Consider the following 72,089-nt stretch of genomic DNA (forward strand, 5'->3'; position numbering starts at 1 on the left):
CGCCCTCTACCTCTAGGCTAAATAACATTCGTCACCTGCTGTCGTACTCCTTGCATATCGCTAGTGTTCACCATCATCTGCATTTTCTGATTAGCTTTCTGTGGTGCTCTCAACTGCAGTACAATTAACTTGTCCTTCAATTTCTTCTATCTCAATTCCAATTCCTCACTGCTATACTTTGTGTAACACATCATTTCATCAATCAGTTTATTCTGCCAAAAAATCAGGTGTTGCTGAATCATTTCAGCTTCAATTCATGCTCAAATTTGAACACAAAATGACCCATATCTTTAACTTCTATAGTCTCAGAACCACTATGCTGTTTGAAACCTTGCAACAGTCTTTCATAGTAAGCATGAATCTACTCTTTTGACTCCTGGGATATTTCAGTCAATTAATATCTTTTGGGGACACTTTCTTTTTCAAGAGCTCAATCACCTTGTAATACCTTTTTCAGATGGTGCCACTGTTACCAAAGCTCTTTGAGGTTCACTTTCAGGCCAATCAATTAGCACTTTACAGGCAGTCCACAAATCAGTCACGTATTCAAATCTTCCCACACTCATTTCAAAAGTTTCACAAATCTCTCTGTTTGCTTGTACTACGTCACAGGCTTTCCTCTCAATCTCAAGTAATCATTTGTAAATGACAATATATCACTCATTGTCATTGTCATTGTCAATTTATTAATTAAAACTATTACAAATACAGGTAAGAACACTCATGTGATGCAAAATAATTTTAAAACAAATTAAAATTAAAGCAGAAAAAAATAAAAAATAAAAATAATATTGTTTTCAACAAGGGAATGCTTACACGCTGTTAGAGCCCTCATGTGCTCTGCTCTCTATTCGGCTGCCTGGGCTAGCAGCCTCCTGAGAGCTGTCACATACTTTGCACATCTTGCCAGCGCCCAGGCAAGCTAAACTGTTCCATTAGCTGCACATCCAGAGGAATATTGATTTAGACAAATGAAGAAGCTGTGCCCTGTAAAACTGTAGAGCAGTACCTGAGTGTCACATTGTACCCAATGCTGGAGCGTGAAAAGCAAAGTTTAGATACCTCCATACAGGACCGTGCTCCCTGAGCCAACGCCAGTGGAATTATTAATTCTCTTCTTTCAGCTGCTAATCTGGGACAGCAGCACAGCAGGTGTAGCCAGGGTTATTGGTGGTAAGAGCAGAGCCTGCAGGCACTTTTTTGTTTGTTTACAGACCAAGAAGGATTAAACTCCTTAATTGGGAGGACTAATGTCTGCATGTAAAGAATTTGGTGCCTGATGCCTGAGTTTATTGCTGCTAGGAGGTATGGTTCAGGGGCTCGAACCAGATAAGAATCATTTAGCGCCGGCACAGCTCTGGGCGATTTAGTTAATTATAAATTAGACTCTCAGGAGAGTTCCTTTGCTCCTTTGTTAATCAATGTTTTACAGACAGAGTAGGTCACTGAGTCTGATAGCTGGATGGAATCACCCATTTTGAAAGTCTTCTGTGCCTTGCTTAATTGCATGTGCCACGGGTTGCCAGGGGTCTCGAATATCGTTCTCAGGTGATGTTTTAACATAAACAAGTTGGCCTTCCTGAGACTGATGTAATATTTCAAGATTGCTGCTTGGCAATCTATCTGTTGTGACTATAGGCCCATTTCCAATCTAAGTCTGGTGCGACGTGTATACTTTGGTTGTTGTAGAATTTTTAAATATGCTCTGCAGTGGGCCTGTTCTATAGTGGATTTGATGGACCCCAGAAATGCCAGGTAATTATATTGCAGAGCGGGTAGTAATGTCGCCTTTGTTATTCTCAGTATTGGTGCAGCCGAGGCGCTTCTGAGTTGATTATTCAAGTTGGCCAGCTTGTATGCGATGACAGCAGCCTTGTGTCTGATTCTGTTTTTCTGAGCCCCTACTATATTGCTTTCTGTGAATCACACCCCCAAGTAGTTGTATCTCCTGGCTGTGCGGATGATCTGACTTCCCAATTTTCAGGTTGTGAGTTTTTAGTTCTTGTACTTTCCGAATATAAGGACTTTGGTGTTTTCTTGATTGACCTGCAACTGCTTGGCCTTGTTAAAATATTCAGGGCATTTAAAGCTCACTGTAGCCCAGTTTTCGTACAGTCCATTATCACAATATCATCCGCATACTGGATGATTTGGAATCTTGTGGGGCCCAACTTCGGTAAGACCAACCTGCTAGCTTTCAAGTATTTCTCCAAATCTGCAGTGTAGGAGTTAAACAGTAGCAGGGCCAAAACACACCCCTGCTTTAGGCCTCTGTTCGTTTCTATTTTCCGTGATAGTGACCTGGGCCCGGTGCGGACCCGGACCCGGGTACTGGAGTGGAGTGAAATGATGGCTTTTAAGAGGTGTGTAGGAATGCCCCATAGTGACAGCTTCTTCCACAGGGTGTCACGGTAAACCCTGTCGAAGGCCGCGCTGTAGTCAACAAAACAGCAAAATAGCGGCTGACGACCAAAGTTGACAGCCTGATGCTGTAAGTATGCAAGTGCCACGATGTTGAGGTCCCCGCTCTGAAGCCAGATTGAAAGAATGGCTGGATTTGGCACTCTTCTACCCAGGCTTCCACTTGATCCAACAGCAGTCGGGTGTACATTTTAGCCTCCCCGTCCAGGAGGGCAATTAATCGATAGTTTGTTGCTAGAGAGCGGTCCCCCTTTTTTATAAATAGGACACAGTATGGAACCTCTCCAGGACTCCGGAACTGTAGTCAGGCAGTACACATTATTAAAAAGGTCTGTTAGCTTCTCTGCCCAGTCTGCTGGGGCACATTTGAACCGTGTAGCAGGTAGACCGTTGGGTCCTGGCGCTCCATCCTTCCTAGTCCTTTTTATGACGTTATCTGTCATACTCTTGGAAAAGGTAGTCAAAGCCGTAGGAGAGACATTGTTGCTTTGAGGGGTCATAGGGCACTAAACGCTGTCCCAGCTGTTGATGGCGAAACTTGATACTGGGTCAATGTTCGTATACAAAGCTAGTACATGCGAGACCCAGGCAGACACAGATACACCGTTCTCTCTTGACTTATGATAATTGTTTTGCTTATTTACATAGTCCCAGAAGCGGTCATGATTAGGGTCTTTAAGAAGCTGGAATAAGATACCCCATTCCTTACTATCTTTTTCCCCCTTGCACTCCCCTATCAGTTTCTTATGGGAACGTCTGCTGTTTGATACATGGACTGCTTTGTCCAGGGTGCACTTTTGCTTATGTCTGCGTAGGGCTCTGAGGAGTGGCCTTTTTTTTTCAAACAAGTTGTTGTCCATGTGTATTGTTTTGCTTCTTCGGACCGGGTGAGTAACTTGTGCATGCCGAGAGTTACCCAGCCACAGCGTGTGTAGATCACCCACAAATTTTGTCTACCATTCTAGGGATGCAGTTGGTACCCGGGGCAGGGCTCTTAGCCATAGGATTATTTTCGAAGCATCTTCAGGTCTCCATTTGATTCTTCTTACCAGGTGTACTTGCTCTTTGCCCGTTGAAGCCCATACCACTACCTGCTGTTCGGCTGCTTGCACTTGTAGTTCAATTATGCATTTCAGTGGATTGTGGTCACTCTCCACCCTCTGGTGATTTCAAAGTGGCTAACACTCTTCTTGAGCTTTTCCGATAGGTAGATGTAATCAATGGTAGAGCCACCCTTAAATGACGGAGGAGAGAGGCTCCCATTCCGATTGTCCCTTTGCTCCTGTTGGGCTGACGTTAAACTAAAAGTTGTAAAGAAGTTTTGGAATAGCTGACAACCTCAGTCCAAAGGGAAGTCCTTTGTATTTACATCAAGCCCATGTATGTTGAAGTCACCCATCATAATTATTATTTCATGGTGGCTGAAGATGACTATTTCCAAGTTTTTCAGGAGTTTGAGGATTGGTGCTGCTTTGGATTTCCTTGGGGCATTTATGTAGCAGTTGATTAATGTGAGATCCAAGTTTTGCTGGTCAATGTTCACACCACTAATTGTTACTACTTGGGCCATTTTACTGTTGATGGTGAGATCAGTGGTTACCAGACGGACCGCATGTTTAACGAAGATGGATAATCCACCAGACGGCCTACCAAATATGCTGGGACGCATGGCTGACTGGAAGATTTCATAATAGCCTGGCAGTAGAGAAGGAGCACATTCCCAGGTTTCTTGCATGCAAATAATGTCGTTGGAGTTTAACTAGGACGTGGCCTCGCCAGATCTGCTGATACTCCTGAGGCCTGCCACATTCCATGACAGAATTTTCGGTGCTTGTGAATGGTGGTACTCTATGGTCCCCTTGGTGTTAGGGCCAATACCTTATCTCTTCCTGCTCCCTCTGCATGCTTTGCGGGTGTGTTTGTGTGACCGTATGAACCTCTCTTCTATTTTGTGCGCAGACTATGGTTATGGTCTCCGGAGCCACAGTTCTACTGATCCCATGATTCTGCCCCCCACCAGAGCATCTTAGAGCCGATTTCCGCTCTTGTGAGGGAGCAGTGTTTAAGAGGATGAACGGATATTTATAGAGCGGGGGGATATATAGTTTGATGCCCCAGTCTGCGAACGACTCCCTTGCTTCCCAGACTGCTCTCCTCTGTGCCACCATTTTCCAAGATGTTTTTGTGATCTCGTTTGTTGCATTCAGTGCAGGGGGCTCAAACCTTACCCCTTCCATGTCTTCCGAGGTGATGTGCCTAAGAGAAGGAATTTGAGTAAATAGACGTGATAAGTTCCCTCTATTTAGAATATCTATGTGACCTTTTGAGGTATAATGTGGGATAAACATCAGATCCAGAGAATCCTGCTCTACTGCATCTGATGTAGCTTGACCCCTTGGCATGCTTCCGAGCTAACCCAGTGAGTGGGATCTCTGCCAGTGTAGACGTGATGAATTGCGTTTACCACTGAGTAGAGAGCATGCCCTCTGTCATCCACAGAGGCAGTGATATGAGCTGACTATGTGGGCTGGAATGGTTGTGCCCTCCTTGTGGCCATTTGCTGATCTTGGTAGTTGATCTGTGTGCTATGTGACGTGGTGGTACCTGTTAGAAATGGCGTCTTTGTTTGGCGGTCAGGTTACCCTGTATCCAAGCAAGGACCCTCACTCTAGTCAGGGGAAGTCACACACAATCCAAATTATCCTGGCCCCAACCTCTGGTAGCTTAGCACTGAGCAGTCAGGCTCAACTTAGAAGGCAATGTGTAAAGTATTTGTGCAATAAATCATACAATACCACAATATAGCACCTCAAAAATACGCCACACAGTCTTTAGAAAAATATATAATATTTATCTGGATAAATGCATGTCAAAACGATTAAAGATGCAATAAGTAAATGTAGGGATATCACTGAAAAGTGATATAAAGTGTCTTAAGTCTTTTTCAAGCACAAAGTACCTGGTTTGTGTGAAAAATCTCCGCAAAGAATCGCAGAGGAGGAGATGCGTGGAAACAAAGGGGTGTGCGACGATTTCTTGGGCTGCACACAGCGATGCGTCGTTTAGTTTTCATGCAGGGATGACTGTGCGTCAATTTCTGGTGCTCAGTCGTGGATCCTCTTCGGGTTGCGGGGTTTTCAGACGTCCCAGGGACGATGCGTGGATTTCCAGTGCTGCTGGATGAAGTCACGGGAGCTGCGTCGATCCGGTAGGCGTTGCGTCAAATTTTCTACTGCACGGCAGATGCTGTGTCGATTCCTCTCTGGAAGTTGGGCTGCATTGTTCCGGCTCAGCTGTGCGTCGATACGGTGAGGCCGTGTATCGAATTTCCGGTCCCCCCACCTTATTAATATCAAGATGGAACTCATGCTCTGGGGGTTAGTGAGTGAGATTAACTTATTCGCATTTCCTTGTGTCTTTTAATTTAGTTAGGCAGTGTCCCAGCCCGCTTATCACCTAAAAAGTAATTTCAATTGTATACTTTTTGTTCTTCAGCTATAGAGGCTTCCTACTCTAAAAAATAGACACCTCTGAAAATGGAACAAATACCATAAATGATCCAGTAACATAACAACAGATACCACATTGATATAACAGTGGCTTAGTCAAAAAGATTTTTTACTTACTGGTTGGCGATTACATCTGGAGAAAGTTGTGCACACTCTCATTCTATTCGCATGCAGTATTCCTGCACGCGAGCGTGCTGACTCCCAAAAATGGGTGTTCAAGTAGATGCTGTAAAGCGGGCGAAAGACTGGCCCTCGTTTATACTTAACCCTGCTGTAAAACTTGAGCGCGTTTGAGTGAAAGCCCTCACAAAATATGGGTGCCATTTTGGAGCGGATTACCGAGCCATCGCTCTCCTACTAATATATGTTTCAGAGGTGTATGTTTTGTCAGTGAACTTATTCCTCAATTAAACAACCTGACTGAAACAGTCTTACGACTGCTTCGTGAATGTATATCTTATTCCAAACCAGTCATGTTTAAATACATATCGCGTTTAACCATTGCCTGTGATTTCTCTCGATAATTTGATCGAGGGGATAATGCTTATTCTACTTCACTTGATGGATTATTGTATTGATTGTATTGCAGTCATTCTATCGGAGGGACCCCGATGCTTATCCCATGACGTTTAGTCTTATATCATCTTAAGTATATTTGTCCCTCACCTCATGGCTTTGTTGATGTGAAATAACACTCTTTACAAAAGCTATTGGTTATATTTGTTAAAACTATTCGTTATATTCTTAAAAAGTGACAATCTTTGTCTACATGAATCACTATTGAAATTATTTCTAAATGAGGTTGTCCTACTAGTCTTAGCTAAGTGCACCTACCTATCAGAAGTGTAAATTTTAAGGGTTTGAATAAAATACAGTTGGATCAAGTCATATAAACATGTTTATGATGAACATAATGTAAACCAGCTACCAATATCTGGAGTGATGTTCCACCTAAACATGATCTGCAAAAGTCATTTGACATTCATAATTCTGGCATTTATACATTTGAGAGAACCTTAATGCAGGCCTAGAACATGCAAATCACTTGGACATCAGTTGGCAATTATAATTGGTACATGTTGTCGAAAGACATTCATATGTATGTTAGAATCTTGTTCCGACCTAGGATATACAGTGTGCTTCCTGCTTATGTTTTCAGTAAAAACACACAAAAAAGTCAAGGAGTCTCTAGATCAGGGACCAAAGTTCATCCAAATCATTTAGGCCTTGTCTTGCTGTTTTATATTTCTCGATAAGTCTTGTCTCCACTCTTAATAGTTTGCTTGTCCTTTGTGTGAGGGCAGGCTACTATCCTTTGACATGCAATTGTCAGGCCCTCCTCCCTCCCAGCCCAGGAAAACCCATCAAAATACAGATGTATGCAAGTGAGGTTCAGTATCCGTGTTTGGGGTCTGTCTGAGTGAATGCACAAGGGGGCTGTCAACTAAGCCCAGCCAGACATGGACAGTAAGGCACATAAAAATTTAAGTGCAGGGAAATGCTCACTTTTTAAAAGTGGCATTTCTAAAATAGTAATATTAAATCCGACTTCACCAGTCAGCAGGAGTTTGTATTACCCTTCTGGCCATACTAAATATGACCTTCCTACTCCTTTCAGATAAGCAGCTACAACTCAAACAAAGTATGAGGGCAGCCCCAATGTTAGCCTATGAAGGGAGCAGGCATCACAGCAGTGCAAAAACGAATTTAGGAGTTTTACACTACCAGGACATGTAACTTACATAGGTACATGTCCTGCCTATTGTCTACACAGCACCCTGCCCTAGGGATTACCCAGGGAACACCTTAGGGGTGACTTATATGTAGAAGAAGCGGAGTTTTAGGCTTGGCAAGTACTTTAAAATGCCAAGTCGAATTGGAAGTGAAACTGCACACACAGGCCTTGCAATGGCAGGCCTGAGACAAGGATAAGGGGCTACTGAAGCGGGTGGCACAATCAGTGCTGCAGGCCCACCAGAGCATTTAATCTACAGGCCCTGGGCACATATAGTACACTCTACTAGGGCCTTATAAGTAAATTAAATAGCCCAATTGGGTATGATCTAATGTTACCATGTTTAAAGGTATATAGCATATGCACTTTAGCACTGGTTAGCAGCAGAACAGTATCTCAAAAGTGGAGGGGAGGGAGGCAAGAAGTTAGGGGTGACCACCCTAAGGCTGTCAGGTCTAACAGTGCCCAAGCTGAGGCTTTCTCCTCCCCACATCGTGGGGCCGTCATCAGATCCGCCTCATGTTCGTGTTTCTGGGCTATTGATAAGATGCATGCCTGAAACATTGGTAAGTACTTCAAAGTACCCCTGACTTCTATTGCTTCTGAGACGTTATTTGTTTTGTGCCCTTTGACTGATCTGGCTTGAGTCCTTTGTTTCCTGGCTTATTTTTTCAGTTTCTTTCTTGCACTCCTTGTAAGGGCTGTGGACGGCTCTTGGGTGGGCTTGACGGGGAAAGTGCGTGATATTTTGGTTTCACCAAGAGTTGTAACACGCCTTCGGCATTAGTTTCAAATTTTTCACCTCTGCAGGACATTATGGCTCTCATTTTAACCTCGGCGGTCTTTTCGCAAGACCGCTGAGGTACCGCCGTGCTGAAGACCGCCAGTGCAGGCGGTTTTCCGCACAGCGTATTATGACTGCTGGCAGCGCTCCATCCTTTTTGGGGCAGAGAGCCTGCTCCATCTCCACCACCACGTCATCAAAACACTGCCCACCGAATCACGTCCCATGATTCGGTGTGGCAGTGTTCTAGTGACGGGGAGCTGGCGGCGGAGCAGCCACCATGGATCCCGTTCCCTCCCAGAGGATCACTGGACCAGCTAAGGTTATCGTCCGTTAGGGTAGGGGGGTGACGGTGTGTTGTGTGCGTGCATGGGGGTGTGCGTGTGTAGAGGGGGTGTTTGAGTGCGTGTATGCATGCGAGGGGGTGTTGTGTGTTTTGTAAATGTGTGCGTGTCTGTTTGTATGTCTGTGAGTATGTGTGCTTGTATGTCTGTGAGTATGTGTGCGTGTATGTCTGTGTGTGTGACTGTTGGAATGTCTGTTTGTATGTGTTCGGGTATGTGTAGTTGTAGTGTATGTGTGCGTGTAGGGGGGTGTGTGTCGATGTTGGGAGGGTGAGGAGGGGGGTTCTGCCACCTTTAGGGTGGCAGGGGGGTCGGGAATGTGGGGGGAGGACTCTGGTGGGGGAGACCCTATAGTGCCTAATACTATGGATTTCGTGGCGGTACAGAATCCCACGAAATCCATGGCGGTATGGGGGGTAGTGATACCACCGGCAGTGTAGTGGCAGCTGCTGGTCTGGAGACCGAAGTCTCCAGCCCAGCGGTCATTACCACCCTGGCGGTCGGAGTGGAGAAGTGGCGGTTTAGCATGCCGGTCACCGCCATGCTTGTAATGCCATTTTTTTTCCGCCGGCCTGTTGGTGGTATTACCGCCATTTCTCCACTGACCGCCAGGGTTGTAATGAGAGCCTATATCTCTGCCTGGGCTAGGAATGGTGGCCAGGGGGTGGCGGTCAGCCCGCGGAGCTAGACATGGTGAGCTGGTTGAATTCGCTCTTGCTATAGTGGTATTTTGGCTTTGAGTGAGGGCTGTTTGGGCGAGGTGACCCCTTTGGTGAGGCAAGGTGGTTGTAATAACTTTGTCGTGCTTGGTGTCATCTTGACTGCTTCGACTAGTTCACACAGAATGTTTGGCAGGACACATAACTTTTCAAGTACTGGAGAGCACGGACATTGAGCTCCCATCATTGTAGTAGCAAGGAGATTCTCCATATTTATTACCTTTGTTCTAATTTCAAGCAGATATGTGGCCAGAGACTGAAATAAGTCCAGTTGGAGCTCCATCTTGTTTGACTGACATAGAAGTGCCCTGGCCATAATATCCTGGGAGGCTCTGATGGCCGCCAGCTCTTGTGCATTTGTGGAACACTCAGGAGTTGTTCTAACTGATGGGCCACCTCCAGCCTCATCCTTTTCAGAGTTTTTCGTGGCTGTTGTTGCTGTTACTGTTGTGGTGAGACAGAGTGTTCTGTTAATCTGCTCCTTTAGGTTGTTGAGGATCTGCTTGGATAGTGCCCCTAGCTCCTGGTCTGTGAGACTAGACCTGCCCTGGATAATTGGCAAACATTTTGGTTTACCACAAGGTGCCGATGATAGCTCTGGGAGGTTGGCTGGCTCCGTCTGCTCCGCTTGCACCGGGGATCACTCAAGTTCACCATCTACTTGTGCAATTGTAGTCAATTCATTGCGGTTTGTATTCCTCGGGCTTGTTGGCGTACTGGTTGGCCATATCTGCTATAACGAATAGGTCTTTGTACAACAATTTTTGTGTTGTGACCCTTGGAGGGGAGCAATCCACCGCAGAATTGTAATACTGAATGGCGCTGTCTGCTGTAGTGGAAAAGACTCTGTTTAAGGGTGGCGTAAGTGCTGTGCCGGCTTGTGACGGGGAGGCGTTGAAGACTGCCAAATCGTGGTAGGCAGTTGTTAGCGCTGGGCTTGAGAGGGATCTATGGGCTCTGGTCCCTCCTGTAGGAATGTCTATATCTGTAGATGTATCTGGTGAGTTTGTGCCATGTTAGGGGATTTGTTCCTCTGTGCTAGTCTGGCTGTCGACTTTCTCCTCTGTTGCATGCAGCCTTACGTATTCTCTCTCCTGCTCTGGATTCCCTGTTGCCGTTCTGCGAAGGAATCAGGCTATGGAGTCCCTGCCTTTAAGTCAGACCTGTCGGGCCTGTGCTGCTGCCTGGTCCGGGAGCGGCTCCTCATCTTCAAGCACCCTGTTGACCGTCGGGTGAACGGCACGCCTTCCTGTGCGATTTGGTTGTGGGGTCGAGCAATCCTCCATCCCTTGTCGATGAGTATTGTATTTCATTTGGGCATTGCCCTCAAGGGCTGCAGGTTGCTGTGGAGGTTGGTGTGCAGGTTGGCCTTGGGGATCCGCCCTTCAACTTGCGAGCTGCTGACGCCCCTGTCGCTGGCCCTCTGCCGCACCGTGTGCTTTGGCCAAACTGGCTTACGTTGCTGAGCACCGCCTCTACTCCACGTCCGTGAAGTGCAGCCGGCACCAGGCTGGCACTTGGTGAGTGATGGAGTCCGTGGAGGGGCACGAGCACGCTGCCTGGAGATGAGGCAAGTAGGAAGCAGGGGAGGGCTGCAGTGCTACTCCTGGCCGCCCCATGCCCTACCCTCACCACCTCCAGCACCTCTGGCACCTGTGGCACTTCTGCCACCAATGGCACCTCGGGCGCCCCCCCTGCTCCTCCCTACAGCCTGCTCCCAAACTTCGCTGTAGGCTGGGCTGGGCTGGGCTGGGCTAGGTTTATCTGTGCTATGCTCTGTCCTGGGTGTCGGGGGATCAGGGGGAGCACTGCTTACCGGTGTGCTGTGCTGTACTGCGCAGGCTGAGCAGGCTGAGGAACTGAGCTCTGAACCGATCCGATCCAGTCCGATCAGATTCGGTTCACCTTGCGTCCATCTTGCTTCCGGCGGCAGCAGCTTGGGCAGGAGTGTCAGGAGGGGAGGGTGGTAACTAGTGGTGGTACCTGGTGGCGGAGGCGGTGGTCATCTCATGCGGTGGTAAGAGGGGCTGGATCTACCCCCGCAAGCCACACCCAGTTGGGCCGCTTCTGCAGGGGTCCACAGGGGCCACTGCTGCTGCCATGAGGTGCCAGGCGTCCCCCGGAGCTCTGGCGGGAGGCGGGAGGAGTGTGCAGGTCACTTTTCGGAGGGTCTGTGGCAGGGTCCAATGCTCGAGCAGGGTCCGGTGCTCGAGCTCCAACACACCGCTAGGCTAGGCTCTCCCTAATACTCCTGGCGTACTGCGCTGTGCGTAGCGCGTTTCCGGGTCAGTCTCTCATCACTCCTACTCCATGGAACATGAACATAATCTCCACCTGGTATTTCTCTCATGGGCATCATTTTCACATTGCCCTTGGCTTGATTTGCTCCTGCCAGAGGCACATTTGGCTTTGCTTTCTTCTGATCTTGTTTCTTCACCCATCTACCTTCCCACTTAGCTAAGGCCCCTCCATGACTGAATGTATGTGATCAATTCCTTAATGTGCAATTTCATTCCAGGTGATCTCATGTTAACTATGTACTTTAAGCTAAACTCTAATCTGTAACTTCTCTTTGGGGGTTTTGATTTTTCTAAATCCACTTAACATTTCTTGGCTACTTCAGCTGGTCTCTCATAAACCTATCTTGCACATTGGGTAACATCTTTGCACATGAATCCTAGTTCATCTTCTGTGTACGTTTCCAATTGGGCTGCATCTAATGTTCCTAGAATCATTTCATTTAATTCCAGTTTCCATCGGGACACATTTACTGATCTATCTCTCTCAGGTTTTTCTTCTGTTCTCACATTGAAATTTGTCAGACCTGTTACACTTTGAGGCTTCAAATTATTTAACTAATGTTTCAACTGTTGTGATGTGAAGCCTTGCACTTCTGCTTCCAGTGTGCTGCAATGTACATTTGGAATCTGGTCAGTCCTGAGCATGAACTGAGGTGTTGTTCCCTGAGAAAACCTCCCATAAGGAATAAATCCTGTTTGATTTGACATTGGGTTAGGTTCTGCAATTTAAATAGGGGTCAAAGGTTGAAAAAGAAAAGTTGTTCTCTCCATCTCTGAATTGTCTGAATAAACTGATCTCTGCACACAATTGGTGATATCCCAGCAGATGTAACTGGTGTATGAAGAACAGTCAGTCATTTGTTGAATGGGCATTACTTACAGACGTACCCGAAGCATACAGGGGAATAACCGAACCTATAGGCACCAGGACTGCCAATGCATCCGGCCCCATAATATTTTTCTGATTCTGCGGAACTGTTATTCATGTACTCTGTCCTGTTAAGACAGTACTGAAACTTTGACCTGTTTTACTTGGGGTAGCATTTGACATTGACTGAACTTGACTAAACATTGGCTCAGGTTGATTTGGGGTGCAATGTGGCACAGGCTACTGTACAGTTAGATTCACATTAGGAGATTCGCATTTTGGTAGAGGAAGTGGGTGATGCTGGACTACAAACCCCAGGAGGCTTGCTCTCTGCAGGAGGCGGGTGTTGAAGCAGTGCCATGATTGCGGAAGTACTTGAGGCTCCCTGGGCCACTGCTGTGTGGGACGCGTGTTTTAATGGAGGAAGCAGATGAGTCTGGACTGCAAGATCCAGGGGACCTTTCTCCGTGCAGGAGGTGAGTGATGCAGGAGCGCCACACATGTAGCAGTACTTGAGGCTCCCTGGGCCCCCACTGCACGGAATGTGCCTGGACGCACACCTGGGCAAAAACCAGGGCAAGAGCGGGCCCCTCTGTGCCTGTCCACAGCCAGACAAGACTGGGCTGGGCCTGCTCTCTTGGCCCTGGCCTTTTTTCCCATGCCACAGTCTGTCGTGTCTTTGGCTACTTGGTATACCACCATTTCACGTTTGGACTTGCTATAGGTTGGTCTTTCAGAGGCAGGCAAGTAAGTGTACTTGCCCCTTTCATTTGTATTATTCAGTAGGCCTTGTGGAGTGCGTAGTAAGTGGACAGGCTTCGATCCAAACAGTATATTACACAAGATTGTTACTAGAAACTTCATTAATAAGCTATTGCCTACAAGTTGAAGTGCCCGTCTATGTTACTGGATATCTTCGACCATATTATCCACTCTATCAAGACATTCCTGACTCGTTCACCAAATGCTGCCGAAGTAAAACAAAAAAAAGGGGCTGGTTTGATCATGAGTGTACTGAGGCCCTTCGTTGTCTGAAACTGGCCCTGTGTAGTTCCCCCAGGGATATCACGCCAATTAAGTCCCTTCGAGCAAGGTATAGGCAGTCCCTTGAGAATAGGAAAGAAATATTGAGGGAAGAGGCGTGGTCAAAATTGACTTTAGCTGTGGAAATGAACGATAAAAAGTTATTTTGGGACACAGTTAATGCACAATTTTTGAAAAAATGATTTATTTCCTGCGTTCTGCTCGTTTGTCTCTTGTGATACCTGGGTAGTACATTTTTCCAAAATGTTGGAGCTAAGCACCCGGGACTGGGGAGATGATGGAGAGGAGGTTACGTATTGCCGGAATCCCCTCCCTCTCGCTATTTCCATCAACGAGGTCCTATTGGCCCTGCGTGATTATGCTGGGGGAAAGGCACCTGGACCCGATGGGGTCCTGGTAGATGTATTTAAAGCGGTGGTGATCAGTTGGGGCCTATTTTTTACAAGGTTGTTTAATGTAGCTGCTGTCGGTCCAATCCCACCCTCTTGGGGTAGACCTCTTATTGTTCCTATGTACAAAAAGGAAGATAAAGCTAATCCTAAAAATTACTGACCAATCTCTTTGTTGGATTCCTCTGTGAAGGCGATGAGCTTGGTTGTATTGAAGAGAACGCTATTCTATCCCCAGTTCAGTATGGTTTTAGAAAGGGCCTATGGACCATAGAACAATGTGTTAATCTTAACCTACTGATCGGGAAATACACTAGAGCTAAAAGTGGTTCTTAAGATCTGTGTTTTGCAGATATAAGCAGCGCATTTGACGTAGTTGATCATTCTATACTCTTGCCATCATTGCTTTCACTCGGTGCCCCCAGGATAATCATATTTTTTCTCGCATGTTTATATGAGAATTTATCAAGCAAAGTTTGTTTTGGTCCACAGGGGGAATGTTCACCCAGTTTTAAAGTGGGGAGGGGAATTCGATAAGGTTGTGTCTTAGCTCCTCTACTGTTCTCACTTCTTATCAATGGGGTAGATAGTTTTTTACAGCCCTTGCTGGCTGATGACCCCTGTGTCACAGGGCAGCCTATACCGGAGTTGTTATATGCTGACAATGCCGTTCTGCTTTGTATGGCTCTAGTTGGTCTGCAGAAACTGATGAGTGCATTTAGGGATTTTATAACTTCTAAAAGACTGGTGATCAATGAATCTAAAAAAATCACAATGGTATGAGGGCTTAAGCCCAAAAAAGTTAGAACTTTTTTATTGATAATACCCCAATTACTAATGTAAACTCCTTCAGTTATTTAGGGGTTATATTGTCTGGTAATGGATCCTGGACACAACAGGTTTTGGCTGCTAGGGCGAAATTGAGTAGAAATTCTTATGAGATTTTTAGGTTTTCAAATGAACTCGATAACCAACCTGTTAATGAGAGGGGTGGCAATTGCCACCTGTGGTGCTGGTCTCTGTGGTTATACCTCTGGAACAGCACTGCAAGTCGAGCAAAATAGCTTTCTAAAACATCTACTTTATCTATCTGCTTCAGCCTCCAATGTGACTGCACATCAGGGGGTAGGCTTACAGTAAATGGACGATGTCTTTGTGACCAGATCCACGCTGTGATGGTTCTCTGTATGGGTGAAAGAAGAAAATAGCTTTGCTAAATCAATCATCTCAGATTGTCTAACTCTGGATATTGTTTCATGTATCCCGTGGTTAGCTTATATTAATTCCTCTTTCAGAACATTATTTAAAGTCTCAGCATAGTCAGATCCTTTCCAGGTTTTATCTTTTGCCAAGAAGGATATTAGGGAGAACTTTACTTTTTTCAGTATAGAGAGGAAAGGGGATTGGGCACTGAAATTATGAAACCAACAATTACTTTTGATATGTCCTTTTCCTTAGAGGGGGGCCGATAAAGTTACCTGTCTTATGTTACTAATATGCAGCATTGTTTTGTTCTGACAAGATTTAGTTTTGACACTGTGCACCGTTTGGTGGCTTTTCCCAAAATGAAGTCCTGTCCCCCTGATATGACCTTGTGCCCATGTGAGGGTGTGAGTAATTTTTATCTGCTGTATAGGCAGTTTTATCATAAAACTATTTTTGTTGCCCAGAACATTAGATATTATAAATCTGTTCTGAATTATTTGCTTGCATTGAATGACTCCTCTGTGTGCTTTTAATGTTGCACTTTATATATCGAAGGCCATTAGTGTGAGGAAAGGTATTATGAATTGGTAGGTACTTGGATATTAGACCTCTGTATTGATTATGCAGTTATGATGGCATATGTATTTATTTATTTAATTTTAACAAGCATTTTATGGATCTATTTGTATATGTTTTATGTTTGCTAAGTGGTCTTGTATTACAATGTTTTTAATGTATGTTTTATGTACTTTTATGGTTCTTTTGTATAAGCCGAATAAAGTATTGAATCAAATCGACTCACATTAGGACTTGTTAAGACTTGATTTACAGCTGAACTTAGGGGCTGTACTGTGTTAACAGTCGGAACTGGTGGATACATTACGAGGACTTGTGTCACTGAATTTGCAGGTGTACCTGGCACTATCTGATTTGGGATCTATGCAACTGGAGCAGTTGGCACACTCAGGGTTACATTTTGTCCTGCTTCGCTTCTCGCTCCTACCTCAACTGAGTGACACATAGGAGGGCGATTCATCAGGATATGATTTATAAACCCATAACCTGAATCACTGCCATATGGTTCTATCTTTTTATTCTCAGCTTCTCTTGTCTGTTCTGCCTTTTCTGTGTTCTTTCTAGTCTTTGGTTTAGTGCTTTTACCTTCTCCATTTGAAATAGCTGGAAACATTCTGACATCCTCAATCACCTTTGCACTCCACATTTTCTGTTCTGCATCCTATTTAGCTTCTGAAAGTGTCTTAATTGCTTTCTGCATTCTGTTCTCATACTTGATTGTCATTTTCTCTAGTGCTGTGAACTCCCAAAGACTAAGGGCTTCAAACTGTGCAGGTCTTGGAGGAAGCTTCATGTCATACATTAATCGCCTCAAATTATCTAGAATTTTTTTATTAAAAGTTAAATAATGGGGAAATACTTTCTTTCTTACCACTGTTCAAGCCATACAAACACATTACATTTTTGACAGACGACACATAATGACCTGGAGTTCCTTTGGGTGGAACGTCTATACATTCTCTTAATCACAAATCAGTAATTTAAATCCTAAAATACTTTACTCTCAATGTATTCAGCTAATAGAAATGCGGCAATGTCCATCAATACCAGCGTGGCTTCATACCAACCGACCTATACCAGCATAGCACAGAATTATGTCAAACTCTCTTTCAGCATTGCAGTCGCTTCGCAATTGTCTCGCTCACAATCGCTCACACACACCTAATGCAGAATATTGCGAGCAAAAGCCAGCAACCTGTCTGCACACTATGGGTAGGAATTCAAACACTTCAAAGCTGTACAGAGATACACTTTCTGACTGTAGCTTTCACAATTACACAACAAGTGAAACTTGACAGGCAATTCTCACTCTGGTCGATACAGATCCTCCATGTGCCCTCAGGATTCACATATCATCAACAAAAATATCTGAGATACAGAAATTAAGCATTGCTCAGAACTTGTAATCATCAATCAATTCAATTTAGCAGTTTTCTAATTTAGTTGGCCACAGGGGTAACCCTTTAGTTGGCCAAATCAGGGAAAAACATGTGTGGGGTGGAACACATGTGGGTAAAAGACAAAGGTGGTCATTACAACCCTGGGGGTCAGTGTTAAAGTGGCGGTAAAACCGCCAACAAGTCGGCAGTAAAAAAAATGGAATTACGACCGTGGCAGAAACCGCCAACATAGCCAGACACTTTCACACTCCGACCGCCACGGCGGTACAAACAAACACGTGGCGGTAATCGCCAACAGACAGGCGGAGGACAATGTACCGCCCACACTATTACAACCCACAAATCCGCCACCTTTTCCAGGGCGGATTCACCGTGAACAAAATCACGGCGGAAACAGGACTTCGAAGGGAAAACGCTCACCTCTACACACTCCACGAGGAACCAGGACGCCATGGAACCAGAGCTCCAAATTCTGCCAGCCTTTATCTTCCTGCTCCTCTACCAGGAGCACGAACACCGGCGGCGAAGACAACTGTGAGTACTGCACCTACGACACAGGGGAGGGAACAAACTGAGACACACACACACACAACATGCAAAACCCCAACCCCCACCCTCACCCACGACAACACACACACAAGTACATGTTGATACATCACAGTTACGCCCCCCAACCCCCCTTGGAAGAATGCAAGAACAAAAGGAAATTAGTCGAATAATTGTGATATATTCAAAGACATGAATCAAAAATATGTACAAATATATACATTTATACTATATACAATTATATACACCAAGAACACAAGTCCAAGGTGTAAGGAAATGCCTCCTTGGCATGGTTACCCCCAACTTTTTGATTTTGCTGATGCCAAGTTATGATTTGAAAGTGTGCTGAGGCCTGCTAACCAGACCCCAGCACCAGTGTTCTTTCCCTAACCTGTACCTTTTTCTCCACAATTCTTATAACCTGGCATCCATGTAAGACCCTTGTTACTGGTATCCCTGGTACCACTGGCCCTGATGCAAGGGAAGGTCTCTAAGCACCCTGGGGACCCCTCACTCAGCACAGACACACTGCTTGCCAGCTTGTGTGTGATGGTGGGGAGAAAATGACTAAGTCGACATGGCACTCCCCTCAGGGTGCCATGACAACCTCACACTGCCTATGGCATAGATAAGTCACCCCTCTAGCAGGACTTACAGCCCTAAGGCAGGGTGCACTATACCATAGGTGAGGGCATAAGTGCATGAGCACTATGCCCCTACAGTGTCTAAGCAAAACCTTAGACATTGTAAGTGCAGGGTAGCCATTAAAGTATATGGTCTGGGAGTCTGTCAAACACGAACTCCACAGCACCATAATGGCTACACAAAAAAAAACTGGGAAGTTTGGTATCAAACTTCTCAGCACAATAAATGCACACTGATGCCAGTGTACATTTTATTGTGAAATACACCCAGAGGGCATCTTAGAGATGCCCCCTGAAAACATACCCGACTTCCAGTGTGGGCTGACTAGTTTTACCAGCCTGCCACACACCAGACATGTTGCTGGCCACATGGGGAGAGTGCCTTTGTCACTCTGTGGCCAGGAACAAAGCCTGTATTGGGTGGAGGTGCTTCTCACCTCCCCCTGCAGGAACTGTAACACCTGGCGGTGAGCCTCAAAGGCTCACCCCCTTTGTTACTGCGCCACAGGGCATCCCAGCTAGTGGAGATGCCCGCCCCCTCTGGCCACAGCCCCACTTTTGGCGGCTAGGCCGGAGGAGATAATAAGAAAAACAAGGAAGAGTCACTGGCCAGTCAGGACAACCCCTAAGGTGTCCTGAGCTGAGGTGACTCTGACTTTCAAAAATCCACCATCTTGCAGATGGAGGATTCCCCCAATAGGATTAGGGATGTGACCCCTCCCCACCGGGAGGAGGCACAAAGAGGGTGTAGCCACCCTCAGGGCTAGTAGCCATTGGCTACTATCCTCCCAGACCTACCTAAATCGAGTATTTAGGGGCCCCCAGAACATAGGAAGATAGATTCCTGCAACCTGAAGATGAAGAAGGACTGCTGACCTGAAGCCCTGCAGAGAAGACAGAGACACCAACTGCTTTGGCCCCAGCCCTACCGGCCTGTCTCCCCACTTCGAGAAAAACTGCAACAGCGACACGTCCCCCAGGGTCCAGCGACCTCTGAAGCCTCAGACGACTACCCTGCATCTAAAAGGACCAAGAACTCCCGAGGACAGTGGCCCTGTTCCACAAAGACTGCAAATTTGCAACAAAGAAGCAACTTTTAAAGATCACACGTTTCCCGCCGGAAGCGTGAGACTTTCCACTCTGCACCTGACGCCCCTGGCTCGACCTGCGGAGAACCAACACTACAGGGAGGACTCCCTGGCGACTGCGACCCTGTGAGTAGTAGGAGTTGACCCTCCTAAGCCCCCCCAGTGACACATGCAGAGGGAATCCAGAGGCTCCCCCTGACCGCGACTGCCTGCTTCAAAGAACCTGACGCCTGGGAAACACACTGCACCCGCAGCCTCCAGGACCTGAAGGATCCGACCTCCAGTGCAAGAGCGACCCCAAGGTGGCCTTCTCCCTTGCCCAGGTGGTGGCTACCCTGAGGAGCCCCCCCCCTTGCCTGCCTGCATCGCTGAAGAGACCCCTGGGTCTCCCATTGAACCCTATTGCAAACCCGACGCCTGTTTGCACTCTGCACCCGGCCGTCCCTGTGCTGCTGAGGGTGTACTTTTTGTGCTGACTTGTGTCCCCCCCCGGTGCCCTACAAACCCCCCCTGGTCTGCCCTCCGAAGTCGCGGGTACTTACCAGCTGACAGACTGGAACTTGGGTACGCCCTTCTACATTGAAGCCTATGTGTTTTGGGCACCACTTTGACCTCTGCACCTGACCGGCCCTGAGCTGCTGGTGTGGTAACTTTGGGGTTGCCCTGAACCCCCAACGGTGGGCTACCTTGGACCTAACTTTGAAATCTGTAAGTGCTTTACTTACCTGACAAACTAACAAATACTTACCACCCTCAGAAACGGTTGAATTTTGCAGTGTCAAATTTTAAAATAACTTATTGACATTTTTTGTCACAACTGTACATGCTATTGTGTTGATTCAAAGTTCCTAAGATACCTGAGTGAAATACCTTTCATTTAAAGTATTGTTTGTAAATCTTGAACCTGTGGTTCTGAAAATAAACTAAGAAAATATATTTTTCTATACAAAAACCTGGAATTGTCTTTGAGTGTGTGTGCCTCATTTATTGCCTGTGTGTATGTACAACAAATGCTTAACACTACCCTCTGAAAAGCCTACTGCTCGACCACACTACCACAAAATAGAGCATTAGAATTATCTCTTTTTGCCACTATCTTACCTCTAAGGGAAACCCTTGGACTCTGTGCATGCTATTTCTTACTTTGAAATAGTACATACAGAGCCAACTTCCTACACAAGGGATCCCACCATCATAGTCCGTGGATCACTGGGCCCAAAAGGCATGGGCGAGGCCCACACTCAATACCTGATCAAAATGGAGAGAACACTGCAGGGGCATCAGATAGAAATAAAACAGGCACCTCAGGGGGAAGGGAAGGGGGGGCACCTCAGCCGGTTGAGTGCACGACACCAGATCCACGAGGGGGCTCCATGCCCATTGATGTATCCTGAGGAGTGCAAAGCCACAGTCTCACAAGTCTCTACAGTGGGTGGTTTGCCCACTGTTCAATCCTGGGGAGTGCAAAGCCACAGTCTCTCACGTCTCTACAGTGGGTGGGTTGCCCACTGTTCATTCCTGGGGAGTGTCAAGCCACAGTCTCTCAAGTCTCTACAGTGGGTGGTTTGCCCACTGTTCAATCCTGGGCAGTGCAAAGCCACAGTCTCTCAAGTCTCTACAGTGGGTGGTTTGCCCACTGTTCAATCCTGGGGAGTGCAAAGCCACAGTCTCTCAAGTGGATAACAGTCACCACTTGTTCTGGAGGGGGCCTTGTGCCCAGAGTGCTTCATCCTGCCAAGGACTTAGGTAGTGGATGTGATACTACACTGGTTCTGGAGGGGGCCTTGTGCCCAGAGTGCTTCATCCTGCCAAGGACAGAGATAGTGGATGTATCTCTCCACTGGTTCTGGAGGGGGCCTTGTGCCCAGAGTGCTTCATCCTGCCAAGGACTGAGGTAGTGGATGTATCTCTCCACTGGTTCTGGAGGAGGCCTTGTGCCCAGAGTGCTTCATCCTGCCAAGGACAGAGATAGTGGATGTATCTCTCTACTGGTTCTGGAGGGGGCCTTGTGCCCAGAGTGCTTCATCCTGCCCATGGCGGACTCAGTAGCGTTGGAATCATTTGCGCTGACTGGCCTGCGGGGCTGCTGGCGGCGGTGTCCTGCGCAGCGGTGCTTGTGGCGGTGTCCTTGGCAGCGGTGCTTGTGGCGGCGGTGTCCTAGGCAGTGGTTCAGCTGCTGGGGGTGTTGTTCTGCCCTGCGGGGCTGCTGGCAGCGGTGTCCTGGGCAGCGGTGCTTGTGGCGGTGTCCTTGGCAGCGGTGCTTGTGGCGGCGGTGTCCTGGGCAGCGGTTCAGCTGGTGGCGGTCTTGTTCTGCCCTGCGGGGCTGCTGGCGGCAGTGTCCTGGGCAGCGGTTCAGCTGCTGGCGGTCTTGTTCTGCCCTGCGGGACTGCAGGCGGCGGTGTCCTGGGCAGTGGTTCAGCTGTTGGCGGTCCTGTCTGTGGCAGCGGGGCTGCTGCTGGCGGTTGCTTCCTGGGCTGCGGGGCTGCTGCTGGCGGTTGCTTCCTGGGCAGTGTGTGGCTGCTGGCTGTCCTGTCTGTGGCAGCGGGGCTACTGGTGTCTCTTCCTGGGCAGTGGGGCTGCTGCTGACGGTCGCTTCCTGGGCAGTGTGTGTGGCAGCGGGGCTGCTGCTGGTGGTCGCTTCCTGGGCAGCGGGGCTGGTGGCGGTCTTGTCTGCCGTGCTGATCTTCCCAGACTTGACAGTTTTACTGTGCCCCTTTACCCCCTTGGATGGTGTCGCAGCTGTCTCCACACTCCCAACTGTACCCCTGGGAGCGGCTTTGGTGGCTGGTTTCTTTCCCTTCTCCTGCCGGGCACTGTCCAACCTTTTATGCTTGACAGGTGGGGGACTGTCCATGCTCTGGCTCCTTGCCACACTGCCTGCCCTGCTGCCTGGTGCAATCCATAATCCGGTGACTACTGGCACCACTGGTTCCGCCGATGTTGTGGCTGAGGTGCTAGGTTGGGATCTGGAGAGTCGGGCCCTAGGAAACTGACGGGGTGGGGGAGGTGATGGAAAGAGGTCAAGGCTGGCCAGGAAAAGTTTCTTAGGAACACTGGGACGGGTAGCTGGAGGGGGTTTGGGAGTGGAGGAAGAGGTAGTGGTTGTAGGCGGTGTACGTTTGGTGACTTTGGGTGAAGGTGCATGGGCTGGAGGCTGTCGTGAGGTGGATGGCTGTTGGGTGGGTGTGTGGCTGCGTTTGTGTACCTTGGGAGGTGGCTTCACAGACACACTGAGAGAGGACACAGGGGATGTGTGAATGGAAGTGGGGGTGGTAAGTGCATGTGAGCGGGGTGTGGTGGTGGGTGTGCTGGTGATGGACGTAGTGGCTGAGGATGGGAGAGAGGAGGGAGACGAGGAGGAGGGGGACACAGTGGAGGCAGTGGATGTTGGTGTGTCTGCATGTGTGTGATGCGTGCGTGAGTGCCTGTGGGATGTGTGGTGCTTATGTTTACCAGAGCTTTCCTTGTGTGTTGAGGTGTGTGCATGCTGATCTGATGGTGTGCTTGGGATAGGCTGAGGTACAGGGGTATGGGTCTGGGTGGAGGCAGTTGGAGGAGGGAGGCTAGAGACAGGGACAATGGCTGCCATCAGTGCTGAGGCCAGAGTTTGTAAAGCTCGCTGAAGGGCTGCCTGACCAGAGTGAATGCCCTCCAGGAATGCATTGGTTTGTTGCACCTGCCTCTCTACACCCTGGATAGCATTCAAAATGGTAGACTGCCCAACAGTGAGGGACCTGAGGAGGTCAATGGCCTCCTCACTGAGGGCAGCAGGGGTGACAGGGGCAGGGCCTGAGGTGCCTGGGGCGAAGGTAATGCCCACCCTCCTGGGTGAGCGGGCACGGAACAAAGGCTGAGGGGCTGATGGGAGGGCGGTGCTGGTGGGGGGGTAACGGCTGTACCTGTAGATGCGGGGGGCACAGATGGGGCTGCCACCGCAAGGGAGCTCCCATCAGAGGAGGAGTCCGTCTCGCTCGTGTCAGCTCCTGTCCCTGCCGTGGAGCTCCCCTCGCCCTCCGTCCCACTGGTGAATTCAGAGTCCGTAGTGTCGCCCTCCAGGGCCGTGTGGGAGGCAGCTCCCTCCTGCTCTGGTGCCACTGCTCCTCCGCCTGATGATGCTAATGCACACAAGTACAGGAAGACCACAAAAAGGTGGGGGAAGACAGAAGAAAAACATGTTCAGTGCATGCAATACCGCTACCATTGGTGGACACGACAGACACAGAAGCCCTCTGCACTACGCCGCGCACTTGGGATCCACTATTCAATCCCTGGGACATGGCTTACAAGGCTGTGGCTGATTTCTGCACACATGGATGTCACAGGAGCCTGACTAGGTGTGGTTGTCACTGTACACAGGTGGGGTGGGGTGCCACAGGGCCTGCCTGAAGAAGGGAACTTAACTAGCAAACTCGCCCTGGCCTAGGGGAATCCACAGCCCACCTCCCCCACCCAGACACCTCCACTGCGCACTGAATCAGCAGAATGAGAGTGTACTCACCCCCTTGTGTCTGCTGTGATGCCCTCAAGTGCCCATCCAAGTCCGGATACGCCACCGCCAGGATCCTGAACATCAGGGGGGTCATGGTGCGACGGGCACCCCTCCCACGTTGGGAGGCCATCCCCAGCTCGGCCTCCGCCGTCTTCTTGCTCCAGTGGCGAATGTCCTCCCATCTTTTCCGGCAGTGGGTGCTCCGTCTGTGGTAGACCCCCAGGGTCCAGACTTCCTTGGCGATGGCACGCCAGATGTCTTTCTTCTGGTGGGCGCTGACCTACAGGAATTGTACAGGGGAAAAGAGAATTAATTACCAACTGCACGTCACAGTCATTGGCCCGCATCCCTACCCTTGCCATGACGCACATGCGCTCACCGTCGTTTCATGCACGCCTCATTCTCACCCCCCCCTATCTTTCATCCACCCCACTCCACACAGGCATTGCCCATACAGCATGCTCACAGTGTACTTACCTGTTTGTCTGGAGGACCGTAGAGTAGCGTGTACTGGGGGAGGACCCCATCCACGAGTTTCTCCAACTCCTCCATGCTGAAGGCAGGGGCCCTTTCCCCAGACACACGAGCCATTGTCTCTTCCAGACTGAGGTCACAGCAGCACTAGCAGTGTAGGTCCTCTCCTGTCGAAGATCAGGTATCGAGTGATTGAACAGATAGAAAATGGCGGTCACGTCCGCGGCAGTGCGTACCATCACCGCCGGCGTATATCGTCATTGGCTCCTGGGACCCATAGGGCCCAATGTTAATCAATGCAGAATTGCGCCACGTCTTCGATCGCCTACCACGACGGTGTACAACGCCAGCGCAGTTACCTCATATCCCCCTGTCCCACTTTACAGGTCAGGCAGCCGCCATTTCAGGGGCCCACATGGCATTATTTTTGACTGCCTCACACATACCTAGGCCCTGCCTAACCACTCATACAGGCAAATTTCGATTTATGAATATTTTTAGAGTAAGCTGTGTTTACGTACCTCAGAGTTGGTTGACTCTCTGCTCGCGGTTCTCCTCCATAGGCACCGTCCGCTGGGGCATGTGAGGAGATGGCGGCATCCTCCGGTGTACAGACCGCTGGTGGACCTATCGACAATGGAGGAAAGACATGTGATCATCACCTACAGGCTTGATCGTGCCACAATCCAGGAACTGTGTGCCCAGTTGGAGCCAGACCTGATGTCAGCTATCCGCCATCCCACAGGAATCCCCCCTCAAGTGCAGGTGCTGTCAGTACTCCATTTCCTAGCAAGTGGGTCATTTCAAACAACAGTGGCCATAGCATCAGGGATGTCCCAGCCAATGTTTTCCAACGTGTTGTCAAGAGTGTTGTCTGCCCTGCTGAAACACATGCGGAGCTACATCGATTTCCCTCAGGTGGAGGATTTGCCTACAGTGAAAGGTGACTTCTATGCCCTGGGACATATCCCCAACATCATAGGTGCCATTGATGGGACACATGTGGCCTTGGTACCCCCCGGCAGGAGTGAACAGGTGTACAGAAACCGGAAGAGTTACCATTTGATGAATGTGCAGATGGTGTGTTTGGCAGACCAGTACATCTCCCATGTTAATGCCAAATTCCCTGGCTCAGTGCATGACGCTTACATCCTGCGGAATAGCAGCATCGCTTATGTGATGGGGCAACTCCAGAGGCACCGGGTGTGGCTATTAGGTGGGCACCTGGACTCAAATCAGTGGGAATAGTTGTCTGGGTCTGTGGATGTCTTTATGTGTCAGTGTGTGTCTAACAGTTGTCCCTCGCCATTTGCAGGTGACTCTGGTTACCCCAACCTGTCATGGCTACTGACCCTAGTGAGAAATCCCAGGACAAGGGCAGAGGAATGCTACAATGAGGCCCATTGGCAAACTAGGAGGATTATAGAGCGGACCTTCGGCCTCCTAAAGGCCAGGTTCCGGTGCCTCCATATGACAGGTGGTTCCCTATTCTACTCACCAAAGAAGGTGTGCCAGATCATCGTGGCCTGTTGTATGCTTCACAACTTAGCTTTGCGATGACAGGTGCCTTTTCTGCAGGAGGATGGTCCAAATGGAGGTGTTGTGGCAGCTGTGGAGCCTGTGGACAGTGAAGACGAGGAAGCAGAAGAAGAGGACATCGACAATAGGAACACGATGATCCTGCAATACTTCCAGTGAGACACAGGTAAGAAGACAACACTGCCTGCTACATCTGATTTTAATCCACTACCTCTCATCTGTCTGTCATTTTCACCCAGTGTATGGTCACTGAGTTGTCACTTTCCCTTACGATTTCACAGATGTGGGTCCCACAGTGTGACATCTGCTTTGTTTCCTCATGGACTAGAGCTGTGTGACATAGGTATGTTGACATTACATTTGAAAGAGCATTTTGCCACTGTAATTGCTAATACACTATTTCAAAATCAGATAGACTCCTGATTGTTTTGTGCTTTAAGGGTGTTTATTTAAGTGCTCAATATTGGAGGGTGTTGTAAAATAGTGAGGGGTGATGGTGGAGGAATGTCCACGGCAGAGTCCAGTCTATTAGTCTCACAGGTGCATTGTCCAAAGTGGCACAGGAAGTGGAGCTGGGGCAGTTTAAGGATGGACAGGGTGACAAGGTGGGACAAAAGGATGACAATCAGGGTGGTCTCATTTCTTGGCAGGGGTCTTGGCATTGTTCTCTGTCTTTGTCCTGGATCTCAGGGACCGTTTGCGGGGTGGTTCTCCCTCTGCAGGGGGTGGGGTGCTGGTGTGGTGGTCCTGTGGTGGTGCCTCCTGTCCACTAGCGCCGGCAGAGGTGGTGGGCAGTTCATCTTCCAGGCTAGTGTCAGGGGCCCCTTGTTGTGCCACAGTGTCCATCCTGGTGTTGAGGAGTTCCTTCAGCACCCCTACAATGGTGCCCAGGGTGGAATTAATGGATCTGAGTTCCTCCCTGAAGCCCAAATACTGTTCCTCCTGCAGCCGCTGGGTCTTCTTTAACTTGGCCAGTACCGTTGCCATTCTCTCCTGGGAATGGTGGTAGGCTCCCATGATGTTGGAGAGGGCCTCGTGGAGAGTGGGTTCCCTGGGCCTGTCCTCCCCTTGTCGCACAGCAGCCCTCCCAGTTCCCCTGTGTTCCTGGGCCTCTGTCCCCTGAACTGTGTGCCCACTACCACTGCCCCCAGGTCCCTGGTGTTGTTGGGGTGGTGGGTTAGCCTGGGTTCCCTGTAGTGGTGGACACACTGCTGATTGACGTGTCCTGGGGACAGAGGCATGGGCCCGTTGGGTGGGTGCTGTGCTGGTGTTTCCAGAGGGGGTAATCTCTGTAGTGGCCTGTGCCAGTGTGAGTGGAACCGACTGTCCCTGGGTCCCAGATGGGCCGGGCTGGTCATCTAGATCCAGTTGGACAGAGCTGCTGTCATCACTGTGGGCCTCTTCTGTGGGTGGAGTGGACATATCTGGACCCTCCTGTCCGGTGACGTTGGGTAGGGGTCCTGCAGGGGTGTAAAGGCATGATTATTGCATCTGTATGTGCCATGGTGTGCAATGGGTGGGTGGCTGTGTAGCCCAGTGCTTGCATTCCTGTGTAGGACCTTGTGTGATGATGGTTTAGGGGGGTGTATGGGTATGTGCAGTGGCCATGCATAGGTGATGGGTGTCCATGCTTTGGTTGCATGCAGGGCTTGGTGTTGGGATGGGTGGTTTGTGATACTGGGACATGTGTGAGGAGTAGGAGTGATGGGGGTGAGGACGAGGGTGAGGTTATGTGATGGCATGCAGGTAGGGTGGAGGATGTAATAGTAAAGATTTGACTTACCAGAGTCCATTCCTCCAGCTACTCCTGCGAGGCCCTCAGGATGCAGAATAACCAAGACCTACTCCTCCCATATTGTTAGTTGTGGGGGAGGAGGTGGGGGTCCGCCGCCAGTCCTCTGTACCACGATGTGGTGTCTTGAGACCACGGAACGCACCTTCCCCTGAGGTCGTTCAACCTCTTCCTGATGTCATCCCTATTTCTTGGGTGCTGTCCCACTGCGTTGACCCTGTCCACTATTCTTCGCCATAGCTCCACCTTCCTAGCTATGAAGGTGTGCTGCACCTGTGATCCGAATAGCTGTGGCTCTACCCGGATGATTTTCTCCACCATGACCCTGAGCTCCTCCTCAGAGAACCTGGGGTGTCTTTGCAATGCCATGGGGTGGTGTGGGTGATGTGTGGGGTGGTGTGTGTTGTGATATGTGGGGTGATTTTAGAGGTGTGTTGTGTGAAGTGCATGGATGCTATGTGGGTGATGGTGTTGAGTGCCTGTGGATGCTCGTTTGTAGATGGTGGTGTCTCTCTGTGGCCTTCAGTCGCAATTGTGGTCGTTTGTGGGTGATGTGGGTGTGTGTTTTATATTGTATTGGATGTGTGGGAGTGGTGTGTGTATGTGTATCAGGTGTGTGTATTTGGAATTGTCCAATGTGGCTGTGTTTTGTAAATGTGTGTGTATTTTGAGCGCAGCGGTGTGTACCGCCAATGGAATACCGCGGTTGAAAGACCGCCGCGTGGATTCGTGGGTCGTGATAGTGTGGGCGTATTCCTGTTGGCATGGCGGTGGAGGATTTGTTATCATCAGTTTATCACTGACCTTTGGTGTGGCGGACTTGTGTGGGTGTCTAGATTTTGGCAGATTCCGGCCTTTGGGTCATAATGACTGTGGCGGAATTCCGCGGCCGCGGCGGTGTGTTGGCGGTCTTCTGCATGGCGGTATGCAGCTTTTACTGCTAATGTTGTAATGACCCCCAAAATGTGCAAAAAGGACAAAAATTATTTGGAAAAAGACAATCTTGGACTGCAAACTACTAGCTAGATGGGTAAAAGATAAGTATAAAGGGAAAGCATCATCATGTCTGAAGCTCGATCAAGAGTCTTCTGAAGGGTAGTGGAAGAAAGGGTCTAAGGCCCTGATATATATTTTTTTCGTGCCGCATTGCCGCCATTTTTTGATGCAAAAGTGGCGCAAAATTACAAAATACATTTGTACATTGTAAAATTTAAATGTATTTTGTAAGTTTGTGCCACTTTTGTGTCGAAAAATGGCGGTAATGCGGCGCAAAAAAAGTATAAATCAGGGCCTAAGTCTCAAAGGGTCATCTCAAAGGAGCAAAGGCAGACAAGAAGATACCTCTCCAAGGGGCACAGCATACAGAGTTGAGGAACAGATGCTCAGCTTCTCATCTTAGAACCAAAGTGACCAAGTTCAACTGGTCATCAATATTTCAAAGTTCATATGGAATTCAGATTCGCCAAAGGTAGCAATCCATTTTACTTTGAAGTGGCATCATGCGATAGAAATTGATCATAAGACTCCAAACTTAAACATCCATAAATCTTCCCAGGTCTGTCAAGGAAACATATTCCATCTGTTTGACTCCACTCAAGTTTGAAACAATTGTATACACTAGCAGCCCATGTTCCACGATGTACCATACTCAAAGACACTGCTACAATTTCTCTCTATGTCTAAACAATAGGGGCATATTACCAAAAGCTAGTATCATGGGAACAAAGTCTGAAAGAAAACTCACTTTAAGGAATTAATCAGCATTTCCTAAACAGTCACTAAATGCAAGTGTAAGAGGCCTCACTTAGGGCTACCGCAAGAGAATTATAGCAATACATTTGGTTATTACGTTTAATAAAATCCGTCATATGCAAACTTATAAGTTGAACATTAATAATACTTCATTAATATGTGTGTTACATTCGCTTTAAAAGGGCAAAAGATTTTGTTAATGCATTTCATTAAGTATAATGGGGAATTACATTTCTTACATTTTTGCAAGTATTTTAAATTCATCAGTCATTAGAAATTCAATATCTTTTCAATACATTGTGCTAGTCTGGAGTCTAAATTACATTATATTATCAGTTTAGTCCTTCTAACATTTGATTTATTTCAAATACCGCCTATGAGTAACTCCACAGTGTAAATAAATGCACATTTATAAAATGTGTCAGTGCAATTTCTACATTGAGACCATTAGTACTTTGATTAACATAAGGTATGAACTGTCAGGTATTGATGTCTTTTGTGAACATGAGGGACATTACTAAAATTTAAACTACATCAATATAAAATAATGTTCTGTGATCTGCATGGTACACATTCTTTGCAGCAGGCATATTGACCCTCTGCACTACCCTAGATAAGTCAAAACTGCCTCTAGACAAAACTCCGATCTCTCTCCAACAGATACATTATTTACCAGTTATCTTTATATTTTTAGTGTTGTTTAAAAACTGCTAGATGCACAAGGGACTCTGGAACAGGTGCTTTTAAAACTGCTGCACTGCTAGAAAACCGTCCCCCAGTAACAAAACTGGCCACCCAACCTTCCAGCCTCCCGGGGAACTGCCCGATGCCCAGTACGGCGTGTACAGCCTTGCTTATTACCCACCCCTTCAAATGCCAGAATATTTGAAATACAAAAGTAGTTTTACTTGTCGTAAGGACTCTCATTTCTCTATGAGACTGCCAGATTAGGGGCGACAGCACCTTTGCTAATAGGCGACTGAGTCACTCCTACACCAATTGACAGCTGTCGGCCCAATCCTTCAGACTCTATAGGGGCACCTCACCAAAACACATACATTAAAGGTGGCAGCCTGGCAGACTTTTTATGGAATAATTTTTTTTTTAATAAAATGCAAGCAATGTTAAAATGGGTAAAAGCGAATAATAAAACAGCATGTTATCCAGGTAACAGGGCACAGGCCTGCAAGTCAAAGCCAAGCTAAACTCCTGTACCCAGGCAAACTAAAATGGACCCTCAACATACTCTTAATCCTGGTGATAACGAAGGTTTGGCCAAGAGCCCTCCATGAAGTCAGAGTAAAAAAGTATTGTGAATGTTAAATCCTGTAAATAAGATGGCCCTCTCTGGGCATGGGATTTGTGTTGAAATGCGAGACACTAGTTATGAATGACAACAGAGAAGCAAATCCACTTAACTAGATTGGTTCTGATTGTAATAGGGGAGTACCACTCACTCAAAGACTACAATAATGCTTAAGTATGGCATCATGCCTATTTCAGTCTGTACCTCTTGATTGCAAGTCTTTAGAAATAGGTATGCCCTAGGACAGATAATCGTTGCTGGGGCAGTACATAACACGCCCCATATTTTGAGTGTTCAGCAGGGAGATTCCTAAAAGAATCAATGTGCTCTTCAAGCAACCTCTACTGGTCCCTCTTTGTATTGGTGAAGTCTGGGCAATAAGTGAATTTAATGTTCTGAGTCCTATTGTTCAAGACCAGAGTCTACTGCTCACAGAAGGCTAGAGTTAGGTCCCCCAGTCTGTACCAATATTTTAGACAATTATGTAGAGTTTGTTCGGCATTCAGTGGGTTAGTAATGGACTCTGTAGATCAAATTTCCCTTGTGCCGTAAATCTGTTAGCTGAGTTGTTTTTGTCATGACAGATTGTTCAATAATGATGTGCTTAGCACCATTCTCTAACCATTCTGTTACTTAGGGCTTGATCGTAGGCCAGTACGGATGGTTGAAGATTGCTGCTTCAATTCATCTTTCATCATATTCATTGCGTTATGTGGCTGCTTGCTATAGAGTAACTCCACAGTAAAGAAACCTATGGATGGATTGCTTGTCTGTCTGATGTCGAAAAGAGCCCGGGGCCCGGGATTTGATCTCCGTTTGTTTCTGTTTTAAAATCCTGTTACGTTTCAAAGTTGCATTTAACTGTGGTTTGTACAAATGTGTTGTTTTATGTTTGCTTTAGTATGTTTTTATTATGCAGCAGTTACTTGCCATGCAAGGTGAAGTGTTTGCCGCTTCCTCAAATTGTTTAATGATGATGCCTGCCACTGTTGAAATCTGCATTTCAACAGTTAACAGTTTGTCACAGAGATAATAAATAGGTGAAAGGGCATACAGCATTTTAGGACATCCTCATTCCTCACTTCTCATGCCTACTTCTCATCCCTGCTTCTCATCCATCATCCCTACTTCTCTTCCATCATACATCTTCCCTACTTCTCATTCATCATCCCTACTTTTCATCCATCATATATCATCCCTACTTCTCATCCATCATCCCTGCATCTCTTCCATCATACATCATCCCCACTTCTGATCCATCATCCCTACTTCTCATCCATCATACATCATAACTGCTTCATATCCATCATCCCTACTTCTGATCCATCATACATGCTTCTCTTCCATCATCCCAACTTTTCATCCATCATACATCATCCCTACTTCTCAACCATCATCCCTACTTTTCATATATCATACATCATCCCTACTTCTCATCCCTCATTCCTGCTTCTCATCCCTACTATTCATCCATCATCCCTACTTCTCAGCCATCATCCCTACTTCTCATCCATCATCTGTACTTCCCATCCATCATCTACACTTCTTATCCATCATACATCATCCCTACATCTCATCCATTATCCCTACTTCTCATCTTCATACATCATCCCTACTTCTCATCCATCATCATTACTTCTCTTCCATGATCCTTACTTCTCATCCCTCATCCCTGCTTCTCATCCATACTTCTTTTCCACCATTCCTACTTCTCATCCCTCATCTCTGCTTCTCATCCATACTTCTCCATCTTCCATCATTCCTACTTTCCATACCTTCTCCATCATCCCTACTCCTCATCCCTCAGTCATGCCAACACATTTATTGTTTTGTGAAACACACCTTCACACTGATTGGTTGGCAACAGCCAATCAGAGTTATGGGAGAGTCCTGCATTCTATTTCACTGAAAAACAGCCTTTTCATTGCATGTGCTGGGTGAAGAGGGAGGAGAGGAAGTGCAACTGTGTGTTTGTTTCTAGTGAATTTATGGTTGTACAACATTTCATTGTATTTAACTGTGTGTTTCTATTTACACAGGCTTCTGCAGAAATCTCTGCTGGTTTGGAGAAATACAAGGAGCCCACAGCTTGGGCCATAAATCATCTCTTTGAGAAAGGGTTATACAGTTCATCTACAGTTCAACCAAAAACCTTTCTGGTTTCAGTTTCATATGTAGAAAGAAAATGTTTAAATTCAACTCTGGAGACAGTGCAGTCCAATTCATCCAAACATTTTCTGGTTTCATTTGTATTTGTAATTTGTAACAAATAAAATGTTTAAATCTGGGACTGCTTTTATCTCTGAGAGGTGTTTTTTCTTTTCTGAAACCTGAAAGGTTTTTGGTTGAACCGTAGATGAACTTCCTTAGGGAAGCCTACATTGGCAAATACCTGGTGTAGGAAATTTGCTTTTTATGCATGGATACCATGTGTGCTGGCTTTAGAACTCTGTGCACTTTACCCCTGCTAACAAGGAGTAAAGTGCCTGTGCTCCCCCTTTACACATGGTGAAGCAGGCTTGAATTGACCTATTCCTGACTGGCGCCTTTACCTTGCCTGTAAGCCCCTAGTATATAGAGTACAACATCCTCCCAGGGTCTGAAAGTTAACTGCCAATAGTTGACTGCAGCACTTGTGCTATTCACTTCAGTGGCAGTGCAAACATGGTCTGTGTTACCCAGCTGATGCAGTGTAAAACCTGCAGTGCGACTCGTCAAAATAATAATATTTGACAGATTAAGCCCTCTCTTTTAAGTATTAGTAAACCACCCTTAGGTAGGCCTTGTAGCCCACAAGGGAGGGTGCATGGAATTAAAAAATGGAACAGGTAGACAATCAATATAATATTAGCATGCCCCTGTAGTGACAAGGCCCAAACAACTATTTTCACTGTGGCAGGCCTAGTTGTCCTATATAGAAAGCCAGAGTGTAAATTAAAATACTAGTACTGCTAATTTTTGAAAGGCACCATTAGCAGTCATGAAGTGCCTTTACTGAGGACCTGGGGCCTACAAAGTGTATTTCTGTGGTTGTTTGAGTACCAAGAAGAAATTTTGATACTTTTGAAAACTTTTGCCGCAGAGCTCTGAAGCTAAGGGGACCTACTGCCAAAATTGCTCGACCAGCAGTTCTAAGGCGTCAGGTTCAGTTTCAGATTTGCCTTCCTAAAGGATCCAGCACGTCTGAAAAAAAGCTGACAAAGTTATTTTCTACATTGAGCCTTAAAAACTTTTTCTCCCTGAAATCGCAAAAAGGCCAGAGTCAGGGAGACCAATCTGCTTCGGCCTTCAGTTTCACAATGACAGATACAACTACAGCCTTGTCCAGGTCAGAGTAGATTTTTCTTCAAAAAATGACAGAGTCCCTTTTTGAATTGGGACTTTTTACCTTTTTCAATCTTTTTGACTTCTAGATTTTCACCGGGACCAATATATTTGGTATATGCGACTAGGGATCCATCATAGTTAGCCTTAAAGCTTGCCTCGACTTACTGTGACCATTGCCTACCGTTGATACTTTGTGCCTTTTGGTGCTTTCTTCAATTACATTTTTAAAAATTCACATCTTTGGTTTACCTTATTGGATTTTTTTTGTTTTGGTGCCATTTCCTTCTTTAAATTGTTCTCGGTTGTTATAATGTGGTTTGGGATTTTTATTGCATGGTGTTTTGACTTTATTTCTGTTTTGGTACTGCAAAAATACTTTACACATCGCCCTAGGTTAAGTCTGTCTGCCCTGTGCCATAGCTTCCAGAGGGTTGAGATCAGGTTAATTTAGTGACTTTAAGGGTTCACCCTGACACGAGTTGTGATTATTCCTTAAAATAGGCAGCTGGCCACCGGAAATAATAATCCCATTTCTCACACAAGGACAATAGCATTCATCGTTCTAGTGGCTGTTATAGTTCAGAATGTTTTAACTTTTAGATATTGGGTGCAAAGTCTAACTTCTGCCTCCTTTTTGTGTGTTTCAGCAGTTCATACCGTGCCACTTCCTGTTTAGAGGCTACCAAATAGAGGCATTTGGGTTAATGATAATGTAGGGGTGTCCTTATGTAAACTCCTTTACCAGAATACAGGTTGATGTACATGTTGAAGTCTAATGCATGATAGCATGTACATTGAGGGGTCAGTAGTTATTTCCTTTCTCACTAGAATTCCTGGTACTTTATTGATTCTAGAGAGGAATCTGCCCATTTTGTGAGCCTGTACCAATAGTGGAAGTGCTTGGTGGAGGCCAATGGCCTGAGCATGGGAAGCTGCATGGGAAGCGGTATGTGTGCAGGCTCTTGGAGTGTTTGATGATCCGTGACCAGGGAGGACTTGTTTTTTTTCAGGGGAACTGTGGCAACCAGAATGTTCAATGAGGAGGGGGTCTGGACCATTGCTACTGGTTGTAATCCTGAGCAAGAAAAATGGAGTGATTTGGGCTCCAAGAGCTGCTGGCAGCCTGGACCCGTGAAAGAAATCTGTGCATGCAGTGACGGAGAGATGTTAGAAGGGATCTAGACCACAGGAGCGACTGGAGGCTGTGTGCCACAACGTGACACTGGAATGACCCAGAGACATCTGTCTTCTTTGGAATTTCAAGAAGCTGTTGTTTGTGGATATACATTTAAACATTTGAACACTGCATTGTCAAAGTTTGTCATGATTAATTATCACAGTTCTTTAGCTATATAAATAATATTTCAGGACATTTTTATTTATGAATGTAATTAGTAGGAGAGGAAGGTGCCCCTCCCCGCGCTGACGTAGGAAAAGATGTAGGCAATGACATAGGTGGTGACGTGTGTGCCCCCGCCCCGTGCTGACGTAGGCACTGACATAGGTGTAGGTGAGTCACGTGGTTTGTGACATCAGAGGGTCACGTGTTAGTTATGTGGCAGGGTCCTAGGCCCTGTGTCTAGATCTATGGGCTGTGTAAAATGAGGGCTGTGCTGGTGTGCAACTTGTTTCATGGTGTAATAGTACAGGTCTGGACATGTTAGACATTCAGGCCCAAGTGGCTGCTTGAGGGCATCCTCTCAGGGCAGCACATTGGGAGTGTAAGGCCAAACAGCCACACTGCTGGCTAATCCAAAAAGAGGGGCTGGGCTGCTATGTGCCTCCTCAGAGGGAGGAGCGGTGGAAGTACAGAGCCCCCACCCACCATCCCCAGACCCTTGCATGAACTAGATGGAATGTACGATGGTGACCTTTAAAAAAATAAATAATAATAATAATAATAATCTTGAAGCCCCCAGGCACAGAAAGGGCCAAGCAGGGTGTATGAGGACATAGAGCATGGCCTTTAAAAACACAAGTCACAGTTACCTAAGGGGGTTAACTGTGTGTAAGGGGAAGATAAGTGTGGCCTAACCGGCCCCGTGGGGTCTTCAGGCCGATAAGTAGTTTGTAGGGGAGTTGCTGACCACCACTCCTAGTATCTTATCTGGCCCAGTTGTCACTGCTTACGTCAAACAGCAAACTTTCAACCTGTGTTTTCTGCAAGTCAGGGTGACCCATACATGATAACAGCTGTGAATGTGGAAAATGGTAGCCCCCTAGTGTAGTGTTATGAAAGTGTAATACCTATGCATAATTAGCTTGGCACAGCAAGTATAAAAAGCCCCCATAGGGACCATACACACAACTATCTCCCAAGACTCTTTTTGTGAGCGGTGAAGTGAGGTTTGCGGAGAGCAGGGCTACCCCAGACCATTAAGGATAAAAATATGAAGGGCAGAGTGCAAACTGGTAGCGCAAACCAGCTTCTACTGAAGGTAAATAACCATGGGTTGTTTGTATATTTTGTCATGTAATCCCAAATTGCTGCTGTCTCTAGACCCCCCCATTTCCCTAGGCCACACAGAGCATAAGATGTCCTATGTACTTGAATACTATTATCTAAGAGTGTTTTTTTTTTATTAAATGTATTTATTATTATTATTATTATTATACTTTTTATGGTCCGCTCAATGTGTTCTAATTATGATAAAATGGGCTATGGGTGCCCATCCCTCAGCACCCTAAGTGGCCAGTACCTCAAAGGTTGGTGTAAAGGGATGTCCTGCACTTTAAGCGCTTTGGGGGTCATCACAGCCTCAGGACCCCAGAGGAGAGGGGCAGCCTAAGGGGCGGTGTGAGGGGTTAACTGAGGAAGCAAACTATTTTAAAGCACATGCTGAAACTTTTTATGTACATGCAGTCTTCTGGAAATAATAAAAATTGTCAAGATACCTCTCATTTGCATGTATTTGTGAGGGGCTGCACTTATTTTAGGGGTGGGGGCAGTGCTTAATTTGTACATGTTGGTTCTGGTGCTGAGCATTTGCACGTATTTTTGAGGGTCTGCACTTATTTTTGAGGGTGGAGGCAATGCTTAATTTGTACTTGGTGGTTCTGGTGTTGAGCGTTTGCATGTATTCTTGAGGGACTGCACTTATTTTGGGGGTGGAGGCAATGCTTAATTTGTACTTGCTGGTTCCGGTTCCGGGCATTTGCACTTATTTTTGAGGGCCTGCACTTATTTTTGAGGGTAGAGGCAATACTTAATTTGTACCTGGTGGTTCTGGTGTTGAGCATTTGCATATATTTTTGAGGGGCTGCACCTATTTTGGGGGTGGAGACAATGCTTAACGTGTACCTGCTAGTTCTGGTGCTGGGCATTTGCATGTATTTTTGAGGGGCTGCACTTATTTTGGGGGTGGAGGCAATGCTCAATTTATACTTGCTGGTTCTGTTGCTGGGCATGTACAGGCATTTTTGAGGGTCTCCACTTATTTTTGAGGGTAGAGGCAATGCTTAATTTGTTCTTGGTGGTACTGGTGCTGAGTATTTGCATGTATTTTTGAGGGGCTGCACTTATTTTGGGGGTGGAGGCCATGCTTAATTTGTACATGCTGGTTCTGGTGCTGGGCATTTGCACGTATTTTTGAGGGTCTCCACTTATTTTTGTGGGTAGAAGCAATGCTTAATTTGTACTTGGTGGTACTGGTGCTGAGCATTTGCATGTATTTTTTGAGGGGCTGCACTTATTTTGGGGGTGGAGGCCATGCTTAACTTGTACTTGCTGGTTCTGGTGCTAAGCATTTGCACCTATTTTTCTATTTATTTTTGAGGGTCTGCACTTATTCTAATGCCTCAAACATTTTCTGATAGCAAAAGACACTTATGGGAAAGGCAGGTGAAGAGAAAAACGAAAAAGCGTTACAATGGGAGAAAGCAGAAAGCTGCATGAGTGAGCTGAAGGAGGTTGGGTGGAATGAAGAGGGGCGCGATGGCCTCAGTATTCAGTGTTCGCACATTTAATTGCAGCAGCCGCGTGTTTAAGAGGGCGGATTTGGGCAGCTGTGCGTTTTGATTTATAAATTAAATACAGAGGTCCCCCGAGGAGCACAGTGCTGGGAGACCCCAGTTATTAACTTAACAACCACGCTCTCAGAGACAGCGTGGGCTCTGAGAGCATATGTGTTAAGTTAATAACTGGGGTCCCCGGGTGCGACCCTCGTTATTAACTTAACAGCCATGCTCTCAGAGACCCTGCGATCTCTGAGAGCCGAGATGTTAAGTTAATAACAAGGGTCTCCGAGTGCTGTGCGGCTCGGAGACTCCATTATCAGCAGAACAGATCTGTTCTCAGAGGCCGCGCAGCCTCTGAGAACAGATCTGGTCTAGCTATTTATCATCTCGGTTTCAAAGGCCACGGGGGACACCCCGTGGCTTCTGAGAGCATGTCTGAAGGTTTGATAACAGAGATTGCCGAGCTGCAACACGCTCAGCAGTCTCTGTTATTAAACCTTCAGACTGGCCACGGAGGTTTCCCCCGTGGCCTCTGAGAGCAGGCCTCCTGCCACCATATGGTGGCTGGAGGCCTCGCACAGCGTTAGACACCCTCCAGCCCCCTTGAGATTAGAGCGGGTCTAGTGTTGTGCGAGGCCTCCTGCCATAATATGGTGGCTGAAAAGACATGGATGGCGTGAGGTGCGGGCCCTCAGGACCGAGCCTCGCATGCTTGAGCCCTCAGGCCCTTATAGTATCAAATAAGGTTGGGGCCTGAGCACGAGGCTTGGGGGCCCCCAGAGGTCAATCTGTCAGCAGTAAAAAGAATTTTTTTTTATTAAAACAGAATAAAATGAAAAAAAATATAATAATAATTAAATAAAAAAACAACAATGACAAAAACAAAACAACTAAACAAGCAATTACTGGGGGCTACAGGGCAGAGGACATAGAGCACACTGTGTGTGTGTTTCCATGTGTGCTCTGTGTCCTCTGCCCTGTGAACCCCCAGCCCCAACCATACAACTTATCGATGGTGGAGGCATTCAACAGCATGCTCAAGCCCACAAACCCCCATCCACTCACCTTAGGTCAGGGGCCTGTTGTCCTGGGGTGCTGCTGAGAACGACGGGACCCCACATCCTGCCTCCACAGCCTGCAATTATCCAAAAAGACTGTGTCTTGCTCAGCCTATCTGGTCCACCCTGTAGGCTGGAGTTTAGTTTGAGCTCCACCCCCACTCATGGTTCAGAGCATTGGAGGGCTAGGACAAAAACATGTTGTGGATCCTAGGATCTGGCTTCCATTCTATTGTACAAGTATATATTCAATGAACTGTAATGTTTTTAAATTGTGTGGAGGTATACATTTTTATAATTAGTGTAATTATACAAAATTATAATGACCAAAGGCGGCATTGTAATATGAGTAAAATAAGGCTGTGGAGCACTTGGAATTATATAAATAATACCTTATAGAGAGAATCCTAGAGCTTATGTTGCTCAGGAGTGCCGCCCTGTGGACTTTTTTAATAAATAGTGTATGGTTGTTGAGAAAATGTGAACAATTGGCTTTGTGTATTGTACCTTCAGAGCATGGGGGCTTATCAGATTGCATCTTGAGAGACTTTTGTTTTGTTGTACAACTTTTTGTGTGATTTTATGAGTGGGTTATGCATGTAACATAAAATTAGTTATGCTTAAAGTCAATTTTGTCTCTTTTGTATGTAGGATCCCCAAGAGCCTGCATTGTCCCCAGAGGAAATGGATGCAGTGCAACAAGGTATATCAGAGATGTGGATCATCGGCCGTTCTAAACAAAAATGTCATGATTGTTATTTTTTTATTTTATCTTTAATGGTTTCCTATGTGTTTGTGTGCTTTTACAGGTTATGATGCAGAACTACAGTTTGCTGTTGGGGCTCTGCAATAAATCCTCCAGGCTCAAGACGGTCCGAGCACAATCACAATGGCTCAGGATGCAGTTTTTCACATAAATAAAAGGAGTCCTTGTGTAAACGTCATGAAAACCTAAAAAGCCCCCATAAACACAGCATCGAAGAAACTGTCAGAGAACTTGTATAGTCTGTGTATTATATTGTAAATGTAACATTTTATTTTTTTCTATCCAGGCCCCCAGGCGGTACAAGCGACTCCCGTGGTAACGACCCTGAATGTGGTAGGAGAAAAAGACGGTCTGCAAAAGGAAGTCCCAAGCATCTAAGGAAGGTCCACCTATTAAGAAATGTCCCTCACAATGGAACACAACAGGTGAGTTTTTAGAAACTGTAGAGTCAGATGAATTAAATCCTTAGTGTGTCTCAAACCTCTTTCACCACCGGGGTATAAAGGCTATAACAACATCTAATATGTATTTTGTTATCTTCACAATCCTAGAGTCATCACAAAAGAGCTCTGGAGGAGTCGGCCATCAGGCTAAGCGGACAGCGGCATCTTTTAAGGTCAACAATGGGACCCTTAAAAACCCATGGCACCAGCCGCATCCGTGAACATCGCAGGACACCAGGACAAACTGTGCATCGTCTCTACAGACAACGGTTATGGCCCTGGTACAGCTCTTACCTACACCGCATCAACAGTAATAAAGGCTATGCCCAGTACTGCGAACAGGTCTACAGTAACTACCTATGTGCAGGGGCTTGGACACTCTGACAGCGTAACGCTTACAGCCTCAGACACCCACCATCCTGTACCATGTAAAACCTCTGGAGGGGACCCTAAGCAGTGCAACAATCCTAAAATAAATTGGTTGTCCTTAAAGAACCGCAAGAAGAAGCTGAAGACCTGTGAGCTACAAGTCGTTGCCTCTAGACCTGTCTTTTAAAAATGTTGTTAAGATTCAGCCTGTGCCACCTAGCCCCCAGCGTTCTAATTGTTCAACGATTGAGGCGTCTAATATAGTTGGGTCTGTCAGTGCCCTAATCCCAGCAGTCTGTATAACTAGCCCTCCCAGTTTACACAACACACGCATGGAAACAGATAGCCCCATTGAAGATCCATATTCTGGGTGTATAGGACTTCTAAAGGCACTAGCTGGTTTGGTAGAGAGTCCTGAAGCCACACCAATGCCGGGGGCCCTTTCTAATGCAACACCCGATGGGTTGCAATCACAAAGACCTCAGTCACCCGCACCCAGCCACAGTGCCTCAGATGTATCAGAGGCCTTGAATTATTATAACCAACATTTAACCTCCCCATGTCTGATGTCCCAAACCACACCCTGGAGCGTACGACCCCACCAGCCAATCACCAAGGGCCTGCGCGCAGTGGTCTTCACCATCCTACTCAGTATACCCTGATAGCAATACAGGATGTACCAGTTCACAAAATCAGAGCTTTGGAACGCCATCTAGCCATGATCAGGTCCCCCAAGCACCGGGTTGTTCACACTGGGGCCCTGTTCTTTTGACCAGTCCCAACCCATCCGTTCAAAAAGGTCTTATTGCAGTTAACAGTGATCAGACCCCCGGGGTGGTTATGGGTGATATGCAGCACACAGCTAAGGACACACAAAGCTGAACAAAATGTGGTGCCCTGAACCCCAATAGGGTTTTGGAAACATACCTGAAAGAAATACAACAGGCTGTTAGGAAACTAAAATCACGCCTGAAGCTCAAGACCTCAAAACTGGGGAAGTTGGGGGTTGATACTCGGTCCTCCAGACCCTCCCAGAGTGCGTTAATCCTGCAGTTAGCAAGGTGTAGAAGGGAGGTGATCATAGCTTGTGAATCAGCCGCGGCAATCATAGACAATATATCGGCATGACTAGGTAACTATGTACCCCTAAGAAGTGCCCAATTGGCTTTTTACAAAAAAGTGTGTCCATACATCTAAATATAAAAAGAAGACCCAGGCTGTACTCAGTAAATCTCTACATGTTTTACGAGCGCTCAAAACCAAAAAGCAGCGAGAGTCAGCCCCCAACTGTTTAAAGCTCCTAAAAGCAGAACCCCAACACCTAAAACACAGGCCTCAAAATATAAAGTTAGGAGAGAATATAGGTATTTTCAGGGTCTCAAGAGGTAAAGTTCAGAGCAGGCTCAACCCCAAACATCCTGAAAGATCCTGGCCCGTATTAGGTGAAATGTCAAATTCACCTCCAGTAAATACCCCAACTAATGTTCAAATAGGCTGTGCTCAGTTGCGAAAAACCAGCTGGGCTTGTAAGAAACAGAAGTGGGCAAGTAGTGCTAGAAACCGTAAGCTTTAATTAAGAAAATTAAAGAAAGCCAGACTAAGCATTACAATGAGGCATAAAAATACCCCAACAATGAACCGTAGAAAACTACTGTCGCACGACCCTCCGACGATCCTCAAGCTGAGGATTCAGAACTGGTTTTTTTTGGAAAGTGTGAGAAGGTACAGTCGTACTGTAGAGAGATTTAACGCTACAGAGCACTATGACGAGTTTAGGTTTGTTAACCTAAACCGTCTAAACTCCTCCGATCATGGTGTTATAGCTATGCACCAGGCCGTGCAAATGCTCATAGAACGAATGTTACACGATGTGGGGCCTAACTATTTCTTTCAGCTGCTTTTTGAGGGGCAGGGTCTCAACAGTTCTCTGTTCACCAGACGGTCGTCTTGAGATGTGTTTGACACTGTGACGTTTCTAGAAAACCTGTCTAAGCTTTTACAGAGTAAAGCTGAATTACTGGAATCATCGCACTCGTTGTTAGGGGTAGTGAGGGCGGTGCTTCTAGAACCTTAAGGATCGTCTTGTACAGTAAAATCCTCGGCAAGAAATATCGATGGTTGCTTGACTTTAACACGGTCACTACCAATATGTGTCTGGCGTCGAGCATCGCAAGGTGGTTGGTGGACCGCGCTATCCCAGACAGCGTCATTATGTCTACAGCGGCAGCCCATGAGGCGCTTCAACTACCGCCCGATAGACTGGTTGGTTTTTGGGACCTGGGCCTTTTTGAGAACTATTTTTCTGTTACGGTAAAACCTCTATACCACAGCGGTTCTTGGAAGTACTTCACTACCGATGAGCATGTGAAAAAGAAGACCATTTATGTGCTACATCATGAAAAACACTTTTACGGTATCTTGATCCTGAAGGGTTCTCTAGACGCCAAGTTTGTGCATGAGCATTGCGACCACATATACAACAACCAGACCAGACACCAGTGTGAAATGCACTGTAAAATGTGTCAGACGGACTGGTGTGTCGCCAATGACGCTCAGAAAGTGAACTGCTCCACGTGTAAGATGTTTTGTCGGTCGCAAGACTGCTTGAACGTACACATCAGCCTCGCACAGTGCGTCCGTAAATCAGACTGTGGAGCTTGCAGGTGCTACAAGGCCGACGACCACGATTGTAAAGGTATGCAATGTCCCAGGTGTAAAGCGTATTTTATAGCTGGAATAGCACACGAGTGTTACATGCTTGAAGGATTCCCCCAGAAAAAAACAGAAGACTATCGTATTCGATATAGAGTGTACGCAAGAGACGGGTGTGCACTAGCCCAACTACATTTACGCCCATCATATAACAGCCAATGAAAACTGGGAGTTTGAAGGCCGGTCATGCGTGAATGATTTCCTCAACACGTTCATGGAACCAAAATACTACGAGTATACACTGCTGCCTCAGAACTCAAAAGCGTACTGTCACATAGGCTCTCATTATCCTATTGAGACTACTGGATTTTTGGGCGGCAAGATCGTTTCACAGTGTGAGGGACTAAGTCTGACCCATAGTGAAGGACCCTTGTCACCCCAAATCCGGGTTATGCTCCGGCTAACTAGCAGTGCCTTATCTCTCCCGAAGGTAAGGGACAATTGGGCAGCCGAGCGCATGACATCTTATTACTTCCCAGGGAAGTCGTGGTCACTCAGGTCATAACCGGTGCTCTCATACATAGTATGGTCTCATATAAAAATGACAAAGGCAGTTTAAGTTTTAAAGATTGGTTTAATAAAACGACTGCATTTTATATAGTAAGGCATGAGCTGCGATAACCAGAACAAAACAACACAGTAGGATTAAAATAGTGACGGTGAGAGTGAAGCACAAGAATAAGGCTATCATAATGCAACTATATTAAATTCTCTCTAAGTTATATTATGAGCACAGCATGGGAAGCTCTAAGCCTGCCTTTCAGGTTTCCCCGGGAGGACATCAACCCTCATACCTGAGCAAAGGCCTGTAAGCTGAAACAGCATCTACAACGGGGCAGTCAGCATCCAGTTGTAGGTTCCTGGTCGGAATCTCCCTCTGCCTCTACTAGGACCAGAAAGTGATTTTATAACTAACACGCAGATGTTCTAAGAAGAGGTCCCTACGTAAGGATGTGTATCGTCTACGAACACCAGACACTAAACTTCTACCACGTGTACCAGCAATGTACCAGACTCTAGCCTTGACTGAAGCACAGAGTAAGTAAGAATGCAATGTTAGCGAACACAGCGCTGAACTAGGCTAAACAGTGTGATAGAAAGAATAAAACAAGACCGTAAAACTGGTTATTATAAAATAACAGTGCGAGGCAAAATAAAAACGTGTCTAGGGTAAAGTGCACAGAGGCCTAATATGAAAACCTAACGTGCATAACGCTACACTAAAATGGCACTAAAAATGGCTACACTACAGTACGACTCGTTCTTTATTCTCTGAGACCTGATTCGTAAAATGCTGGCCGTGGAGCTCATCACGCAGGGTTCCAAACTGATGCTGTTAAAGGTTGTGCCTTTTGAAATTAGGTTCATAGACACCTTGAATTTTCTGCCCATCGGTTCACCCTAATAATTCGCTGATTTGGTTTCAGGGAATTGACCATGTTCCCATCCACCCCAGAGGGGGCAATAGGGAACTGACACTATGCCAAAGGGAGGCAGCCTGGATCTGCCGCCTAAGAGCGGTGGAATTGGGCCACAATACTGACCATGAACTTCACTATTTTCTATAGCATAATATCTGTGTCTCGAATAATATGTCAAGATTAGATTAGGATTATAAATGTGTCATTAGGGCAGGTATATCGTTTGTTATCTGAACGAGTTATTATTACTTTCAACTATCTTATTTTATGTTGCACCAAGATGTAATTCCTATGGATTCAGGAATACTTACCTATAGTTTGTGAATATTGATTTGTTCAAACCCTGTGTAATTATGGTTTCTATATGGTTAGAGTGTAAAAGATCAGGACTAATACTAATATTCTGACTAGTTAACAGTTTATTGTTTGCATTTTCCTACTTGTCCCTCTTGCCAAATATTTTGGAATTTTAGGTATATTATCTTCTTTGGACTGTTTTGATTTTTCTTTGTTTACTCTTTTTTCTCCTTACAATCACCTTTTCCATGGTTTATCTACACTTTATTTTCCTAAGATATATGGTGGAATCCAGTCAGTCCTGTTTGTACTAGCTCTCTTTGGACGTGTGTTGTTACCGGCCCGTTCTCCTACTGGTACTTTTATTTTAATTTTTCCACTATGGAACACCGAATTTCGGTGCTCCTATTCACTTGCTCACTGATTATAAGTATTATCAACAGCTCCAAGATGGCCGCCGTCGTTGTCCGTCATAAATTTTTGTTTCTCCCTCACATCACCCGGATTTCCAGGTTCTGTGAAGTACTTTTACGATACTTCGAACGGGGGTTCCCGTTCGGTTCTCTGTGCATCAGGACCGGTGCTATACTCCCGCCGGCCCCGTATTTACCATAACGGTCGCTCGAACCCATTACCGCCAGACTTTTGGTAAGATATTTTCTTTCCTTTTTCTCCGTTTGTGACGTGGGTATGGTGCTTTTACTTTGGAGCGTTTTAATTATCGAGGGACCTTGCCGCTCGCCCTGTGCTTGTGACTTGATGGTCTACCATCGACACATATCCCGTACATTCACTTCCTTGTCATTCACAATTGATAATGGATATTGGGCGTCTTTTATGCCTACCTTTGGTCATTTCTTTGTTCTGATATAAAACATTTCTTTTCCCCTTTTAGATTTTTGTTTTTTTCAAACCATAATTCCATTTGACTCATGTTTTTCCTCTCCGTCATTGTATTCTATTTTTTGCTAAATTTTGACTTTTGTGACCGACTGGATACCATTGTGGTACGCTGATTTATACATGCACTATTCTTTACACAATCCTTCTTGACGTTTTTTCATTCTAATTTGTACTAAGGTGTAATTTTGTCTCCACAGTTTCTCTTTTTGGATATTTTAAACTAACACATTAGTTCTTCACTTAGTCTTCTCAGCCTTACACAGCGCCAAGCACTGGGTAAAATCTGTATCCTTTTGTCTCTAATAGTACTGATACACTTTTTTCTATATTTCTATTTTTCTTGTTTCTGTTTGGTGTTTTTTCGCATACCTGTTTGCATGATATATGTAATTTTGACACCACATTATTTTTACCCGTATACACTTTCACGCACTTGTGTTCTGTCCCAAACGGTGTTTTATATCGTGTTGGTACATAGTATTGTGTATCTATTGTTATTTTTATTTTTATTTCATTTTTAGTTATCTTTTTTGCCTTCATGTAATTAGGTCCTTTTTATTTATTATATCTTGTATATATTTGTTTCATGTTATATTACAGCCCTGAAGAAGCCCCTTTGGTGGGCGAAACGCGTTGGCTGTTCATTTACTGTACCAATTGCTGTATTAACTGAACTGTGAGAATACCAAGTATAGGATTTGCAAAGAATTAAAAGGAGGATTTTTCATCTTCACTACCGGAGCACTGGGCTCTCTTTTTACTATATCCAACGTGCTTGTTTGTGTGGCGGTGCACCGCCTATTTGGGTTTCTCCTTATGGGGAACATTTGCACAGCGTACCAATTTGTCAAAGACATCCATCGTCACAGATCCAGACGATCTTTTTAAGTATAAATTTGCCCTGCCTTATGACGTGTCCAGTTGTGAATTTATCGACAATGAGACGGCCGTTCTTTGTTGGAAATGCGCCAAAGAGTACCCCACAACATGTAACAATATAAACATTTTCATAGCGTGCTTCACAACCAGTCACGCTCGTCTAGAGCTTTACTGGTTGTTGGATAAGCTTCAGGATCGATGTTTGTACCACAACACCACCTCTGTTATTTTTGTGAGTAAAGAGGGTGATGAAGATCTTCCGCTGGGTGATTATCTAGGGGATTTGACCAGCGAGCTCGAAAAGGATGAGTACATACTCAAATACACTTCCTCTGGACCCAAAACCTGTAGTTACAAAACCTCTAACAACAGGGTTTACATGAAAGTCAAAGGTATTACTTTAAACGTCAGCAATACAGTTAAAATACATTTTGACAGTCTGAAGGGTCTGGTGTATGAGTACTACGCATCGAACGATCACAAAAATAGCAAGGCAATAGTCGAAAACCATCCTAGCATTGTCAGGTCCAAAAAAAGGTGGTGACATCACAACACAGCCGTTGTATAAAACACTGCGTGTAGTGTTTGATAAACGGGTCCTCACCGAGGACTGCAAAACACTACTGTACGGTTATTAAAAAGACATTCAAGTGGTGAACCCCAACTGCTATGGACACCAGGCTGCAACACCCATTGTCCTGCATTTTAGCAGGTCCTCAAATAGCGGTAAAAGTTATTTTATAAAGAAACTGTTAGAAAAAACTCCCGATGTTTTATCTAAGACCCCTAACAACATCGTATGGCTTTATTCTTGCTGGCAAGATCTTTACAAGGAACTCTCCCTAAAGTTCCCACACGTCCAAAATATAGAAGGTATCCCCAGTAATCTCAACGACGATTACTTGTTACCTAAACACCTTGTAAACATGGTCCTTGTGGACGATCTCATGCGCGAAGGGGGGGACCACCCCGAGATCGAGAGGGCTTTTACTCAATATTCACATCATCCTAATCTGAGCATATGCTACATCGTGTAGAACTTGTTTTACAAGGGTAAGAGCAGTCGTTCTATAACTCTCAACGCCTCATACCCGGTCTTATTTAAAATCCCCAGCGACAAGCTGCAGATATCAATTATAGCTAAACAGATGTACCCCGGAAACACACAGTTTTTTATGGAAGCGTTTAACAATGCCACCGCAAAAACCCATGGCTACTTACTGGTATATTTAAAACCCAATACTCTAGAGGACTACAGACTATGCTCCGGTATTTTCCCCCCTGACTTCCCTGTCGCTTACAAGCCTAAAACAGTCCTCAAAGCCGATAAAAACTCTAAACCTTGTAATATAAGGTCACCACCATGTCTGCGCGGCTACGGCGAACTTAGACCTCCTAAAAATGCTGGTCACAGCCAGGCCCCTAAAAAAGAAAGGCTATCCTGTGCGCTGCTTCGGACGATTTAGTGGCTGCCATTTCAGAACTAGCCCTAAACACCCTAAAAGGTAATGTCCCGATATCAACGAGCCAGTTCCCTGTTCTGAAGAAGAAGCACCACATTATTAAGAAGCTCAGCAATAAATAGGCGTCGCTCCTTTCTAAGAGGAAACTGGTCAAACAGTCTAGAGGTTTTATAGGGGCGCTGCTGGGTATAGCTATACCCCTAATTACAGGTCTTCTGTCGAGGACATGATTGAGCACTCTCAAAAAATGTGCCTTGTGCCATGCCATCAGCTGGAACAGTTGGGCCCTTCTACCAACGACGTCTGAGACATACGCAGAAACGAGACACAGTGTCTCGATGCTGAGATCAAAGCCATTTAAAACCACACAACAAAGCGGGGCTTCACTCAGGAGCCCTTCAAAACTTCTTACAGTATTACAAACAACTAACATCTGGAAAAAACAAATTGACTCTGTATACCACTGACATGGAACAGCCAACAGCAGACCCTGTAGTGCCTCAAGACCCTGGCCCCCGGTCCCCGCGGATGCTGTTGTCAAAGACCTTTTAAAAAATATACATCAGAGGTATAGAGGGGCGGCGCAAATGCTGCACGGTAAAATGACTGCTACTAAAAATCTGACCTCTTGGAATGACCGGGGTGAATTTGTTTACAAGGGACAACCGATTGCTGGATCACACATGTACGATCTGGCCAGAGGTCTCACACACAGTAAAACACTAACGACACAAAATGCTCCTAGAGGCTGGGAGCAATTCCTAAGTGCCGCCGCGGAAGTCAACATTCCCTCCACGATCGTCGGTAACGCCAGATGCAGGCAGAGGCTTGAAAGTTTGAAAGATCCGACCCCTGGTGTTTTTACCATGAGTCCCAACGTGCCAACATCGCCTTTTTTTCATCAGCTAACACCTTCTAGGAGCAGCTACGCTCTACCTATAGAACCTAAAAAGAGACTGTTCAAAATGAACACATGGTTATCGCTCTAATGTAATCACGAAATTTGAACCGTTGAACAGTTTTCTTAAAACAGTTCACGTCTCGAAAGATTTTTGCTTCATTTATTTATTTACCCTTGTAAATGCAGTGTAAACTGTTTGTAATAAACACTTTTAACTTTTCAACAGTAGTCCGACATCTTTTTTAAAATGGTTTTAAAATGTGTGGTGGGTGAATAAAACGCATAGTCTGAATTTTCATGTTTAAGATATTTTTATTTTAGGCGTTACAAAGCCTTACACTTTTGACAAAAAACGTATTCTGTTATAACAACGCTCCACATGGGCCTAGTGTTTTCATTCACATATTTCATAACAATACCATTGTTGTTTACTAGATCAGCGGAATACAGATTAAAAAAAATTCTAAACCTCATACCCTCAGGCATTTTACTAATAAAATATATACAATGTTCCCCACATGTGATGGCTAGAGAATCCTGTACACGCAGCTTGTTATACTCAACCGAATATTGAATATTGTTTTTGTATAAATGTTATGCTCGGGGAACTCTGCTAAACTGTCAAATACTATACCCTTGTCTACATCCAGAAACATGGCTGCCCAATGTTTACCACCCTTGTAATGCGGGTTGATGTTAAAGACTAGGGTGCGGGGTCTCTCTGGGCCTATCTGTTCAGGTAGCCCATCGCTAGGAAATACACCTAAAAAGTATTTCTTAGCGTATTTATGTCTACTTAAGAAGTCACGTATCTCCACAGTGTCCATTTTACAATCTTTTAATGATAGTCAAACATAAGCTGTGGGGCGTGATTGACCTCGGTAATGCTGTGAATACTGAAAATACAACCATATTCACGTTGGTAGCCAGCGCGTGTGTAAAGCATATTTCAGCTTTTAGATTTACATTTTTGATTAAGTTGTAGTGGTCGCCGTCTTCCATGTCAGGAGTCAGGTCAAACGCAAACAACTTGTAACTGGCCCTATACCTCTCTCTTGAAACAATGACTCCTGAGTCCTGCAGATGTTTCCCCGTTATCAAGACCAGACCGAGATATTCCCTGATAAAATTGGATGTTCCAAAACTCGGAGTGAACAGTTTTGCAGGGATAACAGCTCCCTCGTGGACCAAGCAGTTGATGTCATAGTGTTTGAAGTTGAAAGGGTTAGAGGTATAGAGCCCACTAAAAGCTGTATTGTCCACAAACCCTATGATGATGAGTTTCGGTAGTTGCCCCAGAAATAGGTTCTGCTGCTGCGTTAATCTAGTACCGTCTGGGCTGCTGAATATCTTAAGAGCCACTCTTTCAATGGCGTACTTGGCGTTCGATAGTTCTAAAGCTTCAGCGTGGGCCAGTCTGACGTTCAGTGACACTTTCACTCTCTTTACAAACAGGCTTGCTGACAATATAACCAGTTTATACTGCTCCGCATCGCCGCTGATGAGACAGAACGCGTCCTTGTTGTGGTTGAGTTTGATCTTAAGATCTATACCGTTGACTAGAAGCTTATCTTGGCAGAAAAGGTCTGAATGTATGCGTCCCAGGAGGTCAAACTGCCTACTGCTGGCGGCAAAGCTGGCTCTTTTTTTAAAACCATTGTTTCCACTGCACAACCCCGTGCCCTCAAATTGCACTTTGTAGAAGAGTCAAGCTGAAAGCTGTGTGTCCAGGGCTTCGTGGCTGTAATTTAGAATACTCTCGATGTAGGCCCTGTAGGTGTACATGTTATCACTCTGCATGACGAGTCGATTGCCCAGGTTAATGTCCACCTGATTAAACATGGTTGCGATGGGGTAGGCGATCGGCGCCACTTTAGCATCAGCCTCGATGGTGGTGCCGTTCGCTTTGGTTATTTTGCAGAGAAGGTGTAGCAGAGTTTGTTGAGCTCCAAATACATATGCGTGGACCCCTACACATAAAACTCTATTGGCGCCAGAGGCGCTAGAGCGGCTAGAGGCGATACTTCCATGAAAAAACTGTTCTCAATTCTGGTCTGAGTGGGTTTAAGAGAAAACAAATCTAGCTCAGGTTTGGTGCATTCACCCGAGGCACAGTGTACGAAGACCATGATAGCTGATTTAAAAAATATTCGCACTAGAGCGTGTTCTCTTCTTCTTCTTGGAATATCTGTTCCATCATACGACTTTTCTTTTGTGTGAGCCTTTTGTAGAAGTCCTCCGTTTTTTATAGGGCATTGGCGTGCCCCTATGCCTCGAAGCCCTTTGCTTCCTTTTAACACCCTTCCTGGAGCTGTTTGAGTATGCGCTCGGCTACAGCTGATGTTACAGAGCCCACGATGTAATGGGCAATGTTCGTACCAGCCGCTTTAACGTGAGGTTTTGCAATTTCGTATCCTCTTCTCAAAAATGGCATGGCTCTTCTAAACAAACTCCGAAAGAAGCCCCCCAATCCGGCCCATACATAACGGGGGCCCCTTGAAAGTAGGGCGGCGGCCCTCCATAACCGAGCCTGAACTCCATAATAGTCCCTGTACAAAGAGGGATCACCATATGTTTTCATAATGACTATCGCTATTGCCTAATAGTCACTGTCGCGCCGCGGCCTTAAATGCAGCTTAACAGTAAGCTTCCCGTATTTAAAGGTCACCGGCCCTGACTGATCATCATAGATCATGATGGTTATAGTGTAAAATTGTTTTTGGGAAATTGCCACGTAGTCAGGTTTGTGATGTTGTATATTAACCATTGTGTTATTTTCGCCCTTCACAGAGATCCATCTCAACAATGGCGAATAACTATGCCCTATCCTCTGAGGTTCTACGATGTCGCTATACATGTAGAGTGTATAAAATCCGCAGTTAATGTCGGGGCACATAGGATCTGGATCCACCTGTCTTTTCACATGTTGTACGGTCCCTAAAACCCTTTGTAATTTACCGGTACAGGTAAACCTGATATCGAGTTCGGGGGCTTTAAGAGACACTTTTCTTCTAACGTTATCCGACACCAGCTGTATATTTGCATACTTGTCAATGGTAGCTATGGCTCTGTTGATGACGTTGACCATGCTGAACAGCGTGTTGCTTTAATAATTTCTGAAAAGGTTTGTTTAAAAATTCCTTTCCAGCGTCTGTTTGTAGTTTTTGAAGTACTCGACCTCTCGCAAAGATGTCTTTAAAGGCGGCGGTTACGCTAGTACCACTTTTATCGTTTAACGCCTCTGCATAGGCGTACTTGGACAATACGTCTATGACTGTTAATATATACATTACGCCATTGTTATGTTTTGCTAGATCTTGAAGACTGATTATGTCTGACTGCCACTGATAATCTATCTGCGCTCTAACAACTGTGGCTCTCCTCTTAAAACATCTCCTGGCTGGTTTGTGGAGTGCATACGCCTCTTCCCCGCTAACCAAGTCTTCACCCTTGATCGGTTTACAGATTCAGTTTCAACTTGAGCCCTTCAAAATAGAACTTTGAAGCCTCCTAAGCTACCAACCCCTTGTGTATCATAATAAAGCTTCCTTAAAGCAGACCCTGTCATGCTGTCACACCCAGCAACCAAGAAATGAAAGACATTTGTTTTGTGTAAGGTCATTTTATTAAACATAAAAAACAATAAATAAAAGTGGGTTAGCACTACATTAACACCGTGTACTTGACATTTTGCGCTACATAGCTTATAGGGGTCGCTGCTGCTGGACACCTTGAGGCCTTTTGACGACGTATACATAGTGCGATACATGATACACATATTATTCAGAGCAGTTCCTTTCACTAGGTCTGTGTCACAAGCTTTGATATTTTTATAGCTATACACTCAATAGCTTTAGACGTGACTTCGCGCTCCCCTCGCCTATAACTCTGGACACTCAGGATACTGACAGCATTCAGTAGTTCATACAGTTCTAGGTCGGACAATATAGGACCTTTATTTGTGAAATAATCTTCAGTCAAGAGTTTCAAAGCACGGTGTAGCCCAGTCGGGGTGAAAGTCTTAACTCATGCACACTGTCTTGGGCCACGCTCCAGTATTTATCTGTTGTGGGTAGCCACGCGTTGATACACCAGTTGGTGATATACACACAGGGCTGTTGCACTGCAACATAGCCAGAGGTTTCGTAATGTTCAGATAACGCAGAGTCAAAGGGTGTATATCAGCTATTCTCTCTTTAACCAGCACATATATGAGTCTCCCAATACAGATGTAGCCTGGGTGTAACTCATAGACATCTTGCACTGCGACACTCTGATTATCGTCCTATAAGTGAGTAAGTATGTAGCGTTAAGTAACACCTTATGGGCTGCTATCCACGACATCTATTTTTTTTTTAAACAACTTTCGTGGGGATAAAGACCTCATTCTTCTATTTTTATAATAAATATCACACATTCGTCTTTCATTGACCCTTTCTATCAAGCTTTTGTCAAAATAGGTACACAGCCCCTGCATATGTTCGAGTTTTGAGCAGGGCTCAGCAGCGTATCGGATCTCATTGACCGATGCTGCCAAGACCTTAATAATATTGGCGTGGACACCCTTCTTCGCAGCTGACAACCCGTACACCACCCTTAACAACTTATATACCTTGTGTGGGTCTAACCGGCTACATATGTGCCAAATTGTTCTTGCAGTGTACGACTCGTATAGGCAGTCGTGAGCCTCTTGCTGTGGCTCATTAATTTTATGCCCGTAACACAGGTTATAATAGTCATGTTTAACACGTGCTCACAACGGTCACTGCAAAACCTTTAACAGGCCATATGGCATTGTAAAGAAATGGCTCCCTGTTGCAGTTACCCCCCACTTTTTGCCTGATATTGATGCTGACTTGACTGAGAAGTGTGCTGGGACTCTGCTAACCAGGCCCCAGCACCAGTGTTCTTTCACCTAAAATGTACCATTGTCTCCACAATTGGCACAACCCTGGCATCCAGGTAAGTCCCTTGTAACTGGTACCCCTGGTACCAAGGGCCCTGATGCCAGGGAAGGTCTCTAAGGGCTGCAGCATGTCTTATGCCACCCTAGGGACCCCTCACACAGCACAGACACACTGCTTGCCAGCTTGTGTGTTCTAGTGAGGATAAAATGACTAATTCGACATGGCACTCCCCTCAGGGTGCCATGCCAACCTCACACTGCCTGTGGCATAGGTAAGTCACCCCTCTAGCAGGCCTTACAGCCCTAAGGCAGGGTGCACTATACCACAGGTGAGGGCATATATGCATGTGCACTATGCCCCTACAGTGTCTAAGCAAAACCTTAGACATTGTAAGTGCAGGGTAGCCATAAGAGTATATGGTCTGGGAGTCTGTCAAAAACGAACTCCACAGCTCCATAATGGCTACACTGAATACTGGGAAGTTTAGTATCAAACTTCTCCGAATAATAAACCCACACTGATGCCAGTGTTGGATTTATTAAAAAATGCACACAGAGGGCATCTTAGAGATGCCCCCTGTATTTTACCCAATTGTTCAGTGCAGGACTGACTGGTCTGTGCCAGCCTGCTGCTGAGAGACGAGTTTCTGACCCTATGCGGTGAGAGCCTTTGTGCTCTCTGAGGACAGAAACAAAGCCTGCTCTGGGTGGAGGTGCTTCACACCTCTCCCCTGCAGGAACTGTAACACCTTGCAGTGAGCTTCAAAGGCTCAGGCTTCGTGTTACAAGGGCCCAGGGCACTCCAGCTAGTGGAGATGCCCGCCCCCTGGACACAGCCCCCACTTTTGGCGGCAAGTCCAGGAGAGATAATGAGAAAAACCAGGAGGAGTCAATGGCCAGTCAGGACAACCCCTAAGGTGTCCTGAGCTGAGGTGACTCTGACTTTTAGAAATCCTCCATCTTGCAGATGGAGGATTCCCCCAATAGGAATAGGGATGTGCCCCCCTCCCCTCAGGGAGGAGGCACAAAGAGGGTGTAGCCACCCTCAAGGACAGTAGCCATTGGCTACTGCCCTCCCAGACCTAAACACACCATAAAATTTAGTATTTAAGGGCTCCCCAGAACCTGGGAACTCAGATTCCTGCAACCTAAGAAGGAGAGGACTGCTGAGCTGAAAAACCCTGCAGAGAAGACAGAGACACCAACTGCTTTGGCCTCAGCTCTACCGGCCTGTCTCCCCCCCTTCTGAAGAAACTGCTCCAGCTACGCTTTCCCCAGGACCAGCGACCTCTGAATCCTCAGAGGACTGCCCTGCTCTAAAAGGACCAAGAAACTCCCGAGAACAGCGGCCCTGTTCACCCAAGACTGCAACTTTGTTTCCAAAGAAGCAACTTAAAGACAACTGCGTGTCCCGCCAGAAGCGTGAGGCTTGCAACTCTGCACCCGACGCCCCCGGCTCGACTTGTGGAGAAACAACACTTCAGGGAGGACACCCCGGCGACTACGAGACTGTGAGTAGCCAGAGTTGCCCCCCCTGAGCCCCCACAGCGACGCCTGCAGAGCTAATCCTGAGGCTCCCCCTGACCGCGACTGCCTGCTTCCCAGATCCCGACGCCTGGTAAAGACTCTGCACCCGCAGCCCCCAGGACCTGAAAGATCGGAACTCCAGTGCAGGAGTGACCCCCAGGAGGCCCTCTCCCTTGCTCAGGTGGTGGCTACCCCGAGGAGCCCCCCCTTGCCTGCCTGCATCGCTGAAGAGACCCCTTGGTCTCCCATTGATTCCAATTGAAAACCCGACGTGTGTTTGCACACTGCACCCGGCCGCCCCCGTGCTGCTGAGGGTGTACTTTCTGTGCTAACTTGTGTCCCCCCCGGTGCCCTACAAAACCCCCCTGGTCTGCCCTCTGAAGACGCGGGTACTTACCTGCTGGCAGACTGGAACCGGGGCACCCCCTTCTCCATTGAAGCCTATGTGTTTTGGGCACCACTTTGAACTCTGCACCTGACCGGCCCTGAGGTGCTGGTGTGGTAACTTTGGGGTTGCTCTGAACCCCCAATGGTGGGCTACCTTGGACCCAAACTTGAACCCCGTAGGTGGTTTACTTACCTGCAAGAACTAACAATTACTTACCTCCCCTAGGAACTGTGAAAATTGCACTGTGTTTAGTTTTAAAATAGCTATATGTGTTTTATTTGAAAAGTATATATGCTATTGTGATTATTCAAAGTTCCTAAAGTACTTACCTGCAATACCTTTCATGCAAAGTATTACATGTAGAATTTTAACCTGTGGTTCTTAAAATAAACTAAGAAAAGATATTTTTCTATACAAAAACCTATTGGCCTGGAATTGTCTCTGAGTGTGTGTTCCTCATTTATTGCCTGTGTGTATGTATAACAAATGCTTAACACTACTCCTTTGATAAGCCTACTGCTCGACCACACTACCACAAAATAGAGCATTAGAATTATCTCTTTTTTGCCACTATCTTACCTCTAAGGGGAACCCTTGGACTCTGTGCATACTATTCCTTACTTTGAAATAGTGCATACAGAGCCAACTTCCTACAGGCGTTATAGGGTACGCCCGGCATTTCCTTTTCAAAATCGGTGCTTTTTTAAGTGCTGACACATTTCTTACGCATCTCTTTGTTCATGTAATACTTTCAGACTGTCTGGAACAGCATAAGCAGTAAAACTTTACGTTGTTAACCTACGGCGTAGACTCCTCTAGAGCATCTCTTTCTGCAGTTGTTTTCTACGGTTCAAACAAAAAGCAAAAGACATACTATTAGTTAAAAGTATAATATCGGCGTATACATGATACTTGTCTATAGAGTTTTTACTAGCCTCAGCATTTTCACTACTCTCAGCAGCTGCTCTGAAATCTTGCGTGTTGCACAAGTCCATTGGTGTATAAGCGACTTCGGAGTTTACATTTGTCGGCTGTACCACGACTGCCTCTGGATCAGGGTCCTCCTGAAAGCATGTCTTCATAGATCGGCAAATTCGGTGATGCTACACCTTCTTCATCATCTTCAGTGTCGCTGAAGTTGACTGCATCACATAATTCGTCTTTCGAGGCTTCGCTGTTGCTGCTATCAACCTTGATCAGGGATACCAGCTGCGGCAAATCCTTGAGGCTGAGCTTTCCAAGCCGCTGGCAGAGTTCCTCTTGAAACCCGGTAACGGCGGAACACCCATCTTTAGGGGCAGTCTGCTGTGCATTCTCATCCAACACCATATGTGCTAGGCTCCGATAATATCTATTGATAGGGTTCTGGGCTCCTGAGACGCTGGCTTTTCTGGTGAGCAGATTGTATCTCTTCATATTGTCTAGACAACCGATTTCAGCAGTGGTTCACAATTTGGCATGCTGCTCTAACTGACTCCTTATACGTATTCTATGGTTCAAAAAGGGCATACGCCTCTACAACAAATAGTGGTCACATGCTCGCCTTGATGGCTCTAATATGCTACTGGAGTTACACGTGGTGCTAATCATGTCACGGCTTTTGCAGCATTTGTCCAGCCCCTCTTTTTGGATTATCAAGCAGTGTGGCGGTTTGGCCTTACACTCCCAATGCGCTGCCCTGAGAGGAGGCTCCCAGGCAGCCACTTGGGCCTGAATGTCTGACATGTCCAGACCTGTGCTCTTAGGCCATGAAACAGGTTGCACACCAGCACTGCCCTCATTTTACACAGCCAATAGATCTAGACACAGGGGCTAGGACCCTGCCACATGACTAACACCTGACCCCCTGATGTCACAACCCACATTACTCACCTACACCTACGTCAGCGCCTATGTCAGCACGAAGCGGGGGTACCCACGTCACCACCTACATCATTGCCTAAGTCAGCGCGGGGAGGGGCATCTGTCAAACGTTTGATGGAAGGTATTCCCTCCTACTACTAATGTAACTGAAATCTCTTTTTAAGGAAATAATACAACCAGGACATTTTTATTCATGAATCTAATTGAAATTCATTTTTTATTAAATAATACAACCAGCTCCATTTCAAGTCATTCAATATTGAAGAGGACAAAAACAATGGAAGCTAGAACATGAAAATAATGTTCTGTCTAGTCACCAGAGCATCACAACAGACACCTGGAGCACCTGTACTTAAAGTGTCAAAATCCTGTATAAAGAGTAAAATGGGTCTCTTTTATTATTTTAGCCTCATTGTTTTTGTACTATGACCTCTTTACACTCATAACAACTGGTTTGTCCACTGGTTCCTATGAGACAGTGGTAATTCAATGGTGGGGTAGATACAGAGCCTGTACGCCTTCTGTGTCTGTGTGTTGTGGCAGTTCCTGGAACACAACATTATCCTAGTGGTAGTGTTGCATCAATAACCCTTGACAGAGGTTGTCTAGGAACATTCATTTTTGGGAGTTGTAAGTTGAGGACTGTGTAATGTAGCCCTACGTAGACATGCAGCAAGCCCTGCTTTTAGCTGGTTAGCTGGCCTCCTGCAGATCCGTTGATGCTGTAACATGAAGGAATGTTTGATGACCATAGTAGCTTTCTTGGTGTGCATGGTGTATGGATTTGAGCACTGCTGTATTTTCTCTGTTCCACGCTGACCAGTTTGAGATATGGCAGTGGTATGGTGCCATCAACCATAACTTGAATGGGTAGCTGTAGTCACCTGCTGGAAGGAAACTGGAAATTGCGAGTAATTAGTGGTGTCCTTGTGCATCCATGGTGTGTTTTCTGCATGGCATGGACTTACTAGTAGAAAGCTTTTCTTGTGCCTGTGTCTTTTCATCGGTCTGGAGACTGCTAGCATTTAATGGAAGCTAATGGCAGCATGATGCCACGTCATGGGGAAGCATTTAAGTATGCAATGAGATGCGTGTGAGCATGGCATCCCAACTGCACACTGAAGCTGGATTATTCCTTGTAGTTGTTGTAACATTGAAAGGGGCGTCAGTGAGACTTTTCAATAGCAAGGAGTGTGCTGTCATTGTTCCCTATTGCAGGGTGGAAGTCACGTAGGTTATAGTAGACTCTGCCATGGGTGACTTCCTGTGGTGTGCATGGAATTGCATGTTACATGGGGGTTAAAGTTTCTGTGATTTACCGCATTGCCTTGCAGATGAATGATTGTTGAAGACCAAATGTGTCCCTGGTGAATTTCAAGGTTTTACTGCTGGTGTAATTGCTTTGCCATTAGTGATAATTCATGTGACATTTTGTTAAACTCTCCTTCTCTAATGCCTGCAAGAAGAGTTGAGTATAACAGACGTCTGCTGCTTATATCATGCATGAGTATGGTGCAGTGGAGTCTTGTCTATGTGGTGTGGCTTGGAACATATCGTCAGCATTGCTCTCTTCAATAGCAAGCGACCTCCTCTCTGATTTGGGCCGTGGTTTGGCATTGCTAGTGTAAGACCTTCATATAGACTGATAGTTGTGGCGATTCCAGGACATATTGGATTGTGCATTATTTTACGCTAAGACTGAAATATTGGAAGGATTTCCACTATGATGATGTGTTAAGGTTAGTTGGGAGCCATCACTTGTTAGCAAATGCGCTTCTTTCCTTGCTTTGCAGTTTTCTTTGCAATTAATAAGTGCCCCATTTTGCACGAGGTAGTGCTGCTGTGTTCTTTTTCATTGTAAATTGGTTTGTGGGTGTTAGTTTTCAATTATGTTTTGATAGTTAATTTGTTGTGGCACTGTTTATGTTCTGTAGATTTGGGTGCCATTGCAGGATGTGGCTTTTATTTTACTTGATTGCAGTGTTTACCTTGAGTGAGCATGGTCATGCAACTGTTTTGCTAATTACAACACTAAGGGGGTTATTACAACTTTGGAGGAGGTGTTAATCCGTCCCAAAAGTGACGGTAAATTGACGGATATACCACCAGCCGTATTACGAGTTCCATAGGATATAATGGACTCGTAATACGGCTGGTGGTATATCCGCCACTTTACCGTCACTTTTGGGATGGATTAACACCTCCTCCAAAGTTGTAATAACCCCCTTAATCTCTTCGTTCTGTTGGTGAAGATTATATTTTTCCGACAAGAGACTAGTTAACGGAATATGATTTTTGCTCTTTCTCTGTGATTTGCCGGATTTTTCTAATTTATGTTCCACCCGGGGACTCCTTGCTCGTATATTCTTGCAAATATCTTTTCTTGAATGGACACTGTATTCACTATACAAACACATGGGCAGACGCATTGATATTGCCATTGATTGTTCTAAAATATGGTTACGTTGCGAATATTTAATTTTGCATTGATTGTTTAGAGATGATTTCTGCCTCACATATCCCTTTGCAGCACAATATGTCTATGAGAGCCAGTTGGCATGTTCAAAATGTGCCCCACTCTAATATTCACTCCCTCTCACATTTACTCTCTTGATCCTCACTCACTTGAACTCACATTCTCCCACTTACTCATTCTCACTTATACTCACTCCTGCTCACTCACACACAAAAACACTCAGACTCACTGGCTCTCATTCTCACTTATAACCACACTTCCACACACTCACCCTTTCACACTAACTGATTCTGGGACCTGGGGCAACTGTCCCTGCTGCACCATTGATAGCTACATCACTGACTCACTTCTACTTCCTGTCACAATCTCCAAATGCTCACTCCTTATAACATGCTAACACTTCTTTACTCCTTCCCGGTACTCACGTTCACTTCACTTCACACAACCTCAAACTCAGATTCTCACTCACTTTCATCATCACACACACACTAACACTAATTTTGACTCAATCCCATTCACTTTCAATCACTCACAAACACAAACAAATGCATACATGAAAAGAGAAACTACATATTTTTAATTACCATGCTTCATTTGCAGGCAACTCGGAGGCTCCATGACAGCATTTGACCAGGTATCAGGGACTGGAGTTTGGAACCAGCAAGCCATGATTCCTCGCAAGGAGCCAGACAGAGCAGCAAGGCCAGGTTTAAAAAGGGAAAGACCCACCTCAATCCCTCTTCCAGCTTCTTGATTGGACTGGAAGCACAGTCCTATATGAAGCTAGGACTGACCTGGGGTATCTTCTCCTGCTGCTCCATGTGTCTTCTTATTGGTGCCCTGTCGGCCACAGTTTAGCAGATATATTGTGCTGCCAAAGCATATTCAGTATGTCTGCTAAATAAAATGGATTGTGCCTCTATGCGTGGACTTTAGTTGAACTACATCTCATAGACACGTTAAATTCAGACATAGACCTACAGAGAGTTGTGTTTTAACAGCACTCTGTAGCTGGATTGTGCCTCAGCCCCCTCCTTCTGTCAGCAGGAGCCTGGAGATGAGGCCGGGAGGACTGACCTGCGCACTAGAACTGTTCATGAAAACGTGAAAGTCGTGGTATCATGAACACTGCTCAATTAAATGACACATTTATTAGAGACTTGGAAAGGAAAGGTACAAAATGGGGGGCCTCACAAGAGGCAGTGGTGCTGCACCCTGAAGCCCCTGACAAGGACCTCCTACTGGTGAATGGAGAGTGGAATGAGGGCTGTAGATGAACAGGGGGTTTGACAAGTGGTGAGTGAGGTATGTTGTATGAGTGATTTCTAAAGCAGGTGAGTACCGTCTGGTTGAACACAGCAATCAAGCAAGTGATGTTGATGGGCTAAGTACATGGATGACTGAGTGGTATGATTCAGTAGTGTTGTGCCTAAGCAAATGTTGAGGCTTTGGGTTGTGTACTTATAAGGTTGAATAGTTTCAGTTGTGGATCAGTGAAATGGTTTAAATAGCTGTGGTGAGTGCTGTTGGACTAGAATGGGTACACAAAAGGCTGCTGAGGTATGTACACAGGCATACAAATGTACATTTTAGACGCAATGTTGCATCCAGGCTAACAGATGCAAACATGATTAAGTCAGCCTCAAAGACAGACTCAACCCTTCCTTAATCTTTAATCTGCTATTTTGATTGCCACAATTATTACTTCAAACCTGGTAAGTCTGCAGCTTTATTCAAGTTTTTTAGAAACGCACACAGGCAGTAAGGAAGACCAGTGGTCTGCTAGAGGACAGTAAATGGCACCCACATTGTCAAATGTCAGAGGAACACTAATGTTATGCTATGTCTATTTGTAGAGTGTGCTAATCACCCATGAGGGTATCCATGCGCTTAGCAGGTTGGTAGGCTGCTGTATTCCCAGAGCTTATTTGAGGATCCAAGTCTTCAATTTCTTGCAGAACTATAGAAGAGATGAGGAGGCTCTGATGTGATGTGGGGGGTCATTCCATGCTCCATGCTTTGGGGGAGATTTACGAGAGAGTGAGTCTTACGTCTATGTTTTTGTGAATGTGGGGTACATGTAAAAGTGACAGCCTGGCTGAACGGAGGCACTTGGTAGGTTGGTGGAAGTGTACGTGTCTGTTGAGGTAGGTGGGAGATTGTGTAGAGCTTTGTATGTGTGTGTGTGCGTGTGTGTGAGGAGCTTGAACTGAGTCTATTTGTGCACGCAGATCCAGTGAAGTTGCTTGAGTTGTGGGGTGAAGAGGGTGCAGTGAGAGACGTTGATGATGTATAGCTGCTGCATCTTGGATGCTTTTGACCCTGTTCAGGAGCTATTTGGTGTATCGTGAATAGTGTACGTTGGTGTAGTCGAGTATGATGATTGTCAGGACGTAAGTGACCAATTTCCTAGCATTCTCTGGTAGCCACTTGAAGATTTTTTGCAGCATCTTCAGGATGTGGAAAAAGGTGGAGGTCACTGTGTTAACTTGTGCTGTCATGTCAAGTTTGTCATCTAGGATGATTCCTAAGATAATGGCATGGGCAATGGGGAGTAGATGTGGAGCCAAGGTCTGCCAGCGACCAGGTGGTATTCCAAACTGAGGTTTTCTTTCCAAAGATTACAATTTGGTTTTGTCTGAGTTGAGTTTGAGGCAATTTGACCTCATCCAGGAGCCCTCTGTGCTAATGCAGGTGGCAAAGTTGTGGGGGTCTTGCCCAACAGGGAGAGTATCAACTGGGTGCCATCTGCGTAGAAAGGAATGTTGATGCCATGTGATCTGATGATGTCAGCCTTTGGAGTCATGTAGATGTTAAATAAGGTTGGACTGTGGGATGATTCTTGTGGGACTCCAGAGATGTCATTCTTGGCTTCTGACATGTAGGGTGGCATGCTGACTTTTTGTTATCTTCCTGTGAGGAAGAGCAGATCCAGTTGAAGGCGGGTCCTTGGATACCTCTTTTGTATACTCTTCTGATCAGCGTTGAGTGCGACAACATGCCAAAGGCTACTGAGAGGTCGAGCAGGATGAGAGCTGCTGTTTCTCCTTGGTCAAGAATCATCCTCATGTTTTCTGTTGCTGCAATGACTGCAGTCTTGGTGCTATGATTGGATTGGAAGCCAGATTGCATGATGTCTAGTAGGTGGTGTATGTTGAAGTAGTGGGAGAGTTGCTTGTCATTTTTCATAACCTTGGCTGGGTAAGTCTGTTGTGTAGCCATTTTAGCTATATTTTTTACATGTTATTTTAACAAAACTAGGCCTGCCGCTGTGCACTTTAACATAGATATATTTTATTCTAGCTTTGTCATATTATTTTTAAAATAGCTACATTTGCGGTCTTGTTTTGTTTTCTCTATCTAGCTGTTCTTAGCCTAGGTTAGCACTGCGTTCTTAAACAAGACATTTCTTTCACTCTGTGCTTTTCTCAAGGCTGCAGGAAGATAGGTTGCCGGCAAAAGTGGTACGCTTTGTCTTCCATGTTCACAGAAACATACACTCTTACATGGGGATCCTTTCTTGGAACATCAGCTGTTTTATTATAAAAACACTACTTTGACCCATGTACGTTAGAGGGAGATTCCAGCCAGATGACCACAACTCTATGCTGAGTGCTTTGCTGCAGCCGCTTATGTAGATGACAAGCCGCTTGCTCAGGTATGAGGGATGGTGTCTTCCCCGGGGGAACCTGAAGGGCAGAAGTAGAGCTTAACATGCTGTGCTCTAATATAGCCGAGGTAGAAACTATCATTTACAATCTAGTCGCACAATGGTAGCATTTTTTTTGTGTTTTACTCTCCTTGTCACAATTTTAATTCTATTGTGCTTCATCGTCCTAGTTATTGCAATACATGTCTTATTATCTAAGATGCAGTTACTTCAATAAAACTTTATTGAACTTTACTCTTCCTATGATCGTCCTTGCATATGTGAGACTAATGTAATTGAGAGAAAAGGATGAGATCTAAGTGACCACGATTCCCCTGAGGAGTCATGTGTGTAATGTGCCCAGTTGTCCAATCATCCCTGCTCTTGGGTGGAGATGAGGCACTGCTAGTTAGCCGGAACAAACCTGGATTGGGCCGACAGGCGTCACGCGGTGCGGGATTAGACCCAGTCCCTCGCAGTACAGGTGATTCTGCTGCCCAAATCCAGTAGTCTCATTAGGATAATGAGAACCTACGTGACAGGGCAGTAGGGATACTGGGTGGTAGTTTGCTAGGTCTGGAAACATTGCGGTGGTGAAAGAAATGTTCAGGATGTGAGTGAGTGAGTACTTCGCTGACTAGGGAGGCTCCCATGTAGTAGATGTGATGGAGGCAGGGCTCTGTCGCTGCTCCAGAATCGATGGCCCTCGTGGTGTTGGCTGTTTCTTCTGTGGTGATTGTTTTTCCAGTAGTTAGGGTGTTTCCTTGGTTATTTGTGGGTAGGCTGGAGGTGTGGGTGCAGGGGTTAAGTTGAGGTTGAAAGTTGTAGATAGTTTTGATTTTGTCACTGAAAATTCCGAAAGGTTGTCCCATAGGTTTTGCAAGAGAGTGATGCTGCTAATGGTGCAAGCTGATGTGGTGAAATCTTTGACAATTGTCAAGGACCGCCGGGGCCGGGGATGCGGGAGCACCGCCAACAGGCTGGCGGTGCCCCGCAGGGCATTCTGACCGCGGCGGTTTGGCCGCGGTCAGACAAGGAAAACCGCCGGTTTTCCGCTGCCCTGGGAATCCCCCATGGCGGCGCAGCTTGCTGCGCCGCCATGGGGGATTCCGACCCCCTCACCGCCATCCTGTTCCTGGCGGCTCCGACCGCCAGGAACAGGATGGCGGTGAGGGGTGTCGTGGGGCCCCTGGGGGCCCCTGCAGTGCCCATGCCAGTAAGAGGGCCCCACTTTGTATTTCAGTGTCTGCTTTCCCATGAGAAGTTAATCTCTTAAGGACTTCATCAGGGCTGCAAATAGACAAAATAATAACGTCTACATCTGTGGTAACGAGCGTTGGTCAAAACAGAGACCATACCAGCACCCAAAGTGACAATAGTGCAATGTAACAGGGCAAAATATAGTGTGACTTTTGTGATATTCGTAAAAAATTATTAACGGTTAAGATAAAACAGTATAGACCGACAATTTTTATATTCCCGTTCAAAAGAGGGTAAAATGTACGAATCAGTCATCTGTTATTAAAGCTTTAGTTAACTATTGATTATACATGTCATGTACCATATAGGTTTATATAATAAGAATGTGCACGTCACCAAAAGAAGACAAAATAGAGTGAGACGCCCTATGAGCAAGGCAGAAAAAAGATCCAGGTTTTATGTAGAGATTATAAAACAAAACCCAGAATATATAGAAAACTAAAATAGAGATTATATAAACAGAAGTAAACAAAATAAATAAATCAAGGAAAACCTATACTAATCTGTCGTTATCCCATTAAGGCATCTCATCTGTGACATACCTTAATTAAAGTTAGTTAGTTTAGTAGCGAAATATCCAACAAGGCCATTGAGCAACCTGTCGAGATCCCAAAAAGAAAAAGGGGGGGAGAACAATCAGTCTTATATAAGGTCCCTATCAGGTATAGGGTATAAAATCCAAGCAATTAAGTAAGACAACTCACAAATATACATACACCGACCTTAAGTTCTATGTTGCATCCAAAATAAAGTTGCACCGAGGTAAATTCCATATCAATCTACAAAAAAGAATTATAGACATGAATCTATCATGCTAAGGTAAGCGTCACCGCGTGGATTCTATGTCACTGCACCCGTCGCACATACCCACTCCGCCGGCTCCATTCGGAGCCGGCTTCCTCGTGGGGAGGGGTTTCCCGCTGGGCTGGCGGGCGGCCCTCTGGCGGTCTCCCGCCAGCCCAGCGTGAAAGCCAGACGGGCAGCTCCTGCCAGAATGAGCCCCTTAATGAGGCCTATAGTCTGGATTCAGAGATAACAAAATATTGCGCCCCAACACGATATCAGTGACTGTTAGAATGTTCCACTGTTTGAGCTACTGATAAATCGCACACCACAAGAAATTGCACCAAATGTATAAACTGCACCTCTGAAAAGTTGTCATGCTCCTCATTCCATCCAACAAGAACCTTTGGCCATTGAATGGTCTTGAAGATGGCCCATTTATGTGCAACTCATGCAATGCATTCACATAAAGTAACAAAATAACATATGCCTTTCTTGCACTTGAAATGTGTTGGAGATTAGCAAGATGGCAGCTAAGTATTAACTCTTAGCTGTTAAAGGTGAATAAACAGTAACAGAGTCTACATAGGAAAAGATAAAATGACTGGACGATTCTAGGATTTTATATTCTGGGCCGTTCAATACTCCCCAAAAATATTGCATGGAATTTCCTCTATAATACCATTATGAAACCACATTGAAATGTATGTGTCACAAATTAAAATACCATCACAGTAGATTATGTTAAAACATTTTTAAAGGAGTGTTTTATTTTTAGAAATTGCCTTCCAACAGGAGGAGCTGGAATTCAGAGACTGAATCTGTGCAAAAACAGGATATCCACTAGGCTAGTATTTGTGGTAGTCAGGAGATGATAATAGATTAATGTGTCTGGACGCTGGAGTCATTGTGACTGAGGGAGACAGTAAAAGGTTTTTTTTAAAGCTGTAAACAAAATCAATATATGACGAAGTCCAAATGCTACATCTCCAATTGCTTATAAATTTGGCAAACCTATGCCTCAATGTTGAAGGCAGCACGCTCTGGTTGGCTGGGTCAAGGCCCTAGCCAGGCAGAATCTACCACTTCCATCAGGGGTGGGTGATTACACTCACTGTATAACCTGCGCTCAACCTTGGGTAGGTTGGCACTGAGACGTTAGGCTTATTACAGGGGCAATGTGTAAAGCATTGGCACAGCACTTTCACACAACAAATCCTCTGAGCGTCACAAAAGAGACTTCACACAAGATGTATGTAAGTAATGTTTGTATTCAACACACATTAGTTAACACAACATGAACAGCATGTATCTCTGGGCATAAATCACATTTGGAAATATCACTAGGCAGTTCTAGGCCCAACTGAGTTCAATTGACATCAGTAATATGTACACTTTGAGAAAGATCCTACTTTACCCCCAGCACGCTCATGTGGTGCAAAACGTTGTCAGCGCAAGACCCATCCGGACAATTATTCTAATTCAATCCCAGACAGCTATAGGGTGCGCCCTGGTTCACAAATATAGCGGTATTATGTACACATAGGTAATTATAACACTTTTAAATAGCCTCATGGATCGGAGGCTGCACAGGTAAAACCAATATCAAATGTAATACATTTTTGGCAAGAATCAACGTGTAGGGCAACACCGCTGTGCAGTGTTGTTAATCACAGGTAGACACTCCCACGCACTCACTCAGCACTGATACCCAGTGCTATGGATATCAGTCTGGTTTGTATGGCATGCACTCGCTCACACACAGCACCCTAATGCGGTGCACTGATATCTGGCAGGTCAATAGATTTTGTACTTGCCGACCCCGTGGCCGAAACCCTCCTCCACCCTTCAGCCAAAATCGACTACCCCACCACCAATGGACTGGAGTTGAAGGAAACCCTTCCCCTCCCTGGACACTAGGCTGATCCTGGGCAGAGTCACACTTATTCAGGGTCCAAGGGAAAAAGGTGGGAGGATAAATAACAGGTGGTTTCAGGCGGCTGTCTACAAATGGAGGTTTGGCTACCTCTCGGGAAGTTCAATCCCCCACCATGCCGCCAGGCACTTGCCTAGTTCTGTGTGGAACGAGGGAGGAGGTAACCGTGCCTTAGGACCTGCTTCCGATTGCTCTCAGTAGCATTCCGTAGCCCACTCACTTACTCTCACCACCCAGCCCCATTCCATCAATGCAACCTAGTAACTAGGAGTTGTCAGGGTTAGGTGAAGATATGACAGTTGGTCTGCCACACTGAGGGCAGCAAAAGGAGCAATTGATGAGTGAGAGATGAAGCACCTCTTGGAAGGAGAAGGCACCCCAAAGAACACATGTTGAACAAAGTCTCATCCAGGCCATCCGGGCACTCTGTAACACAAATTTGCTCCCCCCCACCTCCCTGGAAATGAAGCACAATGTCTTGTGCGCAATGATTTGAGTTGCACCAGATAATTATGATCACACACAGTGCAGAGCTACAAATTCAGCACCTCCTTTGAAATGAGGCATAACGTCTTGTGTGCGATGTCTTGAGTGTCACCAGACAGTTCCGGTCACACAACTGAAGAGTTATAATTCCATTCCTCCCTGGAAATGAGGCACAAGTCTGGTGCACGATGACTTGAGTCTCACCAGACAACTATGGTCACACAAACAAAGAGTTACCAATTCTATACCTCCCTGGCAATGAGGCACAACATCTGGTGTGCGATGACTTGAGTCGCAGCAGACTATTCCGATCACACAAACGAAGAGTTACCAATTCCATACCTCCATGAAAATGAGGCATAGGTCTGGTGGGTGATGACTTGAGTCAAAACCAGCAATTACGGTCACACACACAGGTGAAAGTTCAGTGGTGCCACATGAGGTAGAACATGGCACTGCTACCCCACCTCTGAGGGTTGCAACCTGTGAATCAAACAATGCACCAGGCAATCCGGTTTCGAGGCACAATACTTCCACGTTCACACTGTCGCTACCAGGTAGGATTCAGCAGACAATGTGGGCACGTAAGAGGGCACCGCTCTCAGGTGTCACAGATAGAAGGTGTAGGTCCCTCAAGGGAGGTCTTTGATGTCCTCGAGACCTCCACCAGAAAATATGGGACAAGCCTATAAGCCCTTGGAGAGCACAGTTCGGGGTGCCACACAGCAGCAAGCAGTCAGCCCGGGCTAGCCAATTTTTGAGGAAGGGTGGGTGGTCCATTCTGAGGGCAGTAATTACTCCTCGTGCACAACAGATTCCTCTGGCAGTGTGCACCATGCAGTCCAGTGTCTCTGGTCCTGCGTCCCCACAAGTGTATCTCTAGATGTGCAGTGTGGTACGAGTAGTCATACTGTAGTATGCCTTTCGAATTTGGGGAGGTTCAGAGGGTTGCCCTTTGAACCACAGATGTCTCCCCTACATTTCAGGCCTGTCTGACAATCGGGCCATGAAATGCAGATCTTAATCTTTAGTGGAGCCATGATCTAGCTCTAAGAAGCCAAGTGTCATAATCTCTCCCTCCACTCTATCCAGCCCCAGTCAGGCCCTCGAATGGCAGACACCTGTTGTTCCAGTTGTGTGGCCAAGGTTTATAGCTGTCACCGGGGAATGCACAGATGTGCTCCCCCAGCCTCCCGTGTGCATTAGAGTCGAATTTGAAAAGGCACACAAAACCCGTTTTAGACCAGTAGCATTTCTAGGTTGTTATTGACAAAATCACCTTTACCACAGAAGGGGGTTTGTTGGGATGAATCCAGTGATAGTGAACATTATGAGGCTACTCCACTGCAATCCATGATTGCAGCTAGAAGAAATTGTAAACTTCCCCATGTTAACCTATTGGCAGGGCAGCTCTCATAGGTAGAGAAAACACACATGGGCATTCTTCACCTCCTGGGCATACATGCTCTTGCTGGATCGAGACCCTGTTTCAGAACACCATAGCTGCCAGTGCACACACACAGACCTGCTGTGACAGGCTGGACCCATATTAAGAACACCATAGGTGCAAGTGCCCACATACAGACCTGCTATGATAGGCTGAAATCATGGTTAAGAACACCATAGGTGCAAGTGTGCACACAGGCCTGCTATGACAGACTGGGCTCATGGTTAAGAATACCATATGTGCAAGTGTGCACACACAGGCCTGCTATGACAGGCTTAGCACATATTTGAAACACCAGTGGGCACGTGTGCACATACTGACCAGTGCCACTTCCTAACATAGGTAGGAAAGGCGCACTCATTTTCACACTCTACTACCTAGTGCCTAGGGCTCTAAGGCCACTCAATAGAGAATCAGCAAAACCTTTGGGAAGAGACGATCCTCTGGGTAGGGAAAACCCGTGTAAGGGTTCTTCACCACCGGAGCATGGAACACCAGGTGTACCTGCCACGCCTTTTGTCTACCACCATCTCCGCCCTCCACAGGGTGCTTAAGGGGTAGTGAAGGGCCCACTCATGATTGGATATGGAGTTAGAAGTAACAGCCTGAGTACAAGCGCATCTGCACCTCCGTAGGTCTGAATTGTCAGGCCGGATATATGCTTTATCAGCTATTCTGGTGGGTAGCAACATCCCACTAGTAACCAAAGCCGTACTCGCCCCGGATATGTTGTGTACCTTTTTACAGGGCACTCCCGGGTACAGCACCTGAACCAATCGCCTAAGGGCCCCTTCCTGGCATGTGTAGGGAGGGCACACACACTTTGCCATTGCAGTACAGTGAGGAAGTGTCCAGGGTCCCAAGGTCACGCAAAGAAAGTCAGCACAAAACCAGAAGGAAAAAGCAAAAAATGTCAGGGAAACCTCCTAAAAAGGGTCATGTCCAACAGTTAGATATTGGTGTTAAATTGGACAGTGTCTTGCAGGAGTGCAAGACATGTCAATAAATAATTCACTTCAGTATTATACCAAAACAGTGCCACTGGCTAAAATTCTTACATAGGAGGCCAGTACAAATCAGCCCCTCAGAATTTATATAATTTTAGACACCAAAGCAAAGTAAGTCAGATACTCATGACTGGAGTTATGGATTTTAGAGTTAAAAGAAAATCTGCAAATTCACAAGCTGTCAAAATTTACCATTGCAGTCAATGGAGAAAGCCACTAGTGACACTCGGTCACTCACGGGGTGAGCTCAGGAAGTCACTCGTGGTTAAGGTTGTGGGGATCCCAGGACTAAGTTGAGACAGTCAGACCAATTTTACCTGGCTCATGGGTCCCGGATTCCAGAGGTGTCCTGGCTGTCTCTGGTGCTGAAAGCACAAGCTGAAAAATGGTACTTGTGACACTCGGTCGACTTACAGGTCGAGTTTGTGGGAGTCCACTGAGGGTTTAGCTTGTGTGAGACACTAAACCAGGATCCACCAGGTAGAACAACTCCACCTAGCTTGGGCTTCTCAGGTGCAGAGGTGTACTTTGCAATCCTTGGTGCTGAATGGGATATGCAGTTGCTGGTTTTACAACTGGGTGGTGCAGGCAAGAAAACAGATGCAAAAGCTCAACAACGGAGCCACAAGTGATGTAATCTGAAGGTGTTGCGGTGTGCCCTTGGGTTACAGCGTCGAGTATAGGTTGTGATAACAAGACTGACCACCAACAAGCCTTTGCAGTGGTAAAGTGGAGGAGAAGCTATCTCCCTTTCCGGAGGTCCAGTGGAAAATGGTAGGCGGCTGTAACTTGGCAGGGAGCTGGACTACACTTTCCACAATGCCCTGGACTACCTGTCTTTGGGCAATCCCTCAGAGGGCCCGATGGCCAGCGCTACTTCAGATCCGGTGAGTACTTGTGACCTGTTGTGGGTAGGGGGCTAGTGTCTCCAGTCCAAATG

General features: G+C 46.0%; 1 long non-coding RNA gene across 1 annotated transcript; it reads left to right on the forward strand.

Annotated features, from left to right (window-relative positions):
- The first annotated feature begins 13,066 nt into the window (after nt 1-13,066).
- LOC138258740 (uncharacterized) lies at nt 13,067-40,938 on the forward strand. Its single transcript, XR_011198542.1, has 4 exons — nt 13,067-13,156; nt 39,919-39,970; nt 40,077-40,458; nt 40,585-40,938. It is a non-coding gene; the product is annotated as an uncharacterized lncRNA (long non-coding RNA).
- The last annotated feature ends 31,151 nt before the right edge of the window (nt 40,939-72,089 follow it).

The sequence above is a fragment of the Pleurodeles waltl genome, chromosome 2_1 (assembly GCF_031143425.1).
Source record: "Pleurodeles waltl isolate 20211129_DDA chromosome 2_1, aPleWal1.hap1.20221129, whole genome shotgun sequence".
Classification (NCBI taxonomy): Eukaryota; Metazoa; Chordata; class Amphibia; order Caudata; family Salamandridae; genus Pleurodeles; species Pleurodeles waltl.